The sequence below is a fragment of the Carex rostrata genome, chromosome 22 (genome assembly GCF_964058835.1).
Source record: "Carex rostrata chromosome 22, lpCarRost1.2, whole genome shotgun sequence".
Classification (NCBI taxonomy): Eukaryota; Viridiplantae; Streptophyta; class Magnoliopsida; order Poales; family Cyperaceae; genus Carex; species Carex rostrata.
The window spans coordinates 6,608,661-6,669,608 of record NC_135939.1 but is presented as its reverse complement, the minus strand read 5'-3'; the positions used below and the strand labels follow the sequence as shown (position 1 = coordinate 6,669,608).

The 60,948-nt window shown below is 33.5% G+C and overlaps 8 protein-coding genes across 9 annotated transcripts in view; 4 read left to right on the top strand and 4 right to left on the bottom strand.

Annotated features, from left to right (window-relative positions):
* Window positions 1–6,332: 6,332 nt before the first annotated feature.
* Window positions 6,333–7,247, top strand: LOC144574355 (early nodulin-like protein 17). The gene is made up of 2 exons (XM_078324303.1): window positions 6,333–6,585; window positions 6,743–7,247. Exons 1-2 carry the CDS (start codon window positions 6,423–6,425, stop codon window positions 7,066–7,068), a joined length of 489 nt encoding a protein of 162 aa, XP_078180429.1. The 5' UTR covers window positions 6,333–6,422; the 3' UTR covers window positions 7,069–7,247.
* A 1,723-nt stretch (window positions 7,248–8,970) lies between these two features.
* On the bottom strand, window positions 8,971–11,809 carry LOC144574310 (Ankyrin repeat family protein). The gene is made up of 5 exons (XM_078324248.1): window positions 11,547–11,809; window positions 10,433–10,565; window positions 10,199–10,323; window positions 9,791–9,937; window positions 8,971–9,268 (listed from the first exon to the last, which is right to left on the bottom strand). Exons 1-5 carry the CDS (start codon window positions 11,718–11,720, stop codon window positions 9,134–9,136), a joined length of 714 nt encoding a protein of 237 aa, XP_078180374.1. The 5' UTR covers window positions 11,721–11,809; the 3' UTR covers window positions 8,971–9,133.
* Window positions 11,810–12,443: 634 nt separating this feature from the next.
* Window positions 12,444–14,690, bottom strand: LOC144574225 (uncharacterized). The gene is made up of 5 exons (XM_078324131.1): window positions 14,486–14,690; window positions 14,226–14,299; window positions 13,614–13,693; window positions 12,979–13,133; window positions 12,444–12,531 (listed from the first exon to the last, which is right to left on the bottom strand). Exons 1-5 carry the CDS (start codon window positions 14,616–14,618, stop codon window positions 12,458–12,460), a joined length of 516 nt encoding a protein of 171 aa, XP_078180257.1. The 5' UTR covers window positions 14,619–14,690; the 3' UTR covers window positions 12,444–12,457.
* Window positions 14,691–16,802: 2,112 nt separating this feature from the next.
* LOC144573875 (LYR family of Fe/S cluster biogenesis protein) lies at window positions 16,803–18,694 on the top strand. 2 transcript variants are annotated; one of them, XM_078323651.1, is made up of 2 exons: window positions 16,803–17,218; window positions 18,457–18,694. In XM_078323651.1, the coding sequence occupies exon 1, from the start codon at window positions 16,905–16,907 to the stop codon at window positions 17,199–17,201; it is 297 nt and encodes a 98-aa protein (XP_078179777.1). In that variant the 5' UTR covers window positions 16,803–16,904; the 3' UTR covers window positions 17,202–17,218; window positions 18,457–18,694. The 2 variants fall into 2 exon arrangements, with proteins under 2 accessions (XP_078179777.1, XP_078179776.1); XM_078323650.1 differs by having other exon boundaries at window positions 16,803–17,222.
* Window positions 18,695–19,889: 1,195 nt separating this feature from the next.
* On the top strand, window positions 19,890–22,950 carry LOC144573873 (putative inactive purple acid phosphatase 2). Its single transcript, XM_078323647.1, has 3 exons — window positions 19,890–20,458; window positions 20,934–21,108; window positions 21,484–22,950. Exons 1-3 carry the CDS (start codon window positions 19,938–19,940, stop codon window positions 22,789–22,791), a joined length of 2,004 nt encoding a protein of 667 aa, XP_078179773.1. The 5' UTR covers window positions 19,890–19,937; the 3' UTR covers window positions 22,792–22,950.
* A 273-nt stretch (window positions 22,951–23,223) lies between these two features.
* On the bottom strand, window positions 23,224–25,451 carry LOC144573874 (calmodulin-binding protein-like protein). Its single transcript, XM_078323649.1, has 2 exons — window positions 24,644–25,451; window positions 23,224–23,897 (listed from the first exon to the last, which is right to left on the bottom strand). The coding sequence occupies exons 1-2, from the start codon at window positions 25,382–25,384 to the stop codon at window positions 23,448–23,450; spliced, it is 1,191 nt and encodes a 396-aa protein (XP_078179775.1). The 5' UTR covers window positions 25,385–25,451; the 3' UTR covers window positions 23,224–23,447.
* A 4,948-nt stretch (window positions 25,452–30,399) lies between these two features.
* LOC144574110 (dehydration-responsive element-binding protein 1A-like) lies at window positions 30,400–31,150 on the bottom strand. Its single transcript, XM_078323973.1, has one exon. The coding sequence runs from the start codon at window positions 31,066–31,068 to the stop codon at window positions 30,415–30,417; it is 654 nt and encodes a 217-aa protein (XP_078180099.1). The 5' UTR covers window positions 31,069–31,150; the 3' UTR covers window positions 30,400–30,414.
* A 21,842-nt stretch (window positions 31,151–52,992) lies between these two features.
* The window catches only part of LOC144573792 (Glycosyl transferase, family 35), an 8,824-nt gene continuing 868 nt past the window's right edge, over window positions 52,993–60,948 (top strand). The window contains exons 1-14 of the mRNA XM_078323540.1: window positions 52,993–53,305; window positions 53,885–54,117; window positions 54,216–54,317; window positions 54,560–54,736; window positions 55,931–56,206; window positions 56,645–56,916; window positions 57,104–57,221; window positions 57,533–58,030; window positions 58,347–58,499; window positions 58,645–58,773; window positions 59,095–59,331; window positions 59,433–59,509; window positions 59,734–59,920; window positions 60,334–60,534. Of these exons, the coding sequence (XP_078179666.1) occupies window positions 53,083–53,305; window positions 53,885–54,117; window positions 54,216–54,317; window positions 54,560–54,736; window positions 55,931–56,206; window positions 56,645–56,916; window positions 57,104–57,221; window positions 57,533–58,030; window positions 58,347–58,499; window positions 58,645–58,773; window positions 59,095–59,331; window positions 59,433–59,509; window positions 59,734–59,920; window positions 60,334–60,534 (2,883 nt within the window). The 5' untranslated portion in view covers window positions 52,993–53,082. The remainder of the gene's footprint in view (window positions 53,306–53,884; window positions 54,118–54,215; window positions 54,318–54,559; window positions 54,737–55,930; window positions 56,207–56,644; window positions 56,917–57,103; window positions 57,222–57,532; window positions 58,031–58,346; window positions 58,500–58,644; window positions 58,774–59,094; window positions 59,332–59,432; window positions 59,510–59,733; window positions 59,921–60,333; window positions 60,535–60,948) is intronic.

Genomic DNA, 60,948 nt, shown 5'->3' with positions numbered 1-60,948 from the left:
TAGAAAAGCATTTTAGGTTGAGAATATTTAGTAGAATGTTTAGGAAAGATTTGTTGGAAGCTGTTTAGAAAGGTATTTTAGGTTAAGAATATTTGATACAATGTTTGGAAAATATTTGTTGTAAAATTATTAAGAAAAGTATTTTAAACATTTTGTATAAAGCACGTAGATTGTAATTGTGAAATAGAAAAAAAAAAAAAAACACACACACACACACACAAATTATTCTCCATCTCTAAACACTTTTCAATATTACTATTCAACGCTCAATTCTGAATTTACATTATCGTTTGGCTCATCGTTTTTGTCGGAATACAGTCGTCGTTGTAGACTAATAATGCCACGTCATACATCTCCTAAAATATTAATGTCTTTTGTATTTCAATAAAAGCTTGCTTTTATTAATTATTCACTCCGAGTCAGAGGTCTACTAGGGGTGTCAATGGCATCCTTTGCCCGTTTATCCGATATGTATTGTATCTGAAAGCACGAATAAGAATAAAAAAATAAAAATCGTTAGTTTATCAGGTACGACTAAGAGTAATGATTTTTTTTTCTATTATCTTACCCGTTTTTGTATAAAATAATTTAAAAAAAATATATATAAATATATATTTGTAAGAAGATAATACATGATACAATAAATTTTTGTATTTTATTAATTTTTTATAATACAAATTAGTTGTATTCATTATTATTATTATTTCTTGTTTTGAAAAGTATTTTATCGAAAACACAAATCAAATAAATGTCAATAGCACTTTTAATTCATTTACACGACCCGTACCGTATTTGAAAAAATGAGTAAAGATAAAGATTTTTTTTCGTTATTATAACGGGTACGGGTATGAAAATACCTCCACCCAATATGTATCGTACCCGTTAATACCCCTAGGTCTACTATATCAGTGGAGCAAATATGCAATTGGCGGATCCTAAATTATAATAGGCTTTCTAGACTATAGTCACAATTTCTCGTCCGCTAAAGGATATGTTTGGATGCACTCTAGAATAGCTAGAATAGCTACTATTTGAGAATAGTAGATGAGAATAGTGATTTTTGGAAGAGTGTGAGAATAGCGAAAATGTTGTTTGGATTGAACATTTAGAATAGCGATGGAATGATTGAACATTTGAAACAGTACCAATTGCTATTCCGATTTTTTGTAGGAATAGCGGAGCAACGCTATTCTCGCTATTCCGAATAGCAATTTGAGTGTGTTTGGATGGATCGGAACAGTGCTATTCTCAGTACATCGAAACATAGCCTTTGGCTTTTGCCCCTCAGTGATTTTTCGGATTTCAGAAGCCACACGGATAGTCACACAAAAAGAGATGCAGAAAACCAAAAGATAGAAAAAACACGAGAAGGGAAGATTGAAGAATATGTTCTTCTCATTCCCCATCTATCAATGTCGCATCCTCTCATATCACGTGATAGGTTTTAAAATATTAAAAACCTTATCACGTGATAGGTTTCAGTGGATATCATATCATTATCAGGTCTGATTCTCCAGCGGCTCAACACGTAGAAATGAAGCGCATTCTCAGCCGTCTGATCCTGGTCGTCGTTCCCGCATCTTGAAAATATCAGACGGCTGGAGTTATGGTCGTACTTGTAGAGCGCCTCGTTTTATGTCGCGCTCATGGTGTGACATTTCAGGCGATTTGCAAGTGATTTTGCTTCTTCAGATCAAATATTAAGTCTACACCAACCACTTGTAACTTGTGGAATCTCAGAGAAAGTTATTTTTGTTAAGATGTGAGAGAAAATAACGGTTTTTTTTTTTTTAAATAGCACCAAATTTAAGTATTTCAAAATTGAGGAGGTTCCAATGCCTCATTTTTTTCATATCTCATCCTACCTCATATTTTATATTTTCGTTTTTAAAGTCCAAATTGTCGATCCGAACCGTTTAACAAAATATTTATACTAAAATATGCATGGAGATGAAATTTTATATTTTTTGAAATTTTTTGCTATTTTTTAAGATAGGTACAAAATCACTGTTTTTGAACCGTTCAAAAAACAGTGATTTTTTACCCATCTTAAAAAATAGCAAAAAAATTTCAAAAAATATAAAATTTCATCCCTGACCATATTTTAGTATGAATATCATGTTGAACGGTTCGGATCGACAATTTAGACTTTGAATATGAAGAAAATGAAGATGTAAAATATGAGGTATGATGAAGTATAAAAAAATGAGGCATTGGAACCCTCCTCTTCAAAATAATCACATTGAATTTGATTTTTATGAAAAACAGATCGGTGGAGACATAAATACATTTGTTCCGCTAAGCTTACTGCATGCATAGTAAATTGCCACCATCGATCAGCTGTTTTTTTATAAAAAATCAAATCCAACGCACTTGTTTAGTTGAAATATTTAAATTTAGTTCTATTTAACAAAAAAAACGAAAATAACGGTATATCGACTTTATCTAGTGTTGTAAATAACAGTATGCGATTATCGGACCAACATGGTACCGCCAAGCAATTAATCAAGAATAATTGGCCGATTAGTCGGAAAAATTCGTAACAGTTTGATCACCGTCAACAATTAATTGGCCGATTAGTCGGCCTAAACAGATGTCTTTTGCAACACTGACTTCACCAATTCCGGAATTTTGAATAATTCTATTTGTGATAATAAATCAATGAGATTTCAGTAAATCTCTCTGCACAGCTTTTCACAATTCAGTTTGATATTGCTAGTGGATTAATTTTTACTAATATTACACACGCTACTAATTAACTACAAATTTACTATTTGATAAAAATAATTCTAGCGTACATACATCAAACTTTTATGATATATCTAATATGAGGAGGATTCAAATGCCTCGTTGTTTCATGCCACAATCGTAACTCACACATCTTTATCTTCGATTTTAAAGTTCAATAAAAGATCTGAACTGCTCAATATTATGTCCACATTAAAATGTGCTTAAAGATCAAATTTTATATTTTTTAATTTTTTTTACTATTTTTAAGATATGTACAAAATCATTGTTTTTATAAGATTCCAATTTCCTGAAAAACAATTATTTGTACCTATCTTAAAAAATAGTAATTTTTTTCAAAAAATATAAAATTTGATCTCTAAGCATATTTTAATGTGGAAATCATTTGAGCAGTTCAGATCTTTTGTTTGAATTTTGAAATAAAAAATAAAGATGTTGGAGTACGATTGGAGCATGAAGTAATGCAGCATTTGACCCCTCCTCATCTAATATTTATGATATATATTTAAAAAATATATTTCAAATTAAAATTAAAATCGTCACTTATTTAGATAGGACATATATTGATTTTAGACGATCAGAAAGATATTCAAACCCCCTCAAACAATTTATTTTTCTAACAGTGGAGTTTCAAAAACATTATGATGAATAATCAATTAAATTTCAAATGCACTCAAATTTGATACACGTCCTATATAAATACTTTCAAATTTAATTTGTTAATTTAAATAATATTCTTTAGATATATATTATAAAAATTGAATGTACCAGTAAATTAGATGCAATCTAAATTATTTTTTTAACAAAAATCATGTACGATTTTTATATAACAAAAGCGATCTACATTCTTTATATATAGATTATAAAAATTAAATGTACCAGAAAAAAATAGATGTAATTTAAATTATTATTTTTTAACAAAAATCATGTACGAATTTTATATAACAAAAGCGATCTACATTTTTTTTTTAATATTTTTTTCTTGACTAGTTCTAGGTCAACAAGACATGGTAATTAATTTGTCCAGCGTGAATTAATTAAATGCTTTAGAATCGAAGCGTTGAAAAGGTTTGCACAAATGCACAATCACTGGCCAAAGCTTCGCTGGAACTGTTTATTTAAATTTGCTCCGCAATTTTTAAACTTTTGTTCTGTAGTCGTCCATGTCTTCCCTCTTTCTACCTAACCATATTAATTTGATTAACAAAATATTCACAAACAACCCTCATTATTTATTTCTCCAACCAGGTCCTTTTTCTTAACTATTTTTCAAAGATTCCCGCCCCCACACCCCCCCCCCCCCCCCCCCCCCCCCTCGTGGCTCGTGGCTCAATCGTGACTCGCATCTGACTCTGTTGTTAATAGCTCGCTCGTTATTAGACCGAGCTATTAATGAACCAGCTCACCACTAGTTCGATCTAGAATTAATGAGCTCAAGCTGGGACCTAGCTAGCCCGGCTCGACATCAATTTGTGAATTTGTATGAACTTGTGCGCATTTTATACTGTCCAACACAGTTCAAATCAGTTCAGCTCAGTCCAAATTTTTTTATAGAAATTAAGATCCAGCCAAACTCAATGAGCAAGCTTGATATAACTTGTGAAGATTTCAAGGTGAAGCTTCAGCTCAGACCTTCAAAATCAACTCGCTCGTAATTCAAACGAAGCAGCTCGTGACGAGCTACCTCCTTGCCACTCCTTGGATTCCGAGAACAATGCTATTAGGCGTAATTTGATCCGTACGACAAAATCATTGAGTTCTCTTTGTCAGTAACCAGTGCCCATCCTACTTTGTATTTTATTCACCAATCACATTTATTGCTAGCTGATCAGGTAAAATTGCCAAACGCTACACAAAACAGGAATCAAAATAGAAAGGACAGTCAGAACAGGGGGGGACTCTGTAAGATCTCAAACGTGTATTTTTTTTTTTTTAATTTCATTTTTTCAACATCAATAAATCCAAAGCATTCAGTTCCATTTGTATTTATCTGCATCATTCTAATCACACCCCGAAATTTTTATTAATACAATTTCCAAAAAAAAAAAAACCAAAACACCCCTGAAATTTGGGAATTCGAAAATACCAGGGCCTCTAATTCAATATGCAGCTTCATTTTTAGAAGACTGCAGATTAAATTGGAGGCTTCCTAAAAACCTAAATATCAGTATATTATAGGGCATTTTTGAGTTTTTGGAGACCTCTAATTCAATCTGCATCCCTCAAAAAATGAAATCGCAGATTGAACTAACAGCCTTGATATTTTTAGAATTTCACATACAACACGGTTTTTTAATTTTTTTTTTTTAGAATATGGTATAATAAAAATTTCGGTAACCACACCCACTGACCCACACACACAGACACATTGTCAACACCCCACATTTCCTGGAGTACAGAGCAAAATAATGCTAACAGGAAACAGGATTAGTTGGGCTGAAAAGGCGTGTACTATTTTTTATAACCAGGCCTTCTCTCAGTCTATTGGGTAATTATTGGGCCTAATATACTGGGCTTATGAATTGGGGGCCTGTTAATTAATTGGTACAAAATCAGGATCTGATTTGGGGCTTGGTCAAAAGTTCAAAAGTGTGAAAAAGTGTCCCTAATTAATTAATTAAAAAGAAACGTCACTCATTCCCGAGTCCCGAGTCCCGACAAGGCGACAACGGTCTTCTGTTCTCCGATTCAAGTGGGCTGGGCAGTGGGCCCCGCATCCTGGCTGTATCTGAAGCGGTCTTCTGTGGCAACTTCTTTATAGTAGAGCATGCGTTGCCAATTTTTAAGTAGCAAAGCATGATTTAGTGATTTTGTTTTGTATCTTCTGCAAATTTGTATTCTCTTAAATGAAAACATGATAATTTATTATTTGTGTTCTACTCTTTAAATACTTGTTATGAATATTTAACTGTTTTTTAATGTCAAAAATTAATATTCAATGCATGCTCAGTTGATTTACGAGATACGAAAATTTGTAAAATGTATGAAAACATTATGGTATTTGTAAAAGTTGTTTATTTATTTTTATTAAAAATTCTCTATTAATTGTTAGTCAATATTGAAATGTAGATTTAATCTGAATTATAATTATCATAGTCTCTCTGTGAAAAAACATGGCTGAGTTTGGTAGATTTTTTTTTTAATGAAAGCATTGATTTTAAAAAATCAATGAATGTAATTATGGTATTCGTAAAAATTATTTATTTATTTATTTAAAATTATCTATTAATTGTTGGTTAATATTGAAACGTAAATCTAACTCGAATCATGATTATCTTAGTCTCTCTGTGAAAATACATGGCTGAGTTTGGTAGATCTATTTTTTTTTAATGAAAATAGTGATTTTAAAAAATCAACGAATTTAATTAAAATCATAATCTAATAATATAAATCAATATTTATAACCATTCTTTCTATGGATAAAACAACACTACGAAATCCACATTATTATTCGTTGCACAAAAGGTTGTATCGTTATAACAACAGAAGATCACCATGTCACCTCCTTCCCATGTGCCTCGTTGGGTCCGTATCTGACAAAATCACCGCTTCTCTTCTCTCCCCCCATCTTTACTCTCTAGAGTGAGAGAGAAAAGGTGAGCTCTCCACCTCCAATCACCTTTTCACATTCTTCAAATCCACAGAAATTATTCCGAAAAGAGAGAAGAATACAAATGGCAAGAAGAGAACTTGTTGTGTTATTGTTCTTGATCCATGCCGTGGCTTTGGCAACGGCGAACAAATTCACAGTAGGAGACGAGCATGGATGGAACCCTAATGTCAACTACACTATCTGGGAGGAGAAGCACAGACCATTCTATGTTGGCGACTGGATTGGTATCTATACATAATATTTCTTTAGCCTTTTGCTCTGATCTGCTTTTGTATTCATTTTTCATCACCTCTTCAGCATGCAATTTCTCCTAAATATTAAATCTTTACCTATATAAGCTCAGAATGTAGCATTTTGTTATACAAAATTGAAATTGTGCAGTGTTCTACTACCAGTCGGGACAGGCTGATGTGGTACAAGTTGATGAAGTCGGGTACAACAAGTGCGACGCCTCGAATGCGATATCGAACTACAGCAAGGGCCGTAGCTACGCATTTCAACTCAACCAAACCAAGCATTACTATTTCATTTGCAGTTATGGGTACTGTTATGGTGGCATGAAATTGGCCATCAAAGCACAGGCTCTACCGCCACCGTCTCCTCCACCAAAGGGCAACAAGTCGGATGCTTTCTCCGTCGTTGGATCTCGCTTTGTTGGGTCGATTGCTGGGTTCTTTGGGCTGGTCATTTTCTTCTGGCTGTTCTGATAATTTCCATGATTGATTGATTGATCAGGATTTGTTTTGGTTTTAGTGTTTTGATTTGTGTGTGATTTTTAGTGTGTTTGGAGATATGAGAGCCTTTAGAATACTTGTGATTGATCCATGATGCTAAATGTGAAGAATTTTGGTATATTTTTAATTGTATTTTTCAATCTCAATTTTCAGAGCAGTGTTTAATTAGTTGATTGTTATTGCTAGGCATGTACTGCATGGTTTGCCAAAAGAAAGAAAAAAAAATGAAAGAATTAGCCTGATCCATTTTTATACCCACATTAATTAAGAACTTGGTCTGAGATATACAAGGGGATAAAAAATGACATTTTAAAACAGAAGGAATTTATGGACAATTAAATAAGTTTGACAACCGTAACAATTTATAAAATATTTATCAAAATAAAAAAAACTAAAGTCACAGATACGTTTCAAAAATTTATATGATCATGCATTAAGTTTGGTAAATTTATAAAAATTGCTTAATCACTAATTCATCGGCAATACAAATTTCACAATTGATTATCATTGAAATATTGAATACCCGGTCTATTTAACCTGTAATAACAAATTCTTTTGCTCCTTTATTTGATTATAATTCTTCATGTTCTGTTCTGTGACAAAAGAATCATTCACTTACTCACAATAGTTCTGTTCTGTTCTGTTCTTACTATGGAATTTCGTATGCCTATTATCTAAAAAAAATATTTTAAATAAGTGAGTTAGAACATTTAATGCTACGGTTTTGAGTGAATTATGGGAAGACAGGAGAGAACGTGGAACCGAGCTGGAATCACATGCACGGGAGCGTGAAAATTAGTTGTTATGTGACTTTTGTTAGGTTTTACTTTTCCCTTTTTTTGTTTTTTTTCCTAAAGGCGAAATACTGAAATTGGTGATATTCAATCAAAGTATCAAACCCTGGTAAGTGGTAACTCCCAACTTCAAGTAAGGAGAAAATTGGAGTCCCTCATTTAATGAGGTCGCTATCTTATTCTTTAACATAACTTTCCTATTCTTATAATAGAAGCGAAGCAGGATTCTGCCGTCAACATATTTAAAAAGGAATGGGTTCAAAAGCATGTCATCAATACAGCTGGTAAAAGTTGATCATGCCAGAAAAACCATTCGACAGATCCCCAGTTCCCTCCTGAGTTCCCTCCTGATTATTTTTAAAAGCCCGCAAAGCCGCAAGCTGAATAAACTAAACTTTCAAACCTTTGCAAACAGCACCCTGACAAATCCATATACCGACCACAACACACCTAACAAATCCCCTCGGATTACCTCACTGAGTACAATTGAAATGGACGGTTCAGGATCGTTCTTTTAACTTGGCACGCATCTCAAAGAACAAATAATACTGGTCCCTGCGCCATCCCGAATAGGGACCGGCTGAGAGTAAATCTGGACCGTCCGTTTTAATTGTGTTGAGTCAGGTACCTGGAACTCAGGCCCACAATATAGCAAATTCGGCTAGGTCTAGTAGTTTGAGTTATGTAGGATATACCTACCTTTGTTTTCAAATCCCTGATTTATGTATGTAATATGTAACACTACAATATTCTGATTTGCAATCTAAAAGCCTACGGGCATTTCAAAGCAAAAAATGGAAAAGAAAAAGTGTAATTGCATCCCACTCAGGGAGCTGATTCACATTCTCAACTCCCAAGCAGTATTCTTTTCTTTTGTTAAATCAGCCTTTTGGATTTAAAAGAACACATCAGTTGGATGTCATGTGTTCATGATTTTTTTATTCCGATCGAATACCTTCTGTCAGTTTTGATCGGTATCACTAATTTTAGACATATTTTAGTTTATAAAAGCGTTATATGTTTACTTTTTACAATCACAGGTAAACTTTGAAAGACACCATGGCCTCCCATATCAATCAAGTAAATCATCCAATAAAAACATTGCATTTTACTGATGATTCAGTACAGAGTAACTGAAGATTACACAAACAAAACTAGTAACGAAATTACACCAATTTGATTCAACTTTCAATGGTACGAGTTCTAAAACTAGTCTATATATTTTCTTTGATACAGCCTGAAACCTAGCCTTCAAGCATGGCCTTCGCAGCATCTATTAGAGAAGGCCTAAAGTCGTTAGATGCTCGGCCTAGCACAGTATACCCCTCTTTGTCCTCTACATCTACATCAGCTCCATGCCGTATCAGCAGAAGGGCCACCTGTTATATATCACAGTTGCAAAAACAAGAACACGAGATAATTACAATTTTGCTCTTGTTTCATCAATACCTTTAATTTGATAAAGCACAGGTTATATTAACATATCAATTTGTTTGACTATCATGACAATCGACATATGGGTATAATTGCTGATACTGTGCATCAAATTTGGTGCATTTCAGAAATGATCGATCATTCTCAAATGATTTTAAAATTTACTTTCCAGTTTTTATTGGTATCTGATCATTTGACCAAATGATTCTAATATACATAAAATTAGATTACACAACCTATTGAATTTAATAATGAACACATCTATGATTTTAGTTTTCAAAATTTCAAATTTTTGACATCAGTAAAATCAGCTCTCAATATATGCCTTCTCTTCAACAAAATGTTGATCAATTCATCTCAAAACTGATACTGTGATGCCACGTGCCAAGGACAAGTAAATATCTTTTAGACTTTTTTTACTTTTCCTATCTAAACCAACATAAACCAAAAAACAGTTACAAATGTACCTGGTGGTTGTCACATATAACAGCATGCATGAGAGGTGTTTGTCCTGCTTTGTCTATAGCATCTACCTCTGCCCCTTCCTCAATAAGGAGCTCACATAGTTCTGAGTTTCCAGTACTTGCTGCTCTATGAAGAGGAGTGCACCCAACCTAAAAACAATAAGAAAGAAAAGAACCCCCTAATGTTAGAATTATCAAGCATTCAAAGTTTCAAACTAAACATGAAAACCATACCAGTCAAATTCAGAACCACTTTTCTATATTGCTATGATTTGGAGAGCAATTGAGGGTTAACCAAGGCTCCACTGGAGGCTCAGCATCCCATCCTATTAAAAAAGACTTAAGATTTAGGCATGTTTACCTGGTACAATGCCAGTCAGATAGGGTACACAAACGCAGTCCAATATTTACCTTATCTTTCTTATTGATTTTTGCACCATGTGAAATGAGAATTTCAGCTATTTCTAGCCACCCTTTGCTAGCTGCATAGTGAAGAGCAGTCCGACCACCATCATTGGCCAAGTTGATATCAGCCCCTGTTATAAAGACAGTTACAGTTGTAGAGGATTAGAAAATTATGATCTGACAGAAGAATTTCTACAAAATACCTCACTTGCAATGTAATATGAGATTTTATCAGCGTACCTCTCTCGAGCAAAATTTGCATGATCTTCAGATTTCCAATGCTCGCAGCAGAATGAATTGGTGCCCATCCCTCGTCATCAGTGGCGTTGACCCCATTCACTGATGGATCAGCAGCTGAGAGCACACTTACTACCTATTAGAAATAACAGTACCAGCTATAACAGTTTAAATTGATCAAATGTACATGTAGAAGGGATTGCATGAGTTTCCCTAACTCCCTAGCTGTTATTTGCTCATTAATAAAAAAAATGTACAATGCAGAATCACAAAACAAAGCATATTTGTTTTTAAGTTGACAAAACAGGCCTGGTTATTTCATGACAATAATATTACTCGAATATTCAATCTAATACACATTCAATTCATATAAAGCAGTTTGTACCATGGCCAGCTCAACCTCATTTTCTAATGCGCATTTTTGCAAAATCAGAGAATGATCGCATCATATAGTCTTGTTGGTGTTAAATACATACAAATAAGAGGAAAAAAAAACCTTTTCATGTTAGTTTGGTTGATTGATAGAAGATACAGCTCGAAGCGTACAGATATATAACCAAGATAGACGATAATTTAAGGCATATAATGATATTTTCTTAAGCTTAAAAGGGGTGCGTTTGGATGGAACAATAATAGCACTAATCCAAGAATAGTACTATTCTTTTGAGCTATTCGATGTTTGGATGGAGCAAGAATAGCACTAACCTACTATTCTTTGTTTGTCTAGCTCACTATTCTACTAACCCAACCAAAAGTTGGGTTAGCTACTATTCTCAAACTTGAGATTAGTTCTATTCTTTGTTTCATCCAAACGTTATATAATGAAGAAAAATAAATTAAAACAAATATAATCATAATAAATCATTTAGGATCCATTCATATTAATACCGAAATATGTTACAAATTATTCCTTTAACAACTAGCAGCACCTTTTTCAAGCTTATTGCAGTAGTTACTATCTTATCTGATCTGAATTACATGTGCAGTATGACTATAGTGACTTAATTTTGAACTTAAATTTTAAAAATTGAAGGGCACAGATGGAAGATTCTCAAGACTGGAGAAAATATTAGGAGAAAAAAAGGGGAAGGATATGAATAAGAACGAGAGAGGTAACCTGAGGGTGGCCAAAGGAGGAGGCGACGTGGAGGAGAGATCGACCGTCCTCATTTCTCAGGGATAGTGCGCGAGCGAAAGAATCTTCTAGTAGGTTCTGGAAGAGTGACGCGTCTCCCTTCTCAGCTGCGCGAAAGAGGTCTTCTGGCTTCGGCTCGTCTATCTCCATCGCCATGGCTATCTCTATCCTTCCCTCGCAAATTTTTTGAGCTGCTTCTTTCTCAAGTCAGTGTCTATCGTCTTAATCTGTTGAAAATAAATCTGCTGTTATTCTCAAGGAATAACAGGAAGTCAGAACCTGTTATTCCGATCTTAACCGTTCAAAATTTTTAATGCGCGAATCTCAAAGATATATTTGCTATGCACAAATTTCAACGAAAATTAACGATTACGATCAGAAGTATAACAGGTTCCTGTTATTCCTTGAGGATAACAACATAATTCTGTTGTTTCTGTTTAAAAAGTTTCCTCTTCAATGATATTAAGGGGTTGGGCCAGGCTTTAAAATGCATTGATTGGTGACGTTTCCACTTTAGGGCCCAAAAATGCCCATTAGATATGAAACTGGCAGTTTGCCAACGAAAATTACAGTGATTTTAAGGAAAGAGTTTGTTAACAAGAAATTCTTTACAGGAATAATTGACAAGCATATTTTGTCTTCGAAATCTTGGACATAAAGGTTAAGCATAATATTCTCTAATCTCTTTTTTTGAAAAGCTCGGCAGGGGCTGCCAAGTGTTGTATTAATAAAGGGAAAAAATGTTTTACAGCATTGAACCTCAGTCTATGGCTCTATGGCTGACTCAAAAAAATTGAAACGGACGGTCCATATCTAATATCAGCCGGTGCCTGTTCGGGATGATGGAGGAGGCAGTATTATTTTTGCTTTGAGATTTGTGCCCTTTTTATCTTTCATTTTTTATCAGTGGATTCATCATCTACTTCATTGAAGCTGATGCCTGAAATACTCATCTTCCCAATATTCACTGCAATTTGAAGCAATCTACTCATCAGGAATAATCAAGTACACCACAATCATATGAAAAATACCAAACTTCAGATTTTTGTTTCCTGTCTCAAGAGGTTCTGACGATAGATTTTTCAATGAGACTCATTGAAATAGGCACAAATATGACAGCATATAAAAATCTTTCGATTTTCTTATGCTTTATGAAAATGAAGAAACCAAAACACTACCATATCTTTTATTTAATCCTAGAAATGAAAATTGCAAAAGTGGCAACATCTTACAAGCATTTCTCCCACATTTTTGAAGTAGATCATAGATTGCCACTAGATGATATCATGCCAAAACATTGAGATATATGACTTGAAACCTTTATTGGTTTGATGACTAACATGTAATGTTTTCGATCACATCCAATCATTCTTTCAATGAAAAGAGAGAAGATAGAAAGACATAATAAACGTACCAACAGCATCAAGACCAGATAAATTGGGCATAAATTTTCTGATGTGTTCTTCGGCCGCATCTTCAGCTTTCAGAGTCTCGCACTCAAAATTTACTAAAATACTTTGGTTTTTTCCATGTTTGTCTTCAAACATCCCAACTACATCCTCCTCCCACCTGTAGATTTCAATATTTTTAATCATCACATAATACTGGTACAGTTCTCCATAAATATTACCATCCATACATCAAAAAAATATTACACCTCAAGTGTGAACAGAAAGGGAAGCATTTTGTGGATAACATGATCACGGCACTAGTTTGGCGATATTGAAGTTAAAAGATGTAACTGAGCACTAAGACAACAAAAGGTTTAAACTAAAATTTGGACTAAATAAAATTTTTACTAGGATGGACAAATTCTTCAGTTGGACCAAAATAGTACTGAAAGTCGAGATAAGTTTCCTTAAGTTGAAACATCCTTCAAAAATTGCAAAACAAATGTAGCTGGTAGATACCGTAAAGGAACAGGCTAAATTGGTTCAGAGAGCACAAAGAATTCTCAACTCAAAGTTCCTTCTAAAATTAAAAATTCAACAAGTTTAGTTACATATAAGGAGACAAACTAGTGTGCATAAATATCCAAAGGAAACTAACCCATGAACATGATCGACATTTTGTAACCGAGCAGCATCATGCCCCTTGCACTCGACCACCACTACCCTCTCTCTCTTGCTCTAGTGGCACGTAACATTAAAAAGACAGACAGAGCTAAACTTAAGAAGTTTTTCAAAATTGCAAACTGCACAATATATATATATAGAGAGAGAGAGAGATGGGCTATGGTGCATTGCAATGTATAGGTCCTCTTGTACATTGGATGTAAAACGTTAGATTCAAAGTTCAAACTGTCGATTTAACGGGCTCAATATGTTCTCCATATTGAAATGTGCTTGGAGACCAAATTTTATATTTTTTAGGATTTTTGAACTATTTGTTTAGGATTTTTGAAAATTATTGTTTTTAGAAAATTTTGGACCATAGAAAAACAACGATTTTGAAAAATTCTAAAAAAATAGCAAACAAATTCCGAAAAATGTAAAATTTGGTCACCAAGCACATTTTAACATGGATATCAAATTGAACGGTTTGGATCGGTTGTTTTGAAAATCAAATCCAATGACTTGTTGTCCAATGTACAAAATGACATATACATTGCAATGCACCATAGCCCAACTCAGAACAAGACATTAGTAAAATTAGTCTTACAGAGTAATCTATGATCGAGAGCTTAATCAAGCGGTAATCCTCTCCCCGGCTGCATTCCCTCTCGCAAGATATTTCTAACAATTCAGAAACACTAAACGGTAAATATCTTGCTTAAAACATAAAAAAGAACATTAAAACAATTAGTTTATTTTACTGATTCTCATACTCTTAACAATAAGACAATAAAAATAATTTAAGTTACCATTGTAAATGTGTAATGTACGGAGCTAGCTAGTGAAAATCATGGGAAGGGAAGGTACCAGTGCCATGGAGTCCGTAACAGGTGGAATCAGGGAGGCGAATAAAATGGCCAGAAATGGATCCGCTCGGAAGTAGTGCTATGGATGCTATCCCCTCCATTTCTTCTCCTTTCCCTTCCCCCTTCGATCCCATTTCTCTCGCTCTTGCTCGCTCCAGTAGTAACCTTTGCGTTGTCCGGTTCACCAAAGGCAAACTTCGTGCTCGCAACTTTGTGCAATTTAGCCCAGATATTTACATAATTGTTTGTAGAAGCACACTCTAGTGCAATTCGCAACCTCTGAGCCGGCATTTTTAAAAATATCCAATTAGCTAAATCTTTTAATAATAATAATTAGGTTTGAGTTAATTTAATAAAAAATTTCAGTGGAAAATTAATTCCAAGCCGTGAAAATTTTTCACAGTTAGATTTTTTTTTTTTTTGCAAAACAGAAATTTTTAAATTTTTTATTTTTTGTATTGAAATATTAAAAATGATGAATATATTTATTTGAAAATAGATGGAATACAATATAATTTGATTTATTAAAAAGACTGTAACAAATAACTCGATCAATATTTTTCAGGCCGAATTTTTCACGGCTGTAAAAAAAATTAATATATTTCTTTATGTGTTATTGGAAAAAAAAATAAAAATGCTTGGATTATGAGTTATTTTGAGAATTCTTTTTTAATAACAATCATTAAATAATTTAAAGTTTTTTTTTTCAAAAATAGATACAACTTTTTAGAAATTAAATGTACTAAAAGGATGACAATATTTTATGTATTACCTAGAAGTGACTTTTGAACCGGGATCAAAACTCAGAATCCAAGCATTTTTATTTTTTTCCAATAACACATAAAGAAATATATTAATTTTTCTTACAGCCGTGAAAAATTCGGCCTGAAAAATTTTGATCAGATTATTTGTTGCAGTCTTTCTAATAAATCAAATTATATTTATTCCATCTATTTTCAAATATATTCAACATTCTAATATTTCAATTCAAAAAATAAAAAATTTATGTTTTACAAAAAAAAAAAAACGATTTCAATGTAACTGGATGAATTTATTGAAACCGGTTTTGCCTTTTTTATTTTTTTTATTTTACAAAACATATTTTTTTATTATTAGAAATGTTGAATATATTTCTTTGAAAATAGATGGAATGCAATATAATTTGATTTATTAGAAAGACTGAAACAAATAACCCGGATCTACATTTTTTAGGCCGAATTTTTCGCAGCTGTAAGAAAAAATTAATATATTTCTTTATGTGTTATTGTAAAAAAAAAATGCTTGGATTTTGAGTTATTGATCCCGGTTCAAAAGTCACTTCTAGGTAATACAAAAAATATTGTCATCCTTCTAGTACATTTAATTCTAAAAAGTTGTATCTATTTTGAGAATTCTTTTTGAATAACAATTATTAAATAACTTAAAGTTTTTTTTTCAAAAATAGATACAAGTTTTTAGAAATTAAATGTACTAGAAGGATGACAATATTTTATGTATTACCCAGAAGTGACTTTTGAACCGGGATCAATAACTCTGAATCCAAGCATTTTTATTTTTTTTCAATAACACATAAAGAAATATATTAATTTTTCTTACAGCCGCGAAAAATCCGGCCTGAAAAATATTGATTGGGTTATTTGTTAAAGTCTTTCTAATAAATCAAATTATATTGTATTCCATCTATTTTCAAAGAAATATATTCAACATTTCTAATATTTCAATACAAAAAATTTAAAAAAATTAAAAATTTCTGTTTTGCCAAAAAAAAAAAAAAAACCAAACGGTGAAAAATTTCCACGGTTTGGAATTTTAATTTCAAACGTGAAAATTTTTCACGATTTGGACATTTTTATTAAATTGGCTCAAACATAGTTATTATTATTAAAGATTTAGTTTAAAAATGTCGAACCTCGGACCTCTGAGATAACTTATTTTTTGCGTGACTTTTTAGAGAATATCAACCGTTCAAATACATTCTGCACGAATCTCAAAGCTCATATAATACTGTCCCTGCGGTATCCCCGAATAGGCCTCGGACACGTCGGTCACGCAAAATATGAGATATCTCAGAAGACACGCACTCACAGGTGTCGCCGTGTCGGTACTTCTCATATTTCTAATAAGCCCAAAATTAATAGTTTATCTGAAAAGTACCATTCCGACTATTGCAAAAAATAGGAAAGAAAGAGATTTTTAATTAATTAAAGTAGAAAAGTCAGTGAAGAACATAAACATGGGCCGAGAGTTCTACTCGGCCCAGAGACTCGCAACTACTAATCTTTGTTAAACCAACTCTCGGCCCAGAACGCGGCCCAGAGACTCGCAACTAACGATGTTTGTTAAACCAAGTCACGCATCTCCATTCTCCAGGAAATCACCAGAGAATTCTGATCTCGCGCTTCTCCTCCAGTCAGTTCTCGATGGCAAGCGCAGCGGCGACAGCTATGGTGGCGCCACCATCTAGAGCGGAGATTCTCTCCCTCCTCCGGTCTCTCCTTCGCACCGCCTCCAAGTTCAACGATTACAACATAAGGGAGTACATCAAACGGCGCTCCCTCGACGCTTTCAGAGAGAACAAGTCTCTTTCGGATCCGTCTTTGCTCGCATCCTCTTTCTCCGATGGCAAGGCGCAGCTCGAGGTTGCGAAGAGGCAGGCGGTAGTTTATTCACTCTATGCTCCGAAGATCAAGAGTATTATGGAAATCAAGCAGCTCTGAAGACCTAAATAATCTCTGTGCGTATGTACTAATATCTAGAACTCGTTGTTGATTTCAATCGTTTATTTTGGGATTGTTGTAATGAAGTTGACGCTAAAATTCATAGAAATTGAGCATCTCAGGAAGTTGAAATTCCCAGCATAGTTACCTAACAATTGGGACTTGTTATTCTGTAATTGTTGAAAACCTCCTGTTAACTTGGATATGAAGTGATGTTAAAATTTGCACCTTTTTGTATTAGAGTAGTACGGTTTATGCAGGTTTCTTTACACCAAATATTATCTGAAATGGTCCGGAGAGTATCATCCATTTACTGTTTTACTTAAAAATCTTAAAAAGTTCTCACTTTGGTCCCTGAATGTTCTATATGTTTTATCTTGGCCACTGCCAGTATTTTTTTGGTCAAAACATTAATGTGCCAGTGTGAAATGAATCCTGATATTGAACTGACTTGTTGTAAAAAAATGGTTAGTACCATTTCTGCGACTGGGATCACTGCCCGTTTTTTATAAAATGACTACCGTTAGGACTTGGGAGTTAGGTCAGAATGTACGAATTGGAATGTCTCGGACCAAAACCAAAACTATCAAATTTCTGCAAAAGATGAAAAGTGTATGATACTTGATCCATCAATTGGGTAATTCCATTGTTGGAGTTTTGCCAAATATATTAAGATGTATTGGTGTATTGGTACTGTTTCTGTGGTCATCAGCGTGTCTGTTTCAAATTTCTTTCTTACTAACTAGCTACACTTACACATCTTGTTAGCCCGTGTTTATATTGTTGTGATTCCTCACTAAGGTTAGGAGAAATAAATGGAGTCCGAGATAGGCATGTACCTCCTAGGATTGTTTTCACAACCTTGTAATTAGGAATTACCTTGGGAAATTTGTAGAGCACCTTATTTCAATGATTAATCCTGGTTGATTAAACCATGTTAGGTAATGGTAATTACCTTGGATCCGTTTGATGTGTGGGAGAAAGACGGAATCCAAGAAAAATGTAAGAAGTCTTTTCTAGGATCTATATTTTCTTGGAGAAAACAACATGAAGAAATAATGGCCTACTTTTCTCCATTTTCCTTCACTTTCCAACAAATTAAACAATATTTACCCTAAAAAATTTGCTACTTGCCTTTATTTTTTAGCATATGAAAAGCAACTATGTCATGTTAGCAGACAGCAGCATATTTTATTTATGATTTATTTAAGTTATTTGGCTTGTTTAATTGGAGTGCCTCTTTTTTACCTTGCAGCTTCTTCTTGCTGCAAATCTGAAGATTGGAGATTGAAATTTGCGATAGGACAACTGTGCTGCCTTTTAAATTGTACCAAAACAAGGATGAGCACTGGAACTTCCAATAAGATACCCTCTGCATATTCTTACAACTTACAATTTTGTTGAAAATGGATGTGTACTTGTGTTACTGTTGTGGTTACATTTTTATTTCATCTTTCGGAACGTTGATAATGCCAGAGCTGACTTGTTTATTATTTCAGATTTCTTAAAATACACTTGAATATCACACTAATACACATTTACATATTGCAGTAATACATGCTTATTCGGTTTTTTTCAAGATTTTAAATGGCGATTATTGCGTCATTGCTTATAAGGTCTGAAAATGTTATATCGTAGCTATAACTAGCCATCTAGAACCTTGATAAAAGGAAAGCTGATGATAGCATTCTAGCTTTAGGTCCAAAAAAGCTATAGTTGCACTATAGTTAGCTATTTAGAATTCTGATTTTTTTTTTAAGCTTGATAATAGATTAAGTTATTTAGAGGATGGCTTGGTTTATTCAGATTAATTTTAGTCATCGTTTAACTGATGAAACGGTTTGATGCCCATCTCAGTGTTTTATTCTCTTAGAAAAAAGACTTGATAAAAGATAAAAGAGTTATTTACGGGGTGACTCGGTTTATTCGGATAAAGTTATCGGCAATAACCATTTAAAAATAAACTGATGGAACGATTTGATGGCCATCGAGCTAGCTTTGTGAAATACTGATTGCATATTTAATGAATTAATTTGTGTATAAACTTTGTTTATAAAATTAGTCAACTCAGACATCAAACAATTTATCTTTTGATTTAACAAAATGGGAAGAAATGTACGGGCCGAAGCAGCTAAAAAAGAACCGAGTGAATATATGGAACTATGCATATGCATATGAGCATATCATGGGTTGATATGTAATAAAAATTAATATTTTTATTTCTAAAATTTTAATGATCGATTAGAACCATTCAACATAATCTCATATGAATATGTACTTGCAGACTGAGTTTAATATTTTTTATAATTTTTTCACTATTTTTGAAGATAGATAGAAAATCACTTGATTTGAAAATTATGAACATCCAAAAAAGTGATATTCTACCTATCTTAAAAAGTAAAAAAATTATAAAAAATATAAAACTCGGTCCGCAAGTACATATTTATATATAGATCATAATGAACGGTTCAGATTAATCATTAAAATTTTGAAAACAAAAATATTAATTTGTATTACGGACCAAACCGTGCTATGCAATTATGCAAAGTACCATATACTCACTCAAAAGAACCCATAAACGAAAAAACAGAAAAAAGAAAAAGGAAGGTCCCATTGATTACATAACAATTCGCGATCAGACGGTCAAGATCAGCTACAGTAACTAATCTCATCTGTCGCGGTATTTGATTCGCATATACCAAATATCCCACCACCGGACTCGTGCCAGTGCTTCCAATGGTTTCCCTGGAAGCTTTCCTCCTCCTAACGCTCTCCCTCTCTCTTCTCTCCCCTTCTCTCTCCTCCCAAGTCACCCTTTCTGTCTCCCCCAAAACCCTAACCCGATCCAACCGCACAGTTCGTATCCAATGGTCAGGAGTCGAATCCCCATCCGAGCTCGATTGGGTCGGTATCTACTCCCCACCTAGCTCCCGTGACAAGCACTTCATAGGCTATCTCTTTCTCAATTCATCCTCTACGTGGCAATCAGGTTATGGATCCGTTGAGCTTCCATTAGTAAATCTCAGGTCCAATTATGTGTTTCGGGTTTTCAGATGGTCATATGATGAGGTTAATTATAAGCATAAAGACCATGATGGAAACCCGCTACCTCAGACCAAGCACAGGCTTGCGGTTTCAGAGGAAATTGGGTTTGTATCGGGTCTGGGGCCAGAACAGATCCATCTGTCCTTTACTGATAAGGTAGACGAGATGCGGGTTATGTTTATCATGGCTGATGGGAAGGAGAATGTTGTGAGGTAATGTTGCAATTTATGATATACTGAGATTAATTACATAGACCATAAGCATAATTAGCTATTTGGAATGTGATTTGTCATCTGGTTAAGTGAATTTTTGGTTAGGGGCATGTTAAATCTGATTAAGGGTTAAGAATTAGAGAGGTAGTTTGTTGGATGCCCAAATCTTCGTTAGATATAGCTTGAGGTAGATTTCAAGTATCGGCTTTTGCAAATCATTGGATTCGTTTTCACTGAATGATCAGGTTTTATGTAGAAGTTGGAAAAAAATGAACTGAGTTGTTTGCAAGAAATTATATCCTGCTTTTCAGGAATAGGCAAAATGCAATTAGTATTTCCATTCACGTTGCCAATCAAACTTCTTTACTAAACTTCACCAGAATGTTGGAAATAATGCGCATGAAAATTGAAAAGCTCTTTGAAGAGTTTTGGAAATATGCAACAATAAACTGATACAGAATTGGAATCATGACAGGTATGGGCTGGATGAGGGGACATTGAACCAGACAGCTGGTACAGAGGTGAACCGGTACGAACAGGCACATATGTGTGACTACCCAGCTAATCATAGTATTGGATGGAGAGATCCTGGTTTTATACATGATGGAATCATGAAGGGATTAGAGAATGGAAAGAGATACTACTACAAGGTAACTATTTAGTATAAGAAAGAAGTTCCTTTTTTTTTGTTCCCTTCTGTGTAGAAGATTATATGGACACTCATCTAAGGTCTGCTTATTAGTTGTGTAATTGGTACTGGTACCAACTATATGTCTTGGTAGCTAAAATACCAGGCTGCATTTTCCCCATCAATAGTGTACATAGGCTCCCCCTTCTACTGGGACAGCACTTGTCCATACCAGATACCCACACTCTAAGTTATGAGGTTCAGAATTATTGCATAATCTAAGCATCGAGTTCCCATGGAACCGGAAAAGAAAAGCCTACTGATAAATGAAACTTACAATTGGCCCTGTATTATATTACATTTTCCCCATCTCAAAATAAGGAACTTAATTTTGTAGGTTGGTAGTGACAAAACTGGCTGGAGTTCCACATACAGCTTCATCTCTCGAGAGAGCCAATCAAATGAAACCTTTGCAATTCTCTTTGGTGACATGGGTACATACACTCCATACCGTACCTTCTACCGCACACAAGATGAGAGCCAGTCAACTGTCAAATGGATCCTTCGCGACCTCAAAGCCCTAGAAAACAAAACAGTATTTATATCTCATATCGGTGACATCAGCTACGCACGCGGTTTTTCCTGGATCTGGGATGAATTTTTTAACCAGATTGAACCAATAGCTGCATCAACACCATACCATGTTTGTATAGGGAACCATGAGTATGACTGGCCGAACCAGCCTTGGAGACCTTGGTGGGCTTACAGTTCGTATAACAAAGACGGTGGGGGTGAATGTGGAATTCCATATAGTTTGAAATTTCATATGCCAGGGTACTCATCTGTACCTACTGGAACTTCAGCTCCAGCAACTAAGAATCTATACTATTCATTTGACAGTGGAGTTGTCCATTTTGTTTACATCTCTACTGAAACAAACTTCGAACAAGGGAGTGATCAGTATAATTTTATAAAATCTGATTTAGAGAGAGTTAATAGAGAGAAAACCCCTTTTATAGTTCTACAAGGTCACCGTCCGATGTATACCACTAGTAATGAGGTAAGAGATGCTGGTTTGAGAGAGAAAATGGTGCAGAGTTTAGAGCCCCTTTTGGTACAATATAAGGTCACCCTTGCATTGTGGGGCCATGTGCACAGATATGAGAGATTTTGTCCATTGAAGAATTTTCAATGTGTCAATGTTTCATCGAGCTTCAAATATGCTGGTGCTCCGGTGCATATGGTCATTGGTATGGGGGGTCAAGATTGGCAACCCATTTGGGAGCCGCGACCTGATCACCAAGACGTACCCATTTTCCCGCAACCAGTACGGTCCATGTACCGAGGAGGCGAGTTCGGGTACACAAGGCTTGTAGCTACCAAGGAGAAACTTAGAATGGAATATGTAGGGAACCATGATGGTCAGGTGCATGACCTGGTCGAAATATTCTCTGACCTATATTTGGATAATAGTAACTACAATAACAACACTGGAAATAGTACGGCGAATGCTACTTTAAAGAAGGGAAAGGAGGTGGTTGTTGAGCCGAGATCAAGTACCTATATCAAAGCCGGCAGTGTAGGCATGGCTGCATTGTTGTTGGGTTATATGCTCGGTTTCTTTACAAAATGGAAGAGAGAAACTAAGCAACCTACCTGGACTCCAGTTAAGAGTGAAGAAATTGAAGAACTAGAAACATTGTAGATATTTTAAGCTTCTTGCTCAATCTCAGCAGCTTCTCAGTTTTGTCTGTTCGGGTTTTGTATTGTGTTCGGGTTTTGTATTGTCTTGTGTAGTGTTTTATTTATTGTTTTTGTAAAATGTTCCTCTGTACATATGAAATGGAGTAGAGTGTGCAGTTCAGTTTGTGGCGTTTGCATAATTTATTACCAGCACGTTATGACATTTTTCTGTCAGATGAGATTGTATGAACCAGGGATTAAATCAATTTTCATATGGTTGTCTTTTGGGTTAGGTAAACCAAAGTATATTCATAATTGAAGTATCAGATTGGTACATTTAATAAGTGTTTTTACAAGTTTAGAGATCAGGAACACAACACAAAATTCAGAGTAGAAAAGTAAGAGAAAGCATAACAGTATTTTGCATAATAATGCAGTATATTCTGAACCCATATTAAAAAGGCTTAATTCACACCACTAATCAAATGCATAAAACAAATCAGTTCGTTATTGTGAGCAATACATGAAATACTAACAGAAAGCATCAAATTCACGCACACCGGAAACAATGAACTCTTCAATTTCCACTAGCAGACCTAACAGATACCATCTAACAGCAAACCTACTAAAAGCAAAAACAAAATGCAGTACAAACTAAAAGGAATAAACACTTCAACTTTATCTCCTTTCATCAAATCTCACTTCATTTTGTGCAGCCGCTGGAGCTGATGAGCCACCTCCCCTTTTCCCAACCTTTCTTCCTGAATACCTCTCCATTTTATCAAATTCTATCTCGTCCCCGAGCTCAAAAATCCCTTTTGGAATTTGGAAAGATTCACCACCGCGTCCTTCAAAGACTTCTTTAAATAATTCACGTTCACTATTGTGATGCTTGGATCTCTGGCCGCTCTCCTCAAAGCTCACTTTTTTCTTCGGCCTTTTTTCTTCTTCAGTAGAATCTTCTCCTTCTTCTTCTTCATCTTCTCCTTCATGTTCTTCTTCTTTCCCATTTGTTTCTTTTAAAATGATATCTTGTTCTCTTAAAAATATCTTGTCTACAAATTCTATAATGCGTACCAGTTCCTTTTCAATTGCTCTCTTTCCTTCATATATCATTGGATCAGCACTCTACAAAAGACATACCATATTAGAGTACTGCTCTATTTTATAACAAGGAAAAGTTAATCTATACATGCCAACAGGTTACCCGTTACTGCATCTCCCCGTCTGGGTGCAAATTAAAACACTCTGTTGCAATAATTTTATTATTGCGATACCAATGTTAGACCAAAAACATAAGCGAATCAGTTATGCTGTTCAATCTGTATGGTTTTTCCCGGTGGCGGAGCCACCATGCTGTTCAATCTGTTATGCCTACCTCTAGAATTTTAAAATCAGGTATGAAGTAGTATAAATATGTTGGCCTGCCCACTCCTGGAAATTAGATTGTTTACCCCTGTCCTTTGACAATTCAATACTGCAATCCAATCGAATGAATTAAATTGCATATTGCGACTGATAATTGACTAAAATTATTAAGTGTTAATATTTTTTTTATTTCTGTTTAAATCTAATTTAGAATTTGGTAACATTGATTAAAATAATTCAAGTATATAAGTTAATTTTGCCCACTGACCCGGTAACCCGAAATTTTGTACCTACCACTGACTCAAATCCTGGCTACGCCACTGGTTTTTCCTACAGTCAAAACCTGTATTATATCATATCTTGTTAAATGTTACACTGAAACAATAGATGACAATTAACTAGACTTAGCTCAAAGTAACTACCAGTAAACTTATGAAATCAGCACAGTAACTATAAAATCACAATCTTTTGATGGAAAATGTGTAATAAACCGTTTTCTAACTAACCTTTATGAAATCAAGTTGGAGAAGCATATCAGCTGCCTGATCTGATACCTTCTTCGGGTCGATGTCAGTTCTGTGTGAAACAGCCGACCTGAGAGCTGCCACGTGGCATTTCATCACTGCTAGTCGCTTCAAGTCTCTCAAAATCTGAGATCGCCGCACCAGGTATTGCCTGAAATGCACTTGTATGGTTCGTGCCGCCAAATCTTTCAGTGATGCACGAGGTCTATTCGTATTGGAGGAATAGGTTTTATTAGGATCAGTACAAAAGCTGGGTTTTTGAGGTGGAATCGGGACAGGGATAGCTTTTGCGATTGGATTTGAGAAAAGCGACGACTCGAGCGCTGCTACCCGATCGAAGAGAGAGGCAAGAGGCTCATTTGATTTATGAGAAGGTGGTTGATGAGCTTTGTGAGGAAATGTGTACTGGTATTGATTAGAGGCGAGGTGTTCAGGAGAATAAAAAAAGGGAACGGGAGGTGGAATAGGAGGAATAGAGGATGGGATAGGGGTTTGGAATTGGGGTTGTGGTTGCGATTGAAGGAGGAGCGATGTGGCTAGGGCTTGGAGGAGCTGGTCTGCTGGGTTAGCAGGCGGAGGAGGAGGCGGAGGTGGAAGCGAGTTGCAGGAGGTAGAGTTACAGCAGGGAGGAGGGCAGCAGGAAGTACAGTTGCAGGGGTTAAATTGGTGAGTGTGGTGAGTTTGTTGGTGTGTGTGCTGATGATGGTGGTGAGAAGAAGCCATTGTTGGGGGAGGATTGAGATGGAGATGGGAAGAAGATCGTTCGACTGATGTGTATCAGATGGGAAGCAGAAGATGATGAAATAAATCTGCTGTTATTCGAAAGGAATAACAGGAACATATTATTATGATCCCAACCGTTTATCTTCGTTGAGATTCGCGCATGAGAAAATTTGAACGGTTTGCGATCGGAATAAGATTCCTGTGGAAAGGGAGGAGAGGGAGAGGGAAAGAGAAGACAAGGAGCAATGGGAGGAGTGCGCATCGTCTGTATTAACTCAAAAGAGCAACTTTTGAGTTAATAGATACCAACCGTCCGATTATAAACGGAGTTCATCCGGCCTCCCACCTAAAACATAGGGGGTCTTTATTTTTAGTGCGGATCTAATTTGCACGAATCTTAAATCTGATCAGACGGTTTAGATACATTAACTCAAAAGATTCCTTTTTGAGTTAATGCAGAGGATACGAATTTCAATGGGAGACAGTACACAGAGAATCACTGGATCAGACGTGGGAAAAAATAATATTAAAACTTGTAGTGGGAAGCCTCCGACTGCGAGGCTACGACAAAGTTATTAGGAACGTAATTACATGAATTATAAATGAGCAGGTTCGAATGTTTCCTGCTTTCATTTTGCCGACTTATACTTAATTTTTTTAATAAAAGTTTGAGATGAATTTATCCAACTATTTAATACCCTTATTATTATATTATAACAAAAGATTTTCTTATTCGAATTTCGAAACTATGATTTCTATGTATTATTAGATCAAAAACTGATTTTTATCTTGTACTTATTTTTATTTAAAAAAAATGGATGATCTGTGTTTTTAAAATATTTTGATATACATTAAATTTATAGAGTAGAGTTAAAATGTATCATTGGTTTTGTACCCCAACTATACTCCATATCTCTATCTCTGTTTACTAAGCTCAAACAGTCGATCTAAACTGCTCAACATGTATACATATTAAAATGCACTTAGAGATCAAATTTTATATTTTTTTGGAATTTTTATTTTATTTTTTTAGATAGGTACAAAATCACTGCATCTAGACCATCCAAAAATAGTGATTTTGTATCTATCTAAAAAAATAGTAAAATTTTTTTCAAAAAAATATAAAATTTGATCTCTAAGTGCATTTTAATATGTATAACATGTTGAGCAGTTTAGATTGACTGTTTGAATTAGTAAATGGATATAGAGATATGAGGTATAGTTGGGGTTGCATTTTAACTCTACTCAAATTTATATTAGATAAACAAGTGAGTTATTTTAATTAAGATAAATATGTTATTCAATATTTCTTTCTCTTTCAATGTCATTTTTTTTTATCATCATTAGAACGCCCTTAGGCCATCTTTCTGTATCAATTCAGTAGTGTGTTGTTTTTAAAAATTTTACGTTTTTATTGTCTGTCTCTTCACCGTGGTTTCATTTGAACTACTAATTGTCTGATGCACTTATACACTTTTTTTTTTAAAAGTCAGTAACTTTAAATGCACACTAACAATTTCATTGATAAAAAACAGACTTACAACAGGTCAAATGACTCTTCATCCTTGTCACACCTCCGATCCGGAGGTGCAACGATTATTACCGCGTCTATTTACCATAACAATATACGTAACATAAGGTATGAATCTTTTTTTATGCATTGCCAATAGCATTCATTATTTTTGCCACATCCCAATTTATTTATAAAATTTATCTGACATTTTATAATGGATGATGCTAGAGATATATTCTCTGCATCTTGTCCGATATAATAAACCCAAATCTCATACCTTTAGGTGGCCCTACTATCAAATATTATCCGGAAGCGCTTTTATCTTCGTACAATAAACCTGTAACCCACAAGGGGAAACGAGTGAGAAATAATAAATTATTTCTCAGTGCTGATTGCCACTCAGATTATTGGATTCGAAGGAAATCCATATTCAGAATGAAATCATTGCACGAGAAACAACAAGTTTATTTCATAATGACGAATGCAAATGCTCAATAACAGTATTCAATTGAATAACAAATATTTCATAATTAAATCAGAACTCTAAGAATCTTATCAAAATAAATGGTTTGGGTCAAAATATTTTAAACCATAAAGTCAGGTAATGTTTGGAACCTAATATTTAGAACCGTTAAGTCTGGTAACGTATGGTTTCTTAACTTTACAATATCTAGTCTGGTAGCACTGAAAGATATCATACATGTATCTATCGTGTCAGGGCTTATACCATTCTAAATATCCTGACACCTGATTAACGGAAACAATACGAAATCAATATCACAATACTATCATTATCGGAAAGAAAATCAATGATAAGACAGTTACCACAGTTCATTAGTCTTACAGTCACAATTCACATTTATTCAATATCCCCTATCCAACCGGTACTGGATTCAGTTGGGGCCATTCACCATATGCGCATAGGGGTCCTGGAGTAAAGTCTAGTAGCTAGCTAGACTTTACGATATATTAATCAATTTTCTCTACTATATGGAGGTTCAAGGATTACAGTATTTCATATTCATTCAATTCAGTCACCATGGTCTCAATCAATCATTTACAATAAGAATCAAGCAATCGATAAACAATATCAACATGACGGTCAATGGACTTACCTGTAATTCAGTTTCAGTTGTAGTAGGCTATGCATATGATGCAACAGTTCAATCAATGCAGTCAATCAAATATTCAAAATGCACAGTGAGTTACGATTTAATTCATAGTTATGAATCTCAGACTAATCCAATAATCTCGTACCTGATATCGTAGAGCAATAGGTGAGATCACTAGCAGTCTGTTCTTCCAAACATTCTGTCTCGTCAGTCTCTTTACTCCTATGTCAAATAATATACATATTTACATACTTTTATAGTCATTCTCAATCACTATTTAATAAATAGAAATACTCATTTAAAATGATTAGCATTTTTTTTTATTAATTAGTTTACCATTTTCTTAATCTCTCTTTACTTAATTTAATTCTAGTTTATTAATTTCTATATGTCCCATTCACTTTCAATCTAAAATCAACAGTTCTAGTCCAAGTCATTCAAATAATTTTTTATCTTCAAATTTATCAAGATAGCTTTTATACATGTAAGTTTTGCACTAAGGCCCCTCTAACAGGTTCAATTTACCAATTAATATGTATTTTACATATTATACCTTCCTTATTATATTTCTTTTACAATCAAGTCCTTGCTAGCAACATATATCATGCCAATACACCAAAGAGACTGATACTGATTGGTACCAGCGCTCACAACCTTCAACGTTAAATGGTCAACCCAACAAGCACAAAATAAACCATAAGAAAGATGTCAAACCTCAAGAAAGGAAATTGGTAATAGTGCACTAATACAAGCCATGGTGGAGCTCGGACTGCTCGGTACCGACAAGTACGGTTCGGGTTGCGTTCTAAATCAGAAATTCAGCCACCGATAATAAACAATAATCTATAGCAATCATCCATGGTTATTGAGTTTATTAAATGAACAATTGAAAGTAGAGAGGCCTTGTACAAATTCATTAGCATACATTACTAAGTAAGTTTTTCAATAAAATCTTTACAAAGTTTAATTATATAGGTCAAAATCCGTTAAACCAATCTTTCTCATAATCCTAAATTTGATTCATAGATAACCAAAACAGAAAAATAACGGGCAAGGGAAATACCTAAGGATGTACACCTCAATCGAAAGGAATGACAAAGCAAACACAAGTCCATTTGTGAGTTTGCTTAACCGACTGAGAGAAACCCTCATCTATTTTCTTCTTTGCGCAAGGAAAAAGAACTTTCCAGTGGAAAGAGGAGGAGAAGATAAGCAGTAAAAATCAAAAGAGAAATAGGAAATGAGAATAGATCTATGTGGGTCCCACTAGTCATATTAAATAAATTCATTTTTATTATTTAACTCTTAGTTAAGTGAATTTAAACAGGTGGGTGTTTCACCTGACCAACGCGTGGCCTTGTGCCATACTGCCATTAAGTCTTTATTAATTTTTATTTAAATGTTGCATTTTCATATATTTAACCCTCCACATTTTCAGTTTCGTAAATCAATCCAAAAGTAATTCAAAGAAGACCTAATATAAAATTACAAGGTTTTAGTCTTATATTTTGTATCTAATAAAATTTCCATTTCTAACGTTTCAACTTTTTTTTTTGTACTGGTAAATATTTTACAATTCCAAACCAATAAAAATATTTTATTAATCAAACAAAATTCTAAATAATCAGATTAATAGTAACTAATTTCAAAGCAACTTAATTATCTCACTAATATATTAAAAAAAATGTCACTTGTTCTTTGAATGTAACATATTTGACTGAAAAATATATCCAGACATTTTGTACTTCATTTTCATATATTAATCTCATATACGTAATTTTGCGTAATGTTACAATCCTAGATCTAAATTCATTTATTCTCATGAAATCACGTAAACTACTCTAATCAACTAATCATATTTATCTACTCTAAAAAACACCATATTATCTCTTTCTTCATCTCTATCTATGATCAGATTCGCTTTCGTCTGATAGCCACCGCGCTCCGACAGCTGAATTTGTCGCCCTCCGATCAAGATGAGGATAAAGGCTCTACACTTTGAGCCTCGATGATACCGCGCCCTCAGCTCAAATCGGCTCCGCTCGACTCGACTCCCTTCTCTCTTATTCTCTTCTCCGCTTAAGAAAATAGAGACAAGAGAGAAAATGATATCACTGTACCGAAGAAAAAAACTAAAAATGGAACGATGCACTTATACACTTACATTTTTTTTCTTATAATTACAAATCTAGTACCAGAAAAAGAATTTATACATCAGAATAAAAGTTTAAGCTTCCAGCAATCAATCGGTTTATATACAAACAAACAAACGATTGAAAAGATCAACATTTCCGTTTTCCTAATAAAAATGGAATTACAGTATTCTCTGTTCTAACAGAGAATGTTGAAAACAGAGCATGTTGAAAAGTCTCTCAAAACTAAAAAAAATGTCCCTAAAACCTTCCTCAATTCCACAGAGACACGGATCCTCCCCATTCAATATCGTCATGTAAATTGCTGAACCATTCAACAGGAGGCTCCATCATCAGCCCCTCGGCCAAGCTCGCATAATACAGTCCCAAATTCATATCTCCATTTCCATCCCAATTAAATTGCAATTGATCATAGACAACCGAACTGATGGTAGATTCAGGCGTCCATGGCGAAGCTACTTCCTTCTCCTCTACCATCTCAGATGATGTAGAAACAGAGACATTCTCTGACGAGTATGACGAACCCCTTGAATTTGAATGGAGCGCCTCAGCGACCTCGACTGCTGCCTGCTTCATCTCTTTCACACTAGAAAAGCAAGGAGGGAGGATGATCAGCCATGCTGAGTCGGCAAAATTTAGACAAGCAGAGCGGCCGTGCAGTGCCATCACAGCAAGGTCATGTGCCCGTGCTGCCATTTCAGCAGTTTGGAAAGTTCCGAGCCAAATTCTTGATTTATTATTGGGGTTTCTGACCTCGGAGACCCACCGGTTTAAGGTACCTCTGCGACGAACTCCTCTGTAGACCGGATGCCTTGTTTCTTTAAACTTGGTACGTCCTGACGGTTTCTTCGGAGGCACCGACCATACGGTCATGTAGTCTGATTCGCTGCTAGAAGAGGATTCCATTTGGCAATTGAAATAGTGAATTAATAGAGCAGAGGAGGTGAGTATGAGTAGAGTCTAGAGTGAAAGCTGTTGAGGAAGGTATTTATAGGTTTGGGAAGCAGTCAAGCAGAGAAAAGGGAGTCGCAACGCGGATTAGAAAAATAAAGCCAGCTTTAAGTTATCCCCGATCGAGCTACGTATAAACAGCTGCCATGTGAAAGTGACTAGAAATATCTATAGATATTTGTTTGTTGTTTCTCTCATCTTATCCTATGTGAAATCCATGATCAGACAGCCCACGGGTTTGACATCCATAGATATTTAAAATGTCTCGTTATAATTACTCACGAGTTTAGACGAGGTGCTTTAATTATCTAACAAACAAAAAATTAATATATAATTCAGGATTATCTATTAAGACTCAATCCGAGTTATTCCACGTCATCTGTCATCTGTGTATCGAAATGTATTAGACTGTTAAAAAAACAGTCTAATTCACATGCTATTCTTAAAAAGGTACAATTTTTCTTTGTATAGATTCTGAACCATTACAATACAATAATTTTGTACTTATTTTAAAAATAATAAAAAGTTTTAAACAAATAATATAAAATTTAGTCTCTAAGTATATTTTAATATGAAAATTATATTGACTGATTTAGATTAATTATTTTAAATTTTAAACATGATGCCGAGAATGTGAGACAAATGAGTTATGAAAGACACGAGTTATTCAAAACTTGTTGATTATAAATTTGTATTATTATTGGCCTTCCATAGTTCATAGATACTGTTTCGTTTTAGAATCGCATGTGAATTGATACTGATACGATATTCATCACTTAAAACAACAGTTGATACTGCATCATCTGTCCTGGTTACTGGGACAGCACGTGTCGTAATTGAGGGAACTATCTAATTAAAAATTTGATCTTTCAGGTCCCACTGTGATATTTAAAGATAGAGAAAAGGTCTTTGTTCACTGATTTTTGTCCACTATTTGTCCACAGAGCCTTATTTAACTAATTTTAACGAACTCTACCTTTCTTTTATAAATCAGATCTTTTTTCTCCCAAATCTCCGCCTCTTTACTTTTTTCCTCTAGCAGCTTCTCTGTCTCTGTCTCTCTCTCTCTCGATCTCTTCTCTTCTGCTTCGGCAGCGAGGAAAGACGGCCTCCTCTCCGACGGGTCTCGCCTCCACCTCTCGCTTGATCTATCTAACACGATTGAGATAGAACCGGCGGTGACCACATCTGACTTGATTTTTCGCGACCTGCACCGACGGTATTGGTGCATATTGAAATGTTTTCATATTGTACTGTTAGTTTTGTGAATTTGTGCATTTTGCAATTTGTTATGAAAGTTTCTTTATGTTTTGAAAATTTGAATGACATTTTTTATAAGATTTGTTATTTAAGTTACAGCATTGAATGATGAATTTTACATGATTGGTGCAAGTGAAATGACATATTTTTTGTGTGGTGACAGATTTTTGTTGAACAGATGATGGATGTATGTATAGATTTAGAAATTTTACAGTATACAAGATTCAATTGAAAATTTACAGTATTATTTGAAAATTTTACAATATACAAGATTCAATTTTACAGTATACAAGATTCAATTTTACAGTATACAAGATTCAACCCAGTGCAGACGCTAATAACTAACTCTAACTGCCAATAACTTCCTATAACTACAATTTCCGAAAGTACAGTTTGAAAGTACATTTCTTTTCTCGTTGCAATCTTTTTCTAACTATCATGGGACCATTTCAAATTGTTGCTGGATGTTTTGTGATTAACTGATATATTTTATGTGATATATTGTATAATTATACAACATGTAGAAGTAATTTTACAATATTCGCGCAAGTTAAAGCTGTGGACAAATGGTGGACAAAAGACTGTGGACAATTAGACGCTTCCTTAAAGATAAAATGTTTGTTAAATCTGATATTTAAAGATAACGATTAACGGCCCAAGTGAGCATAGGGCCGGGCGGGAATCCATATCCTCTTAGGCTGTGTTACATAAACAATATGAGGAACGAGAAGGAAGTGATCAGGGTGTCGTTCATCTCTGCACAATATTTCGTATATATCTATTTGAGAGTAACAAATCTCAGCAAAATACACATAATTGTGCTATCGTCACCTCCATATAGTGTCCGCTCCTCCTCTGCTCTCTCTTTGATTTTTCTTTTATGAAGTGGGTGAAAGAGCTCGAGCACTTTGTGGTGATCGCTCTTCATCTCCTTTTCCTTTCTTTTCTTTAATGACAACTTTTTTTTTTTTTTTTTTTTTGAAGCACAGTCTTAGATACCGAAATTAGTACAACATGCATTGACAAACTTCTTGCCAAATTATTAGAATTTAGTATCTATTTAGATATAGGAGTCCCGTTTTGAGATTCATGTCAAATTAAAACTAACAATTCAGATTTTATTCTAAATTTGTCGAACCGTGCTAGCGAAGTATTGACAAAGGTTGAAATGGTCATTATACCTCCTCTAAATCATTTAATTTTTAAATAGGCCGTTCTTTAAATTTGATGATTCGACAATACACGTTGGCACAAACACTTGAGAAGACATTTTAGCTCATTGGCATGTTGTTATATCCACTTAGCGTAGAAGTGTCAATAAATACGATATGAGTAGGTAAAAGAATTTTCATACTCATATTCATTAAAAGATTAATCTTATGCATATTTTAATCTTATCTATTAAAAATTGATCTTATTTTATTCTATCTCTACCTATCAAAATTTCCGGGTAATGACCCAGTAACGGATGAATAGTGAATAATACTAATATTAATTAGTTTCATTATATTTTACAAATAGAACATCAAAACTCATTTATTTCACACATGCAATTATATTACTAATAAATAAAACAAAAAATAAATGTGTAATCAATTCTAACTATTTTTTTTTATAAAATAAGAGAATTAAAAAACACAAATATCTATTCAAACAAATTCGATTATTTAACTACATAACAAAACATGCAAATAAAAGTAACATGTTTAACATTTTTCTTATAACAAAAAAAAACATATACTAAATAGCAAAAGTACATCACTAATTATTGCTCAAACACGATCATATAAAATATCACCCAAATAAGTTTCACCATCACTAATTATTACTCAAACATTATCATATAATTTAGGGTAACGGGTACAGAAAAGCTTAACCAGTATCTTTACCCGTTTAGCTAACGAAAAAAAATTCTTACCCATGCCCATACCCAATAAGCTAACGAAATAAAAACCTTACTCATACTCACCTATTTCAAATGCAAAGTTCAAGTTTTGTTCAAGTTTGATATCGGTTTGTTTCTAGCTAGTTTAAGCTAGTTTTGTTTCTAACACGTTGCTAGTGTATCTTTATATTTATCTTTGTTTAGGTTATTTTTGCTTTATGTTTTAGTTTGTTTTAGATGCAATTTAGTTCAAGGTGGAGATTGTTATGTTTTGACTCAAATTGCTTTTGGGCCAGTAGGACTTTGTATCTTTAATACGTAGTTTATGTAATAACTTTTTGTAAGAGTGAGAAATTAAGTCTAATGAAATTAATTTCAGTTGTCTCCTTGTATCTTGCTCTCTTTCTCTTCTCAAACCCTAAAAACACTAACAAAGGGGATTATGTTTGAATGTTAATAAAAGGGGAACTAATAGAAAAGAAGGGATTATGTTTAAAATTTTCAAACCATTTATAAAAAATTTAACGGAAGAAAGTACTTACCACTATTTAGAAAGCATAAGAGGATATTTATTTAGTTTCAAAACAGAGGGGTTTTTGAAAATGCAGGGATCATTTTATTTTTCCTAAAAATTTACACACTGCATTTTTCTACCGACGTCATTGAAATGTTTTTTTTATGTATATCTCATTTGGCATCCGTTTTAAATTACAGGGTTTTTTTTTTATATATTAGAAAGCTTGGTAGATGCTACCAAGAATAATTGCATTAATGAATACAATACAAACTATCTAGTACACTTCCTCATGCAATTGACTGGATGCATATACTACATACATTCAATTAATTACAGCTTCCTACAACAAGACTATCCCACACCTTGCACTTGTCACACTATATCTCACTTTCAAGTTAACAACCGAAACAAAGCGCAGTTGGATAAGCAGCATTGAAGAAAACACATTCCAGCCCTTCTCGCAAAATAGGCCCATTGAACTGCGAATCCCATTTTCTACGGTTGCAAACAAAGAGCGTTAACAGAGGCAAGGTTTTAGAGGCAGGTAGGTGGCTGAATGAGGTGGGCCAGTTACATGGAAAACTGACACAGTGAGCTAGGCTGTGACCTGCGAGTGCTCTGGATTTTGGAGTCATTCAATTCTAACCTTTGTTGTCGGTGAATTCGTATCCTCTGCATTAACTCAAAAAGGAATCTTACGAGTTAATGCATCTGGTCTGTCCTATAAGTTTTGAGATTTGTACTAATTAGATCTGCACTAATATTAAAGATCCTCTATATTTTAGGCTGACATCGGATGGACTCTGTTTACAATCATATGATTTATATGTATTAACCAAGGTTCTAAATAGCGATTATAGCGGCATAGCGGGGAGACAAAAAAAAAAGCTATTGCGAATAGCGTAGCTATAGCGGAAGCTATCACACATAGCGATTTTCCCTTTTCAAACTTTATATTCTATATTTCTACTAATTATCAACATAATCAATATTAGAGATTGATGTAACAACTAAATGACAATTAATCTAAGTCTATACTTTTATCAATTATGCAAATAAGAAGGAAAAAAAATCTAAAAAGTAACATTATTTAATAGTTTATACTTCATGGTATTACATATTATAATAGACAAAGAGCAATTAATTTTATAAAGTAAATGAAGTCAATATACATATTTAAACATTTTATAATTATAATAATAATCAAAATCAGTTTTCAATTGAAACGAACGATAATAATTTTACAAATGAATACTATAAAAAGAGTAATCAAAATGAAGAATTAGTATTTGAATATTTCTCGATATAGAATGATAGAATAAATCACAAATAAAAATAGAAGCATATAGTTTGGTTTAGTATACTTATCGTAGAAGACCATGTAGCATTAGAAATAAGAATAGAAGTACAGAAGTCCATATAAATTGCAAAAAAAAACCATGTAGCATAGCAGTAGCTATAGCGAGTCTCATATAGCGGTAATAGCGGTCAGCTATTATAGCTATAGCGGTCGTAGCTGAGTTAGCGCAATTTTATCTCATAGCTTAGCGTTTATGGTCCGGAAAAGCTATAGCGCCGCTATAGCTAGCTATTTAGGACCCTAGTATTAACTCAAAAGATGCTATTTTGAGTTAATGCGGACGATGCAGACTCGTTGTCAGTGGGGTTCTCTTGGTGTTCCTGGTCTTAGCGTTAATCCTTTGTGAATCCAGAAGTTATAAAAGGCCTTACACTACCAATTACACAAGCTATCAGAGGCAGACCCACTTAGCTCTGGGGGTTTGGGGGCAGCTGCCTCTCTGGATTTGAGTTTTAATGGAGATCAGAACATTTTGATCGATTTTGTCTCTTCTGAATTTTTATTTGCCCCACTCTAGATGTTTAATTTGTTATTCGGGTTAAATTTAGGGTTAAAATTAAAATAAATTTTTGAATTATAATTAGTAATAAGAATTATAGGTTTTAGAGAATCAGAAATTAGAAGTCAAATTATTAGAAAGAATAAGTTAAAGTATTGTTTTTTTTATCGAGTATCTATTTAAATCCGATTCGATATTTTTTTATCGAGTACCTGGGTTCGCTCCTGCAAACTACCCCTATAATTGTGGTGGCAAATGGTGGCAAAGATGGTCATTTTATGAAGATGTAAATTTACGTGGAACATTGTAACATCCCATAATTTTAATTATTATTATTATTTTGGACTTATTTATAATTTTGTAAATTGAAAGGTGAAATGTATAAAAATATAAATCTTCAAAAAAGAAAAAATAATAAATAAATAAATAATACGTGGCACTATGGCCACGCGGCCTATACTTGTGTTGCCATCTTTTTAGTTTTACCACCGTTGAAATTCCCCTTTATAAAGGGTCATTGTCTCTCTATTTGATTAGGAAAAGAAAATGATTACTAAAAATCAATTTGTAAAACCAAATTAAGAAAAAAGAGAGAAAAGAAAAAGAAAATGGAAAGAAATATTTTGAAAAATAAATAAATTCTGATATCGATATCATTCGATTGCATATTTGATTGGAATTCTGACTACGTCGTATTGATTCTGAATAGTCGTTGCAACTTGATTGGATTTCTGAATTAATCGCTATCAGGTAATCAGACTTCTCTATAATCTGTGTTTTCGTTTTGTTTAATTGAATTGAATTTTGAATTGGATGGTTGAATTGGGTATTGGATTATGATGCATATTTAACGGGATAGCGGGTATATGGTTCGAATTTGATTTGTGAAATGATATGATCGTGTATTCTGAGAATTTGAGAAATTGTGAAATGATATGGATATTGTGTGACTTGTTTTATTGAAAACCCAGATCAAGGTGCTATCACCGGTTAAATATGTATTCATAATTTGATGTGAATTTGTGTGGATTAATCCAGTCTGTTTGAATAGTTGTTTAATTAAACCAGTTATAGAGAAGCGCGTCGTTAAATAACCAGTTACTGAACTTTGTAGCTTATTCCGTATTATTTCTTTGTATTTTTTGTTTGCGACGTAGGTTGACCGGATGAATGATAGATGCGAGAGTGCCTCGCTTGTCGCGACTCCTGACCCGACGGTGGGGTCGGGACAATTTTAATATCATAGCATTCATTCCTCAGACTGTGTTGAGTCCTTAATTCGTTTGTTATTGTTATTATGTTTGAGTTTGAATTCATTCTGAATCAGTTTGACAACTATCTTGATTTATCTGAATAAATTTTAAACTTATATACTAGTTCAAAAGTTCAAAATTAAAATTTGGCTCTGAAAAATATTATTCTTAAAGTTTTATTTGGTTTATTAAACTCATATGATTTTATAAAAAGTATTAAAATTAAATGGTATTGATTTTATAAGAATTATCCAAATTATTATGATTCAAGTTGATTATCTCTACCGATTGATTTGTACATGATAAATTTAATTTGATCATAGTATATTGAGTCCGGTTAGTATGACATCGGTGTTACATGACACTAACTTCAAAATTGATCGAATAGACTTCAAACGACTAATCCAAACCGTTCAAATCAATTTACTTTATGAGTGATGTGTTTACATGCAATTTTTTTATATTTTCGAGTTATTTTAGTATCAAATCAAGCTGTAAAAATATTGAAAAATGAATGTATTCAAATCAACTTAAAAACTCACACATTTGACCGCTTGACTTGATACTAAATAAATTCAAAAAGTTACAAATTTTACATGTAAACGCACAACTAATGAAGTATATCAGTTTGAACGGTTTGGATTCACCGTTTGAAGTCGATTTGATAGGTTTTGGAGTTGGTGTTATATAAACTGAAATGACACTGATGTTATACTAGCCAGACTCTAGTATATTGTCCCTTTTGATACGAAGCATTTCATTTGAATTTTGTGGACAAAATTCTTTTGAAGGGGGGATAATTTGTAACATCCCATAATTTTAATTATTGTTATTATTTTGGACTTATTTGTAATTTTGTAAATTGCAAGGTGAAATGTATAAAAATACAAATCTTCAAAAATAAAAAATAAAAAATAAATAATAAAAAAATAGTACGTGGCACTATGGCCACGCGGCCCATACTTGTGTTGCCACCTTTTAGTTTTACCACCGTTGAAATTCCCTATAAAGGGTCATTATCTCTCTATTTGATTAGGGAAAAATAAAATGATAATTAAAAATCAATGTGTAAAACCAAAGAAAAAATAGAGAAAAGAAAAGAAAAAAAGAAGAAATATTTTGAAAAAATAATTCTAATATTGATATCATTCGATTGCATATTCGATTGGAATTCTGACTACGTCGCATTGATTCTGAATAGTCGTTGCAACTCAATTGGATATCTGAATTAATCGCTATCAGGTAATCAGACTTCTCTATAATATGTGTTTTCATTTTGTTTGATTGAATTGAATTTTGAATTGAATGATTGAATTGGGTATTGGATTATGATGCATAGTTAACGTGATATGATATGATGTGTGAAATGATATGATTGTGTGTTCTGAGAATTTGAGAAATGATATTATTGTGAGAAATTGTGAAATGATATGAATATTGTGTGATTTGTTTTATTGAAAACTCAGATCCAGGTGTTATTGCCGGTTAAATATGTATTCATAATTTGATATGAATTTGTGTGAATTAATCCAATTTGTTGGAATGATTGTTTAATTAAGCCAGTTATAAAGAAACGCATCGTTAAATAATCGGTTACTGAGCTTTGTAGCTTATTTCATATTATTTCTTTGTATTTTTTGTTTGTGACGTAGGTTGACGAGACGAAGGATGAATGCGAGGGTACCTCTTTTGTCGCGACTTCTAGCCCGACGGCAGGGTGGTGACATACATGTTTTCGTTAAATTTGTTTACTACTCTACCGAGAAAAACCACAAAGTTTCGATTCTGAGAATTCGAGTTGAAATGAGCTTTGGAGTAGTAAACAAATCACTGGGTCTCCTCAAGGAGTGGTGAATACTATAAGGGCTACTGATTCATATTCATTTGTATTTTGTTTTACTGGTAAAGAGAAGAATAAAGAAGAAAATATGTTTGAATATTTGTATTTTGTATTGATTATCAAGAAGAGATTACACGCCTCTAAATAGGCCCAATTACATTTCTTGCTGTACTAGAAGTTAAAATAGACTAATGAGCTAGAACAAATAAACGGATACAGGTAGTTGGCAGAGAATGGAAGAATCATTTCTGAAGAGATCATCTCAAGTTCTTGAGTGAAATGGAGAACTCCAGTTCTATTGTTTATTAAATGAATAACCTCCATATAAAAGTATATTATGAACAAGAAGGAAGAAACTTGAAGGAATGCTGGCGTTATGAACAAGAAGGCTCGTGACTATATATACAACCAAACAAAAGAATAGGAAACCTTTTTATAGAAAACAGTAGACTTGGGACCATTTTTTTTGACTTAGTACAAATCTCATTAGGCACTTAATTGAGTTTGATTTGACTGGAATCAATATGTGCCGTTCATTTGAGTTACCTTAGGTGATATAATTCTTCAATTATTAGATATCTCTATCTTAGAAATTAATTAAAAATTTCTTACAACTGTTTAGAAAAATTGACAGACAATATTTTTTTCTGTTTTTGGTGGGTTTAGTTACGAAGGAAGAGAGAGAGAGAGCGACATCCAATATGTTTTTTTTTTCTTAGTACAAATCTCACTAGGCACTGAATTGAGTTTGATTATGCTGGAATCAATATGTGCCGTTCATTTTTTAAATTGCACCTCAGGTATCTGAGAGGACACATAGGATGCACATCTCTTTAATAATCGTGCTAAAACTGATTGCACTATCCGGATCTAAACTCAAAATTTGAGTTACCTTAGGTGATATAATTCTTCAAACATTAGATATATATTAATAAAAAATTTCTTACAACTGTTTAGAAAAATTGACGGACAATATTTTTTCTGTTTTTGGTGGGTTTCATTACGAAGGAAGAGAGAGAGACAGAGAGAGCGACATCCAATATATTTTTTTTTTCGCCAGTGTGTTCATTAGAAAGTAATTTCTTGATAAACAATCTTTCTTATTTAGGAACTCCTGTACATTATCCCACAAATTTAATTAGAAATTGTAAAGTAGGATTATAAATCGGAAAGAAACTTCTGTTGCATATGCTCTTAATTAAGATGATATGAATTCTTCAATTGAAGGGTATGAACTCCCCTTTGATCTGAGGTGAGATGCACATAATCTCTTTAATATTCGTGTCAAAATAATTTAACGGTTCAGATTTAAAATCAAAATGCCAACTCACTTACTTCCACATTTTCATACTTCTGTCATATATAATTTTTAATTTTCGTAAGTAAAATTTCATTTAATGTTCTTTAATTTATTTCTTAATTCATAAAATTCAACTTCATCTTTTTGTTCTTATGATGAGACGATAATAAATAGGGATTAAATTTGATTACAAATATGAGCAAACACACAAACGTATTGTAATGCATGATATGTATTGTATTTGTTTATTTTAAACAGATAAATTTATACAAATGTAAGAAAAAACATATATGTCAGAACTATTGTGTCTATCTATTTGTATGATATTACTATTGCAAATGGAGCCTAAATTGATTAATATCATAAACATACATATACAATTACACTATAAATACATTTAACATAATTTGATGTTTAATATATATTTGTTATATGAGGAGGATTCCAATACCTCATTTGTTTCATACCTCATATTTTATATTTTTGTTTTTCAAGTTCAAATTATCGATCTGAACCTTTCATCATGATATCTATACTAAATTATGCTTAGGGATGAAATTTATAATTTTTGAAATTTTTTTTACTATTTTTTAAGATAGGTACAAAATCACTCTTTCAGCACTGTTCAAAAAGAATGATTTTGTACTTATCTTCAAAAATAGTAAAAAAAAAAATACAAAAATTAAAATTTCATCCCAAGTCTATTTTAGTATGGATATCATACTGACCGGTTCGGATCATCAATTTTGACTTTGAAAACAAATATATAAAATATGAGGTATGATGAGATATAAAAGACATGAGATATTGAAACCCTTCTCTTGTTATATATATACTTATTTTAGCACGGATGAATTTATCCATGTAGCTTAATTTTCCAATATTTTTGTAGTTAAGATTATGTGCTTCGTACGTGCAAGAGTTCAAAACAAAACAAAAGAAAAATACAAAACCAACAAAAATTCAAGAAAATTGATATTTTGAACGAAAAAAATGCACACATAAATCCAGAATCCCAACATGTTGCCAACATAAATTCAGAATCGAATCTCAACATAAAGTTGCGTCTACCGATAATGGTTTAATTAATTAGATGATAAAAACACAAACATATACCCTTACAAAACTAAAAAATAATGAAATTGAGAATCTAGCTACTAGCAATTGAAAAACTGAGACTACATTGAAGAGGTAATTAGTTTGGTGCATTTCCTGTCATTGGAAGTGATGAAGAGCTTGTGAATTTCCACCACTCGTAAAACACAGATTCATCTTTTGGCAAATTCAACAAAAGAGCCAATTCTGTGTTTTCTTCAATTTCATTTTCTTGCCGAGCTGAGGTGGCAGTCAATTGGGTCACTCTTCTTCTGTTGAGTGTGTCAACTTGGCCACCTGTACAAGTTTGCAAAGGCCCCCCATATTCTTAAGAATTTCATATACAAAATATGTAATAGCACAAGTTATACATGAACTCGTTACGTGTTGTCAATAATTTTGCTAATTTAAAAATGTTATAAAGCATCCATCGTTCAAATTAAGGAAATGAAAATAATTAAATTATAAATACTGATGATGATTAAATGTATATATATATAAATTATAGTTAATAGTTTGAGAAGAGAAATAAAATGAGTAATAGATAACATTACCAATGGAGGGTGTATGCTGCATTGTAGGATATAAGTTTGTGTTATTGAGGTTATGAAGGAAATGTGGAGGTTGATGTGTGACCGAAACATTTGGGACAGGCATGTTGGGGTAAGGTGGGGTTTGAATTGGTGCCGACGTGCCAGGTGCAGGAAAATAAAATGTGTTTCGGATTAGTGGACTATAGCTAGGGCAGAGAGCGCGAGGTTGGTACGGCATAGGTGGAACCGTTCTGATGTTCGGTACCAATACTATACTCTGAACTGTAGATGCAGGGTTACCTGTAAAAGTTTGCAAAGCCATACATTATTAGAAACTTCCTTTACAAAACTGATATACCAAAACAAAATTAGAAACACTAGACATGCGATTGTTGTGTATCAGCTCTAGAAACAAATCTAATAGACTACCAAATCAGAATTTCCATAACCATATGTTTTCCTGTAAAAATCTTGTATGAGGATGAAATATTTTGTTAAATTTTACTCATCCCGAAACAAACAAACAACACATAATTAAGCAATGGATAATATGCAAAACATACAGACAAATTTCATACGTTAGTAAAATCAAAGAAAAGAAAATAACTAAATTATAAATAATGATGATAACTAAAATAAATATATTTATAAAGAGGAGGTTCAAATGCCTTCATTTTTTAAAAACTTTAACAATTCAAAATTTAAAACTTAAAAGTCAAAATAAAACCATTAGATATGATCTATGTTATTTTCTCTACGTGCTCATAAAAAATTATCACATTTCAATTTTATTTTGATTGTCATCAAGAGCTTGTAAAAAAACATACTAATGTGGATAATTTCTAGACGTTGATTTTTCAACTTATTGATTCACACAAAAACAAAATTGAAATGTGATAATTTTTTATGAGCACATAGAGAAAATAACATAGATCACATCTAACGGTTTTATTTTGACTTTTAAGTTTTAGATTTTGAGTTATTAAAATTTAAAAAAATAGATCGAGGCATAGTGGAGGCACAAAAAATGAAGACATTTGAACCCTCCTCATTTATAAATATATATAGTCTGGTGAGAAAAGAAATAAAATAAGCAATGGATAACATTACCAATAGTGGGTGTACTCTGCCTCAGAGTAGGAGATAAGTATGTGTTGTTTAGGGCATAACGGAAATGTGGAGGCCGATGTGGGAGCGAAATAGTCGGAACAAACATGCTAGAATGAGCCATATAATGTGGGGTCCGAATTGGTACCCCCATGGCAGGTGTAGGGAAATAAAATGAGTTTCGGGGTAGTGGACCATAGCTGGGGGAGTGAGCAAGATCAGGTTGGTATGGTGTAGATAGACCCATGGCAGTGTTCGGTACCAATACTATACTCTGAACTCTAGATATCTGATTACCTGTAAAAGTTTACAAGGCCATACATTATTAGAAACTTACTTTACAAATTGAATTGATATACCAAAACAAAACTTAAAAAAAAAAAAAAAAAAAAAAAAAAAAAAACTAGACATGAGATTGTTGTCTACCAACAGAAACAATCTAATAGACTAATTAAAATAAGAGTTTTCATAATCTTATGTTGTACTGTGAAAATCTTGTACGAGCATGAAATATTTTGTTCAGTTTTATCCACCCTGAAATATACAAACATCACATAATGAAGCATAAAAAGAATATAGAAACAAAAAAGAAAAAGAAAAAAATAATGTTACCATTATTGGTTACATGTTGCCACCTATGAACAGGAAGAGGAAGTGCGTGTGGATATGGGGGATACACCAGCTGGTATGGGTGTTGTATTATCGCATTGTTTCTGATTTGGTTTGGAGGAATTGGATGTTGTGGTATTGCACGGGCCAAGGGATCATGCATGCCTAGATGTGCAGCAGAGTACACATTTGCGGCAGGACCCCACATGCCAAGGTTGGGAATAAGAGGAAAATACGGTACATGTGCTTGCGGATGCATGTCGGTGATGTAGTATGGTTGAATTAGTTGTTTGTTCCTGAAAATTCAAGATATAACATAAATCAATGCTGAAATTCATTAGAATCGAAAAAAGATAAATTGTCTTTCTTTTGTCCATGATTAGTCCTTAAAATTATATAATATATATGAGAAAAAATAATTAATTTTGTTCTTTAGGACATTATTTCTATAAATTTCAGGGAAATATTTCATGTCAACCATACATATAATAGATATAAATAATAAACTTATTGTAATTTGAAAACTTTCTATTGACAGCTTGAAACTATTAGATGTCTTACAAGCTATATGATCTATCTTTCTACATATAATAGATATATTCCTTCTTTTTTTTTTTTTTTTTTCAAATATCCAATAAGAGTTTAATTACTATGTAATTTCCCAACTAAAAGTTAACAAAATAATTAAAAACTAGTAAGTGTTTTGTACCTTTTAATTAAGCAGAGGCTGATTTGCAGAAACAAGAGTTGAGAAATTTGAGTTCCTATTAGCAATATTTATATAAGGGTTGAAAGATAAATACAGAAATTTCTAAATTTGGAGAAATAACTTTCCTTAATTAAAGCAGTACTTTATTTAATTATTTCCTTTATAATAAGAGTTTAAAAAGGAAAGTCGGTATTTGTGTCAAACAGTTGGATTTTAATTTCCGTATGAGTTTTATATTTATAGTTTGAAACTTAAAATAAGTATTCGTAAATGTAAAGAATAAAGATCGAAGATTCAGATCTTATTTTATTCGAGCCAAAAACGTTACAAAGACAACATGCACTAAAAATTAGACTTAAATATTTTTCTCTACTAAATTAAGCATGTGCTTGATAAGATTATATATATAATATATAAATTATAGATAAATGTTATGACTTTCCGTATCTCTATCCTCCAATCTATTTTCAAGCCAGAAAAAAAAGAAGGATTTGTTTCATTCAACATTTTATTTTTTTTTCTTCCGATCAATATCATCAATTTTTTCGACAATACATGAGGAATCTTGTAAATTTAAAATTGTAAATGTGTTGTACTCGATTTTTCCTTTTAAATGAGATTAATAATAATTTTTTTTTTGTGTTATATTTGTTTTCTTATTTTTTTTTCTTAATACTATATATGTATAAAAACTTGATATACTCAATATAAAGACTTTATACGTTAAGTATAAATATCTGATATATTATGTATAGAGACTGCACTATAAACCTTTAAAATATAACCAATTACAGTGTAAAAATAGATAGAGATCAAATGAATTCACTTGTGCTACTGTATATAATAGAACTAATATAGCAACTATTAATAAATGCATCAAAAACAATTTACAATAATAAATAATTTTTGTGGATATTTATTTTTCACATAATTAAATCACCTTAATGAGAAGATCGAGGGACCGAGGGACAATTCGATAGATATATCAGACCAAATTTAATTCAAAACTTGATTGGAGTCATCTGATTCACATCAAAAGTCGTGCACACTTAATCTTTACAAATCTCACAACTAACGATTTTTTACGGGAATCATCTTCTAGAAGGCCGCTACTACATTTACAGCTAGCACTAGTTGGCATGTGCAAGTCTATACTGAAGATGTCAAGTTTTTTTACCAAACATATATATATATATACTAAGTCTTGATAAATTACTTGACTCGTCAACTCTTTATGAAGACTAGACAACTGACGATAGTCGGGTTTTAATTTGAATTAAAATCTTACGTAAATGCTATGTATCAAAAGTAGAGAACAAGCTTGTGTGAAATATTAAAAGAGATATTTATTTCTAAAAAAAAATATAATAGTAAGACATTATATCTGACATATTAAGTATTTATAACTAGCATGTCAAGTAAAGTCTTTATATATTATATATATAATTTTATCAAGCACATGCTTAATTTAGTAGAGAGAAAATATTATAGTCTAATTATTAGTGCATGTTGTCTTTGTAACGTTCTCGGCTCGAATAAAATAAGATCTGAATCTTCAATCTTTATTCTTTACATTTACGAATACTTATTTTAAGTTTAATACTATAAATATAAAGCTCATACGGAAAAATTCAACCGGTTGACACAGTACCGACTTTCCTTTTTATTCTTATTATAAAGGAAATAATTAAATAAAGTACTGCTTTAATTAAGGAAAGTTATTTAGTTATTTCTCCAAATTTACAAATTTCTGTTTTTATCTTTCAACCCTTATATATATAAATATTGCTAATTGGAACTCGAATTTCTCAACCCTTAATTCTTCAAGGAGATTAAGCAAATCATAAGGACGCGCTAATTAATTACTGCTTGAAATTAAGGTACAAAACTCTTACTAGTTTTTAATTATTTTGTTAACTTTTAGTTGGGAAATTACATAGTAATTAAACTCTTATTGGATATTTGAAAAAAGAAAAGAAGGAATATATCTATTACATGTAGAGAGATATATAGATCATATAGCTTGTAAGATATATAAAAAGTTTTCAAATTACAATAAGTTTATGATTTATATATAGGTTCATGAATATATCTATTGACATGAAATTAATATTTCCCTGAATTTTATAGAAATAACGGCCTAAAGAACAAAATTAATTATTTTTTCTCATATATATATTATATAATTTCAGCATTGATTAATGTTCTATCTTGAATTTGCAGGAACAAACAACTAATTCAACCATACTAGCTACATCACCAACATGCATCCGCAAGCACATGTACCGTATTTTCCTCTTATTCCCAACCCTGGCATGTGGGGTCCTGTTGCAAATGTGTACTCTGCTGCACATCTAGGCATGCATGACCCCTTGGCCCGTGCAATACCACAACATCCAATTCCTCCAAACCAAATCAGAAACAATACAATAATACAACACCCATACCAGCATCTAGGCATGTATCCCCCATATCCACACGCACTTCCTGTTCCTGTTCATAGGTGGCAACATGTAACCCAGAATACACGTGCACTTCCTGTTCATAGGTGGCAACATGTAACCAATAATGGTAACATTATTTTTTTCTTTTCTTTTGTTTCTATATTATTTTTATCCTTCATTATGTGATGTTTGTATGTTTCGGGGTGGATAAAGCTGAACAAAATATTCCATGCTCGTACAAGATTTTTCACAGCACAACATAAGATTAATTATGAAAATTCTGATTTAATAGTCTATTAGATTGTTTCTGTTGGTAGACAACAATCTCATGTCTAGTTTATTTATTTATTTTGTTTTGGTATATCAATTTAATTTGTGAAGTAAGTTCCTAATAATGTATGGCCTTTGTAAACTTTTACAGGTAACCGAACATCTGGAGTTCAGAGTACAGCATTGGTACCGAACACTACCATGGTCGTACCTACACCATACCAACCTGATCTTGCTCACTCCCCCAGCTATGGTCCACTAACCCAAAACTCATTTTATTTCCCTGCACCTGCCATGGGGGTACCAATTCGGACCCCACCTTATATGGCTCATTCTGGTATGTCTGTTCCAACTGTTTCGCTCCCACACCAGCCTCCACATTTCCGTCATGCCTTAAACAACACATACTTATCTCCTACTTGGAGGCAGAGTACACCCATTATTGGTAATGTTATCCATTGCTTATTATTATTATTTTTTTCATCAGACTATATGTATTTATAAATACATTTAGTGATCATCATTATTTATAATTTAGTTATTTTCTTTTCTTTGATTTTACTGACGTATGAAATTTGTTTGTATATATGGTTTTGTATGTTGTCCATTGCTTCATTATGTGTTGTTTGTTTGTTTTGGGATGGGTCAAATTGAACAAAATATTTCATGCTCATACAAGATTTTCACAGGAAAACATATGATTATGAAAATTCTAATTTGGTAGTCTATTATATTGTTTCTAGAGCTGGTACACAACAATCGCATGCCTAATATTTCTAATTTTGGTATATCATTTTTTGTAAAGGAAGTTCCTAATAATGTATGGCCTTACAAACTTTTACAGGTAACCCTACATCTACAGTTCAGAGTATAGCGTCGGTACCGAACATCAGAACGGTACCACCTATGTCATACCAACCTCGCGGTCTCTGCCCCAGCTATGGTCCACTAACCCGAACCACATTTTATTTCCCTGCACCTGCCATGTGGGCACCAATTCGGACCCCACCTTATCCCAACATGACTGTCCCGACTGTTTCGGTTCCACATCAGCCTCCACATTTCCTTCATACCCCCAACAACACAAACTTGTATCCTAGAAGGCAACATACACCCGTCATTAGTAATGTTATCCATTACTCATTTTATTTCTTTTTCTAGACTATTAAGTATAATTTATATATACATTTAATCATAATCAGTATTTATAATTTAATTATTTTCATTTCCTTGATTGTACCGATGGATGTTTTTATAAGATGTTTAAATTAGCAAAATTGTTGACAACACGTAACAAGTCCATGTATAATTACTTGTGCTATTACATATTTTGTATATGAAATTATTAAGAATATGGGGGGGCCTTTGCAAACTTGTACAGGTGGCCAAGTTGACGCATTCAACAGAAGAAGAGTGACCCAATTGACTGCCACCTCAGCTCGACAAGAAAATGAAATTGAAGAAAACACAGAATTGGCTCTTTTGTTGAATTTGCCAAAAGATGAATCTGTGTTTTACGAGTGGTGGAAATTCACAAGTTCTTCATCACTTCCAATGACAGGAAATGCACCAAACTAATTACCTCTTCAATGCATGTAGTCTCAGTTTTTCAATAATTCAATTGCTAGTAGCTAGATTCTCAATTTCATTATTTTTGAGTTTTGTAAGGGTATATGTTTGTGTTTTTATCATCTAATTAATTAAACCATTATCGGTAGACGCAACATATTGAGGTTCTACATTGCAACAAGATGGGATTCTAGATTTATGTGTGCATTTTTTTCATTCAAAATATCATTTTTCTTGAATTTTTGTTGCTTTTGTATTTTTGTTTTATTTTGAACTCTTGCAACAAAGTACATAATCTTAACTAGAAAAATATTGGACCAATTAAGCTACATGAATAAATTCATCCGCGCTAAAATAAGTATATGTATATATATATATATATAGAGGAGGGATCAAGTTACAACACTTGAAAGTTACAACAAAGTTACAACATCATTTTTTTTCATTTTCAAAGTCCAAATCGTCGATCCAAACCGTTAGATATTCAATCTATATTAAAATGTGCTTGCAGACCAAATTTTACATTTTTTGAAATTTTTTTGCTATTTATTAAGATGGGTACAAAATCGCTGTTTTTATTAAAATTCTGCACCATTAAAAACAGCAATTTTGTACCCATCTTAATAAATAGCAAAAAAATTTCAAAAAATGTAAAATTTGGTCTGTAAGCACATTTTAATATAGATTGAATATCTAACGGTTTGGATCGACGATTTGGACTTTGAAAATGAAAAAAAATGATGTTGTAACTTTGTTGTAACTTTCAAGTGTTGTAACTTGATCCCTCCTCATATATATATATATATATATATATATAACAAATATATATTAAACATAAAATTATTTTAAATGTATTTATAGTGTAATTGTATATGTACGTGTATGGTATTAATCAATTCAGGCCCCAATATCATACAGATAGTATTTGTAATAGTAATATCATACAAATAATTAAATAGACACAATAGTTCTGACATATATGTTTTTTCACATTTGTATAAATTTATCTTTTTAAATAAACAAATACAATAAATGTCATATATAAATACTGCGAGAATGCATTACAATACGTTTGTGTGTTTGCTCATATTTGTAATGAAATTTAAGCTCTATTTTTATCGTCTCATCTTCAGAACAAAAAAATGAAGTTGAATTTTATAAATTAAGAAATAAGGAACATTAAATGAAATTTTACTTACAAAAATTAAAAATTATATATGACAAAAATATGAAAAATATGGAAGTGAGTTGGCATTCGTAGCACCTAAAGTAACATAAGTTTTGTGTTTAAATCTGAACCGTTAAATTATTTTGACACAAATATTAAAGGAATTATGTGCATCTCACCTCGGATCGAAAGAGATTTCATATATACCCTTCAATTGAAGAACTCGTATCACCTTAATTAAAAGCATCTGCAACAAAAGTTTCTTTCCGATTTATAATCCTAATTTACAATTTCTAATTCAATTTGCGTGATGTACGAGAGTTTCTAAATAAAAAAAGATTGTTTATTAAGAAATTACTTTGTAATGAACACACCTGAATGATTTAATGCGGTCATGATTCTGCGCACTTTTGATATAGCGATTGTGTAATCCACAACTACTTAATACTTATCCTTTGAACGAAAGAAGCTTTAATAGCAAAATTAAGCATTGTTTCGTTCTTTTAAGCACAATTATCATGACAAAAAAATGAATATATATCGTTTATAGATAGATATATTTACTCAACTTTAAGGTCCGCTTTTACTGTTTTTGTGGTAAAAAAAAAAAAAATTCACTCAGAGTGAATTTTTTTTCCCCACAGAAACAGTGTTTCGGCCATTCAAATTGGATCCAAATCCAAATCCATTCCTGTTCTCGATTGACAGCTGGACAGGGCCTAATAGAATTATCATACATGATAAAAGACAAAATATTTGATATGTTGGTAGAATTTTTTTTTTCTTTCTACGCCTAAATAAGTTATCAAACTATAACAAATATTATAATTTTCATAATTTGGAAAAATAATGTAACTATCTTGTGATTTATTTATTATCCGCTAACAAACAAAGTTTGTTGAACTCTAGCAATATCCCAAAATATCACAAGTCACTAGCAACACACTAGTGACTTTTATTTTTACTTTAATTTTTCTCGATAAATGACAAAGCATTTGGTGATATCTATGATAAAAAGACAAAGTATTTGGTGATATTGTTAGTGACTTTTAGTTTAATTTTTTTCGATAAATGATTATGTACAATACATATGTTTATTCGAACAACACACTAAAAAAAATATTCGCTTAATTTTAACAATTTTTGTATCACCTAACGAGTTAGAAATATACAATAATAAATTATATTTTTGTACTTTAGTTGTGATCTCTTAAGTATCTTGTGCTACAAAATATTGAAGGCATAATGATCTATTCTATTAAAATTATCTCTAAAAAAAGTAGCATGGAATTTAAATAGATTTTCATATTGTACTATGCATATTAAGAAACTTGATATTCGAATTTGTATTGTAATTTTCGAAGACTACTAATCAAATATGATAAATTTAGATTGGAGTCATGATCGAGACATTTTGCCATCCAACATCATATAAAGCTCTATATGTGGATCGCCGCACAATCGATCACACCACAGGAGTTGCACAAAATCTTGAACATTTGTACAAATGAAGGGGACCGTAGTACCGTTAACACCGCGCCAGCAATCGTGAACCTAATTATAAAAAGCATAAATGTTTCACATCACCAGGTAGGTAATGCTCAATATCTCCCAGCTAAGAACCCAAACAATGCCTATTGGCTTTATAAGCAAATAAAAGAAAACAATTTATTCTAATGAGTATCTCAATTTTACCTAGATTTTTTGGTAATATATATTGACAACAATTTAAACTTGAGAAATATAATAATTATTCTTTGTACTTAAAAGAAATGATAAAGGAACAAACACATTATTCCATAAATAAATAAAATAGCTCTATTTATAGTTTAACTAATATCAAGGCGATAAATTTATGAGTTGATTATTATTATTTATAACAAAGGTCCAGCTAATTTGCTGCAAAATGTGCAAAATGTGCGATCTATTTATAGTTTATGGTACTTAAATGTAATTTTTTTCACACTTATGCAAAATGTGCGATCTGTCATATATATACGGGACCTATTAGCAGAGGACCTTGAGTTCCGATTTTTTTATTAATAGAAAATAAAATAAAAAATATCGCGAATGGGGATCGTTTTGTTGGAAAATTGAAATATAGGAAAAAAGGACTGATTATCCCATCCAGCACTGTAGTTTTTGCTATAGTGACGGACGGGATGGTCTATCCAGTCCATTTTTTTTAGATTACTAACTAGGATCAAGATTAACAAAACGTGATGATTTTTTCCGTCCAGCTACAGTGTTGAATGGGACAAACCATTTCAGTTTTCCTATATTTTAATTTTTCAGCATAACGATCTCCTTTTGTGATATTGATTTTATTTTATTTTCAATTAATAAAAAAATCGGCCTTGAGTTGGTAGGGACTGGGGATCCTTAACACATCTCTAAAAAAAGAGAGGGAAATGTCACGTTTTTTATAATATTCTTTTTTTCAGAAACAAACAAACGTATCATCAATCATCATAAACCCCGAGAGATATTTCATTTCTTCTCATACCACTCCTCCGTTCCTCTCAGTGATTCCTCTCGGCTCTCGCTATCCATGGCAACCCCTACTTGGTCGCCATTTGCCACCACCAGCTCCGTAGGCATATCTCGCTTAAGCTCCATCTCCAGATCTTTCGATTGGCGATCGAAGTGCTTCGCAAGCTCGTCACACCATCTCTTCTTTACCAAAATTCGTACATCAAGGCGCGCTCCTCATCTGTCGCCAGTTACGCGCGTAGCAAGTGATCCAGACATCAAAGAAACTGTCTCAGACAATGGTCAGCGACTATGTAGCTTGTTTCTATTATTCATCTGCAATTATGTTCAGAATTGGGTTCTTTTATCTAAAATTTGCCATATCATGTAAATTGTTGCTCTGTCTTTGATCTGAATTAGAAAAAGAGAAATTCTTATGAATATTCACTCAGCCCATCTGGATCCGACCAGAATGTGGCCTGATCCGCCAGCATTTGTACCCGCCTCAACCCACTTGCTGACATATTGTTAATGCCTCTGGGACTGGTAGATCCCATTTGATGCCGCATGTTTTAAAATAAAATTAACCCAACTTGTTTGGCGCCAGATTTTTACATATAACCCGACCTACTGCACTTTATGATGCATCAGTGGAGTTTGGCTGGCAACCCAACCTGTCCCAGGTACCAGGTACAAAATGCTAGGTACCATGAGAGCTTGAATTCAACCTACTCTTCTCGCTTGTGGTTCATGCATTAAGCATTACCAGTGTTAGATACCACATGGTACTGGTAGTGTGCTTGACTGGTGTGTATGTATCAAAATCTTAGATGCGATTTGTTTTGCCAAAATACTTTGATACATAATTAATTGTTATGCAGGTGTTTCAAATTTGCCTTCTGTGTATGACCCTTCTTCAATTGCATCTAGTATCAAGTATCATGCTGAGTTCACTCCTTCATTCTCTCCTGAGCACTTCGCTCTCCCCAAGGCCTATCGTGCAACTGCAGAAAGTGTACGCGATGCGCTCATAATCAACTGGAATGCAACTTATGATCATTATGACAAGGAAAATATGAAACAAGCATACTATCTCTCCATGGAATTTCTTCAGGTTCACTTAATTTTTCCTCTTAGAATTAAGTAAGCGACGACTGTGTTATTTTTTTTTTTGGTTTTATTTAAGTTACTTTTCATCTTCATTCAATACAGGGAAGAGCTTTGTTAAATGCAATTGGTAATCTTGAGCTAACTGGCAAGTATGCTGAGGCATTGAAGCAGCTTGGATATACCCTAGAGAGTGTTGCTAGTCAGGTAAAAGGAACTTGTGACTATATCAATAATTATTGTACCACAAAACTGTAATGGCACAGAAGCGACTGGTACCAATTGAGGATGAGAAATTCAAATTCAGGTTTTACCAATGCATACTGGTAAATGATTCACCTGGTAAAACATGTCTTCTTCTCGTGTTTCATGGCCTGAACATCAATATTTACTGCTCCATCAGGCGTAAAAGAAGAAAAAATAATGAAATTTGAGTTTTTAACACATAGGAGCCAGATGCTGCACTTGGAAATGGAGGCCTAGGTCGACTAGCCTCGTGCTTTTTGGATTCTATGGCTACCCTAAATTATCCTGCATGGGGATACGGCCTCAGATACAAGTACGGTCTTTTCAAACAGTACATCACCAAAGATGGCCAAGAAGAGGCTGCAGAAAACTGGCTAGAGGTAATTTTTTAATTGTTTTAAGTTATTGTTTACTTTTGCCTTTCTGTTTTGAGACACTATTATATTTTGAAGTTTGCTTTTACTAGCTAAGTATGCCAGGTCCTGTAAGAAGAGATAGTACTAAACCCACAATTGGCAGCTCAGGTGGTTGAGCAGAATTCTCCCAAAAGGGAGGTTGCAGATTCAAGCACCAGTTGGCAAAACGGTTGGCTCAGTGAATTTAAAAGGTGGGGGGTATCAAATTGTGATATTCATAGATTGTTTCAAATGAAAAAAAAAAGTTAAATGCAAGGCTTACCAGCACTTACCTACTTCTACTGGCACACGCTTGTCACTGGTACAATTTGAAGCTGGATTTAGCCATCTTCTGTTTTGCTCGGATACCAAAAACTATGCTGTAAGAATATCTGATATGTTTGACACGAGGCACTCAATGATACACACCAGACATGCTACCTGTGCTATTCAAGTACTTTAATCTAATACAGCTATGGATGCATATGTGCATCCACACAGTAAAACATGCCTAGTCATCTGATGTTCCCCTCCTGGCTCATAAAAATCCCACTCCTATACTCAACCTTATAAATGGATGTGATGCCTGCAGTTTGGTTGAATACACAGGGAAAAACCAAACTCTCTTTTGGAAGTTGGATTTCTCTCACTTTGGCCCCTGAAGTTTTGTAATGGACTTTACAGAAGTTGGAAAGTCTGCTTCTTGCCCAGAGAAATGTTTCATAATTAAACTTTTTACTAGCTTTTCTCTGTAATTACTGTCACTTCATTTCATTTATCAATAATACTCTCTTATGTACTTGAAAAACGTGCGTGCACACATATTTAGTTTGTTAAATAATAAGAAGGCAATGAACATCCATGTTTTGGAATTATTCATAAAATAATTGAAAATTTTGTATATACACATGAATACCATATTATAGGACTGATAAATTCCCATGCCAACAATTGAATATAGGTTATATCTGTTCCTTTTGTTTTGTAGTTGATATTTGGGCTTCAATCAAGCAACTTTACCTAACCTGAAACCTATTTTAAGACACTAAAAAGGCTGAGAAGAGAAAGACAGAAACAAACTTATGGTCTCAACAAAACCAGCAGAATTAATATCGTATCCACCGGCATACTCTTAGTTTAATCTTGTTTAAGTTCTTAGTTTTGTTAATCTTGTTGCAGATGGGAAGTCCTTGGGAAATTGCAAGGAATGATGTGTCCTACCTAGTGAAATTCTATGGTAAGGTTGTGGTTGGTTCAGATGGGAAGAAGCATTGGATTGGTGGAGAGAATATCAAGGCTGATGCCTATGATGTGCCAATACCTGGATATAAGACAAGGACTGCTATTAATCTCCGGCTTTGGTCCACTACTGTTAGCTCGCAAGATTTTGATCTGTTCGCATTTAATGCTGGAGAGCATTCTAAGGCTTGTGAGGCCCATCAAAATGCTGAGAAGGTTTTTCTTTGATTTATATTAGTTTTGGAGGGAAGCAATTTTTATTTGGCATAAATTACCAACTCTGTGGTATAATGCTGCATGTGCATTTTTTTAATCTTTTTCTATATCCTTTGGACAATATTAAATGCTTAAGTGCAAATAGAGCTTTCCAAATAGCCTCAAATTTTTTAATTGCAAATGGCCTCAGTTCAGCAAGCAATATAACATCACAACTGCCATCAAATAAGAAATTGAATTTGAATAAATTGATATCTAGTAGATATAGAAATACTGGCTGGCTTATTGGTGCCACGCCAGTTCAAATTATTTCTACAGCTTATAGCAAAACCCTTGTCTCTCAATCTATTACATTGATGGAGCTTCATTGCCATTACATCTTGTTCAAATTGCTTTTACTGAAATAGCTTAAAGAATGCTTGTCTCTCCTTCCCTCAGATATGCTACGTACTCTACCCTGGAGATGAATCACTAGAGGGTAAGATCCTGCGTCTGAAGCAACAATACACTCTCTGTTCGGCCTCTCTTCAAGACATAATAGCTCGCTTCGAGAGGCGGTCTGGAAATTCTGTAAATTGGGAGGACTTTCCTGCAAAAGTGGCAGTGCAGATGAATGATACACATCCCACACTTTGTATCCCTGAACTGATGCGCATTCTCATAGATGTCAAGGGTTTGAGCTGGGACGATTCCTGGAAAATTACTCAGAGGTGTGTGCTGCTTTTGACCTCACTATTATGCAGTGTAATGGGTTAGTTTAAGCTTATTGTGTCCTGCTCAGAGTGTATTGATGTTAGAGCTCAAAGTGGTTTGGTACTTGCTGTAGTTCATTCAATAGAAAGATTATCTGACCAGGCCCTTCTGTTTATAACACTGATAACCCTAAATTTTTTTCAGAACTGTAGCATACACCAATCACACAGTTCTTCCAGAAGCACTAGAGAAGTGGAGTCTTGACATTATGCAAAAGTTACTTCCACGTCATGTTGAAATCATAGAAATGATTGATGAGCAGGTACCTTCTTAATTGTTGCCATTGAGTTCTTTACCAGTTCTATAACTGTGCATACCAGAAGACTTGGTACCACCATTTGATTAGATACCATTTATCCTTATTTAGGTTTATTTGGGTTTGGATATTGCTTCCATGTCTTTCTGTGCTAATATGTACTTGATGAATTTTGATCAATTCCAAATAATCACAAAGCTAGAAACCCGAAACTTGCTACTGTACAATGGTAGGGCAGCCAAAATGTGCTTGTACGTGTAATCTTATTTTTGCTTACCCCCCCTCTCTCTCTCTCTCTCACTCTCAATCTCTTGCAGCTTGTCAACACTATAATAGCACAATATGGCAAAGTTGATCTTGATATCCTAGAGAAGAAGCTTAAAGAAATGAGGATATTAGATAATGTCGATCTCCCCCCCTCCATTGCGGAACAATTTGTTAAGCCGAAGGAGCAAAAGTCTACTCTAAAATCTAAAAAAATATCATTGACGGAGATAGTGGAGCCCTCTGGTCAGCCTCCAAATGAAGAACCTGAATCCTCAACTGTGACACTAACAGAAGATGTTATAACCAAAAAGGATGAAGCAGTTGAAGAAATAGAAGAGGAGGAAGAAGAAGAAGAAGAAGAAGAAGAAGAAGATGAAGAAGAAGAAGAAGAAGAAGAAGAAGAAGAGGTGTTTTTAAAATCTGACCCAGCAAAGCCAAAATTGGTGCAGATGGCCAATTTGTGTGTTGTAGGTGGACATGCGGTTAATGGTGTTGCTGCTATTCATACCGAGATTGTGAAAGATGAAGTTTTCAATGGCTTTTACCAGGTCTGTACAGAGTTATACACTGGTGGAAAATTCTGAAAACCCCATTTGGTGAACCCAGCATGACCAATGTGGCACCTAGTTTGATGTTTAGTTAGTATGACCAGCATTTTTAAATTCTTTTTGTGATCATATAATACCAAATGTAGAAAGCAATTTTTAATTTTTGGAAACGTTACTTTCTCTAACAATTCACTAGGCCATGAATGAGATGCCTGTTGGGCCTTTGACCTTTTGGGCTCCTTCAGTTTATTTTCTCTCTTTTATGGTTCAAGAGGAATGGAGTTGAATTTTTTTGACAATTCGTTTCTTTTGGCAGATGTGGCCTGAAAAGTTTCAGAATAAGACAAATGGGGTTACACCAAGACGCTGGATCAAGTTTTGTAATCCTGGGCTGAGTGATATCATAACAAAATGGATTGGAACTGATGATTGGATCCTTAACACAGAGAAGCTTTCTCAACTTGAACAGGTGATGCCTCTCTCACTACTCTCTGTGTGTGGCACCCCCACTTAAGGACTGCAGCTAAGCCTTAATCTTTGTTTAGACCCTCAATTTAGAAAGAAAAAGGAGGAAAACTCCCCATGTTACTTTCTCTGACATTTTTTTCTGACAGTTCGCTGAGAATGAAGAATTGCAAGAGGAATGGAGGGAGGCTAAAAGAACAAACAAAATAAAGGTTGCATCCCTGATCAAAGAGAGAACTGGATATATCGTCAGTCCAGATGCAATGTTTGATATCCAGGTCCTTCCTTAAATCAAAACACTTGGAAGATTTTTCCCTAGTGGCACAATATATTACATATACCCCTAAGTAGCATTGATTTTAATTTTGAATTTGTTACACTTCAAGAAAGGCGATATGCAACATATATGCTCCCTTCAGAAACTTAAGTTTTGACAGATTTCTCATAAATCCGCATAATTTGAAGCCAAGTCATGCAAAATTATTCCATATATTCAGGTGTAAGTATGAATATGCCGTTCTGAATGGTGGGCATTAAAAGAAGTAACTTGAATTAACTTGGATGATGAACTCTCTCTTAGAAATTTTTTTCTGTCTCAGGTCAAGAGGATACATGAGTATAAGCGGCAACTATTAAATATATTGGGAATAGTGTACCGATATAAGAAGATGAAAGAAATGACAGAAGAAGAGAGGCTAAAGAGCTTTGTCCCTAGGGTTTGTATATTTGGGGGCAAAGCATTCGCCACTTATGTTCAGGCCAAGAGAATTGTGAAGTTTATAACTGATGTTGCGTCTACCATTAATCATGATCCTGAGATTGGAGATTTGTTGAAGGTACTATTATTTACATAAATTCTTATACAATCTGTTATGACTATTCTGAAAAATTCACTCTAGACTTGTAAATCTTGTTTGTTTTAATATTTTTGCTGTAGGTGGTATTTGTGCCAGATTATAATGTCAGTGTTGCAGAGCTGCTAATCCCTGCTAGTGAACTCTCCCAGCATATCAGGTACTTATCTTTTAACATTTCCAGTTATCAAAATGCCCCTATTCATCATAATACAGTAATTTTTTTTTGGATTAAAAGTGGGATAAATCCCACCAATTTCATTGAAAAAGATAAAAGAGTTTTCTTTGGATAGGCACCAAAGCACTGGTAAATTTAGAACAGGCTGTTTTCTTTGTTGTTTCTTGTAATATTTCTTATTGATAACTTCTGTGATTGTGGGTTAGTACGGCTGGTATGGAAGCAAGCGGCACCAGTAACATGAAATTTTCTATGAATGGATGTGTCTTAATTGGTACACTAGACGGGGCCAATGTTGAAATCAGAGAAGAAGTTGGCGAAGAAAACTTCTTCCTCTTTGGAGCAAGAGCTGAGGAGATTGCTGACTTAAGGAAAGAAAGGGCTGAGGGAAAGGTATCTTACTACCATATATTCTGCATTTTTTTTTTAATTCAGTAGAGCAAGTTCTTTTCGCTCCAAATAGCCATTTTTTTTTTGTGAAAAATAAGTACCGACATTAAATGAAAAAAATATCAGTGAATTAAAATGGTGTGTAGTAGTTGCTTATTTTTTGGTACTCTTGACATAGTATTAATACAACCTAATCGGCATGGTCATGATGTTAATGTTTTTTCCCATTTTCTTAATGTAAACCGCACAAACCAGTAATTTTCTCTTTTGTATGCGATTGTGCCAGTCACACCTAGGTATGCCACCATGCATGAGAGATAATGCTTGGTATTTTAGGCTTGTCAGTCTTTGCTTTAGAAAAGAGAAAGATTTTTAACAGTTATTGATCATATCTCCTTTCTCTATCTCCCATACAGTTTGTTCCAGACCCGAGGTTTGAAGAGGTTAAGAAGTTTGTTCGTAGTGGTGCTTTTGGAATTAACAATTATGATGAACTGATGGGCTCCTTAGAAGGAAATGAAGGATATGGCCGTGCTGACTATTTCCTTGTTGGAAAGGATTTCCCTAGTTACATTGAGTGCCAAGTGAAGGTTGATGAGGCCTACCGTGACCAGAAAGTAAGTAAATTTCTGTAACTTGTGAAAAGAACCCAAAAATATAAAATCATGTCCCTTTTTAAAGGGCAGTCTCAAATATATGCTGCTGAGCATGAAAGTATCATAGAGATACACATACAAAACAGTAGAATATTATTGTTCGCCCAAAAGAAAATAATTAAATTATATGGATAATGTTATAAGAATATCTAGGCCCTTCGTTTCCCCAAATACTCGATAAGGTATCAATGCTGCCTCCTCAGTCACACTACCTCTCTAAAAAAAATAAGGGTTTCTCTGGGTAATTTTTTTCAAGGAGAGAGATTCATGATGTTTTATATTTTTCTTACAAAAGACAAAATTGTGTCTTTTCATTCCCATTTTCTTCAAAAAAACTACCCTCAATGCTTGCTGTTTTCTCTGTATTAAAATTAC

Coding starts and splice junctions, on each gene's coding strand:
- LOC144573875 (XM_078323651.1), top strand. CDS start 16,905: ATGGCAAGCGCAGCGGCGACAGCTATGGTGGCGCCACCATCTAGAGCG.
- LOC144574225 (XM_078324131.1), bottom strand. CDS start 14,618: ATGGGATCGAAGGGGGAAGGGAAAGGAGAAGAAATGGAGGGGATAGCA. Junction 14,300..14,485: donor TTACGGACTCCATGGCACTG/GTACCTTCCCTT, acceptor CTGAATTGTTAG/AAATATCTTGCGAGAGGGAA. Junction 12,532..12,978: donor ATCTGGTCTTGATGCTGTTG/GTACGTTTATTA, acceptor TTCAAATTGCAG/TGAATATTGGGAAGATGAGT.
- LOC144574355 (XM_078324303.1), top strand. CDS start 6,423: ATGGCAAGAAGAGAACTTGTTGTGTTATTGTTCTTGATCCATGCCGTG. Junction 6,586..6,742: donor CTATGTTGGCGACTGGATTG/GTATCTATACAT, acceptor GAAATTGTGCAG/TGTTCTACTACCAGTCGGGA.
- LOC144574110 (XM_078323973.1), bottom strand. CDS start 31,068: ATGGAATCCTCTTCTAGCAGCGAATCAGACTACATGACCGTATGGTCG.
- LOC144573874 (XM_078323649.1), bottom strand. CDS start 25,384: ATGGCTTCTTCTCACCACCATCATCAGCACACACACCAACAAACTCAC. Junction 23,898..24,643: donor TCCAACTTGATTTCATAAAG/GTTAGTTAGAAA, acceptor TGTCTTTTGTAG/AGTGCTGATCCAATGATATA.
- LOC144574310 (XM_078324248.1), bottom strand. CDS start 11,720: ATGGCGATGGAGATAGACGAGCCGAAGCCAGAAGACCTCTTTCGCGCA. Junction 10,324..10,432: donor GCAAATTTTGCTCGAGAGAG/GTACGCTGATAA, acceptor TCTTTATAACAG/GGGCTGATATCAACTTGGCC. Junction 9,938..10,198: donor AAATCAATAAGAAAGATAAG/GTAAATATTGGA, acceptor TATTGTTTTTAG/GTTGGGTGCACTCCTCTTCA.
- LOC144573873 (XM_078323647.1), top strand. CDS start 19,938: ATGGTTTCCCTGGAAGCTTTCCTCCTCCTAACGCTCTCCCTCTCTCTT. Junction 20,459..20,933: donor GGGAAGGAGAATGTTGTGAG/GTAATGTTGCAA, acceptor GAATCATGACAG/GTATGGGCTGGATGAGGGGA. Junction 21,109..21,483: donor GAAAGAGATACTACTACAAG/GTAACTATTTAG, acceptor TTAATTTTGTAG/GTTGGTAGTGACAAAACTGG.